This window comes from Hyla sarda, chromosome 7 (genome assembly GCF_029499605.1).
Source record: "Hyla sarda isolate aHylSar1 chromosome 7, aHylSar1.hap1, whole genome shotgun sequence".
NCBI lineage: Eukaryota > Metazoa > Chordata > Amphibia > Anura > Hylidae > Hyla > Hyla sarda.
The window spans coordinates 186,471,792-186,543,880 of record NC_079195.1 but is presented as its reverse complement, the minus strand read 5'-3'; the positions used below and the strand labels follow the sequence as shown (position 1 = coordinate 186,543,880).

At 45.6% G+C, this 72,089-nt stretch overlaps 2 protein-coding genes across 3 annotated transcripts in view; both read right to left on the bottom strand.

Moving 5' to 3' along the window:
- LOC130282899 (protein kinase C delta type-like) overlaps positions 1–2,588 on the bottom strand; it is a 19,576-nt gene extending 16,988 nt beyond the window's left edge. Inside the window, exon 1 of one of the 2 annotated variants that reach the window (XM_056531844.1) lies at positions 1,621–2,588. In XM_056531844.1, the coding sequence (XP_056387819.1) occupies positions 1,621–2,223 (603 nt within the window). In that variant the 5' untranslated portion in view covers positions 2,224–2,588. The remainder of the gene's footprint in view (positions 1–1,620) is intronic. The other variant, XM_056531845.1, reaches the window with a different exon arrangement.
- Positions 2,589–35,176: 32,588 nt separating this feature from the next.
- On the bottom strand, positions 35,177–53,130 carry LOC130282898 (protein kinase C delta type-like). The gene is made up of 3 exons (XM_056531842.1): positions 52,319–53,130; positions 42,408–42,724; positions 35,177–36,594 (listed from the first exon to the last, which is right to left on the bottom strand). Exons 1-3 carry the CDS (start codon positions 52,919–52,921, stop codon positions 36,036–36,038), a joined length of 1,479 nt encoding a protein of 492 aa, XP_056387817.1. The 5' UTR covers positions 52,922–53,130; the 3' UTR covers positions 35,177–36,035.
- Between the last annotated feature and the right edge of the window lie 18,959 nt (positions 53,131–72,089).

Genomic DNA, 72,089 nt, shown 5'->3' with positions numbered 1-72,089 from the left:
AAGGGGGGGAGGCCTATATTTAACTGTGGGGCTGAAAGGGGGGGGGGCAATATTTAACTGAGGGGGCTGAAAGGGGGGCTATATTTAACTGGGGGCTGAAAGGGGGGCCCATATTTAACTGTGGGGCCTGAAAAGGGGCCTATATTTAACTGTGGGGGCTGAAAGGGGGGCCTATATTTAATGGTGGGGGCTGAAAGGGGGGCCTATAATTAACTGGGGGCTGAAAGGGGGGCCTATATTTAACTGGGGGCTGAAAGGGGGGCCTATACTTAGCTGTGGGGCTGAAAGGGGGGGCTATATTTAAATGGGGGCTGGAAGGGGGGGGGCTATATTTAACTGTGGGGCTGAAAGGGGGGCCTATATTTAACTGTGGGGGCTGAAAGGTGGGGCTATATTTAACTGTGGGGGCTAAAAGGGGGGCCTATATTTAACTGTGGGGGCTGAAAGGGGGGTCTATATTTAACTGTGGGGGCTGAAAGGGGGGGCCTATATTTAACTGTGGGGGCTGAAAGGGGGGGTCTATATTTAACTGTGGGGGCTGAAAGGGGGGGTCTATATTTAACTGTGGGGGCTGAAAGGGGGGGCCTATATTTAATTGAGGGTGCTGAAAGGGTGGGCCTATAACTAACTGTGGGAGCTGAAAGGTGGGGCTTATAACTGTGGGAGCTCAAAGGGGGGCCTATTATTACACACAGGGGCACAAAAGGGGTCTACAATCATGTATATTGGAGGCACGTGGGACCTACAATTATATATGGAGCACAGGGGCCTACAACTATATATGGGGGCACAAAATTGGCCTATAACTATATATGGAGCAAAGATGGGTGTACAACTATATATGGAGGCACAGAGGAGGTGTACAACTATATATATATATATATATATATATATATATATATTTATGTGTGTATATATATATATGGGGGCAGAGAGGGGGTCTACAACTATATAGAGGTGGACATTGTGCTGGAGAAAGTACACAGAAAATTTCACAGTATTCAGAATAGGGTATATTAGATTACAGCAGAGTGTGGCGCAGTAAAATTACTTTGCAGCACTGTGTATTACTGCACTACAATCTTCTATAAAGTAATTAGAAATATATCATTAGGAAAAAAAATGGGTTGGGGGTTGGCCCTGGGGCGGACTCGGGGTCAACACACTGGGGGGGGGGGGGGCCTGGAATTAAGCTGCGTAATGGGCCCCAAAATTTCTGATGGCAGCCCTGGTTACATGTCTCAGGTGTGAATGGGGAGCAATGTCCTAAATCGCTCTCACACTCTAATACTGGTCACTGGAAGTTCAACATGGCCCCACATTGTTGCTCTACATTAAGATGGCCTACGCTATAAGAAGATTGCCAAGACTCTGACACTAAGCTGCAGCATGGTGCGTAGGATCAAACAGCTGTGTATAACAACTGCCTAAATCTACTGAAATGGGATATAAATAGGGACATAAATATTTCTGGAGGTCTCTAGTGCTGCAGATATGTTATATATATTAGTGAAGATGGGGCTGGTTATTTTTTAGACTTACAATTAGCTGCAGAATATCAATGGGAAAAACCACATTGACTGTCCATTTAACAAAAAAAAAAAACATAAATAAACTTACCACTCCAAAGCTGCCCCTACCCAATACCTGATGGACAGTGAGGTGATAGATGTTAAATTTGGGGTAGGAGCTTGATGTTCCGGGGTCCTGGCTGGTGCCTGGTCTTGGCTCCTCATCCTCCAATAATCTGGCATCTTCTCCTCTCCTCTTCTCCACATCCTCGCTTTCCTCTTCTCTCTTCCTCTTCTTCACCTCCTCGCTCACCTCTTCCTCCTTCCTCTTCTCTCCTGTCTTCTCCACCTCCTCGCTTTCCTCTTCTCTCTTCCTCTTCTTCACCTCCTCGCTCACATCTTCCTCCTTCCTCTTCTCTCTGCTCTCCTTCACCTCCTCGCTTTCCTCTTCTCTCTTCCTCTTCTTCACCTCCTCGCTCACCTCTTCCTCCTTCCTCTTCTTTCCGCTCTCCTTCACCTCCTCGCTTTCCTCTTCCCTCTTCCTCTTTCCTCCGCTCTCCTCTTCCCTCTTCTCTCCTCTCTCCTTCTCGCCATCTCCTCTTCTTCCAGTAGCCGCCATCTTTGGGATCCTGTAGACGTCCGTCCGCTCGGTCCAACTGACAGTTGTGGGTAAACAACAACAACAGCCGTTGTCCAGGTGACGTGATGTCATCAAAACATCAGGTGGCACCTGCTACCAGTGGTCCAGGGACCTGTGGATCCATATACACTGTGATATAGGCATCATGGGTGATAGCCTAGGGTCCAGAAGAATGGAGATATTCATGGCTGGTTCTTGTAGTGCTTTATTATTAGTAGATGGGGCAGGTGATGTGACTTTTATGTGTTGTATAGGTTGGCAGTGGTGCCCATAAACTCTGCTGGAAGGTTAGAATAAGGAGGCTGGAATAAACCAGACCATGTACTTGCTGCTAATGGCAGAAATAATAAAGCCTTGTAATGGCCTGTAATGTTCTGCTACATTCAATAAGTGTCATCACTCAGATACATTAGATTATGTCCATAGGAGGAGATTTATCAAAACCTGTCCAGAGGAAAAGTTGACCAGTTGCCCATAGCAACCAATCACATTGCTTCTTACATTTTTTTAAATGGCCTATGAAAAGGAAAATAAGCCATCTGATTGGTTGCTATGGTCAACTGGTCAACTTTTCCTCTGCACAGGTTTTGCTAAATCCAAAAAGCAGTATATAGGACATCATACGGCTTCACCACCACTGGGACCTTATTTTTAAGCCGAGCACCATAAATATTTTTTATCATAGAAATTTGTGGGTGTCCAGTCTTAGTTATGGGAGAATGAGATGTTCTATATAAGATGTAGACAGATTTACAATTGACTTTGCTGAACAATCATCTTCACTAGGTCTCATATAATGAATGCAGAATTCAAACCAGAGAGAGATTATAGCGAGGGCAAAAATGGGTCCTTTCTAAGGTCCTCCACCACCCAGGTTCACCAATGTTTCCCCAAGAAAGCGTTAGTGTTTGGAAAGTGTTCCTCCAACATTATCTAAGGTTTACTATGTGGTTTACACAGGAGAATCTTACTGTCAGCGGAGGATCTTACTGACACAGAGAAGGCTTTTCTGACAGGGAGAGGATCTTACTGACACAGAGAAAGTCTTACTGACAGGGAGAGGATCTTACTGACACAGAGAAGGCTTTTCTGACAGGGAGAGGATCTTACTGACACAGAGAAAGTCTTACTGACAGGTGGAGGATCTTACTGACACAGAGAAGGCTTTTCTGACAGTGAGAGGATCTTACTGACACAGAGAAAGTCTTACTGACAGGTGGAGGATCTTACTGACACACAGATGGGCTTACTGACAGGTGGAGGATCTTACTGACACACAGGTGGGCTTCCTGACAGGTGGAGGATCTTACTGACACACAGGTGGGCTTCCTGACAGGTGGAGGATATTACTGACACATAGAGGTACATACTGACAGGTGGAGGATCTAACTGACACAGAGAAGGCTTTTCTGACAGGGAGAGGATCTTACTGACACATAGAGGGACATACTGACAGGCAGAGGATCTTACTGACACAAAAAGGGCCTTACTGCCAGGCAGAGGATCTTACTGAAACAGAGAGGGCCTTACTGACAGGGAGAGGATCTTACTGACATACATAAGGCCTTACTGACAGACAGAGGATCACACTGACACACATGTGGGCTTACTGACAGAGGAAGGATCTTACTGACACACAGGGAACCTTACCAACAGGTTATATAGGGGCTCAGACAAATGGAGGGTGATTTGAAGGTGCAGACAGATGGAGGATTATATGGGGGTGCAGACAGGGAAGTGTGATATTAGGGTGCAGACAAATGGAGGATGATAGGAGGGTGCAGACAGGGGAGGGTGACATGAGAGTGCAGACAATTATAGGGTGATTCGAGGGTGCAGACAGGGGAAGGTGATATGAGGGTGCAGACAGGGGAGGGTGACATGAGGGTGCAGACAGGGGAGGGTGACATGAGGGTGCAGACAGGGGAGGGTGACATGAGGGTGCAGACAGGGGAGGGTGATATGAGGGTGCAGACTGGGGAGGGTTATATGAGGGTGCAGACTGGGGGGTGATATGAGGGTGCAGACTGGGGGGTGACATGAGAGTGCAGACATTGGAGGGTGACATGAGGGTGCAGACAGGGGAGGGTGATATGAGGGTGCAGACAGGGGAGGGTGACATGAGGGTGCAGACAGGGGAGGGTGATATGAGGGTGCAGACTGGGGGGTGATATGAGGGTGCAGACTGGGGGGTGATATGAGGGTGCAGACTGGGGGGTGATATGGGGGTGCAGACAAATGGAGGGTGATATGGATGTTCAAACAGGGGAGGGAGATATGAGGGTACAAATAGATGGCAGAGGATTATATGGGGTGCAGACAGATGCACTGTAATATGGATGGGTAGACAGATGGAGGGTGATATGGGGGTGCAGAGTGAGTGTAGCCCTTATCAGATGGACACTTTAGGCCAGCGCCTACCTCACCTAGAGCCAGAAGGACCAAAATGTCAGATTGCTGCAAAACCTGGCATGCAGTTATGTCTCAGGAAAATATGTAAAATATTACAGGTGTGTTCTGATGAGACATGAGTCCTGCCACAAGACAGCATAAAAGCACTTCCCCTGGGGCGGCTCTCTAATTAGGCGATTTAGGCGGCCACCTAAGGCCTCGCGCTAAAAAGGGCCTCGCGGCCGCCTAGTTCATCTAATTAGCCTGTTCCCGCAGAACGACATATATAAATGTCATGATGTGCAGGTAGTTCGCGCATCATGACATTTATATATGTCATGCAGATAACCCGGTGATGCGCAGCATCGCACGGATTAACTGGCAGAAGTCCTGCTGTCACCAGTGGAAGACAACTTCTGCAAGCCCCCAGGACCATCTGTGGATGGTCCTGGTCAGCGATCACTGTGATCACAGTGATCGCTGACTGGGGGTTTAAAGTTCAGAACCCCCTTCTCTGCCCACCCTTAGAATTCAGGCAGAGCGGAGGAAGAGGATCCCGGAGCAGTGGGGGGCAGCGGCATATACCTGCGGAGGGACCATCGGGACGGCGCGGCAGTAAGGATCGGGGATCGGCAGCAGGCACACGTGGAGGCTGCGGCAACAGGCAAGTCTAGAAGACAGCGGCGGCAGGCTAGTGGAAGCAGTAGCATCACCGTAAAGTGATATTCACTGCTGCTTCTAGGAGTTTGGCTGTCTGGGCATGCTGGGAGTTGTAGTTTTGCAACATCTGGAGGGCCACAGTTTGGAGACCACTGTGCAGTGGTCTCCAATCTATGCTCTTCCAGATGTTGCAAAACTACAACTCTCAGCATGCCCAGACAGTCCAGGCATGCTGGGAGTTGTAGTTCTGTAACAACTGGCCCTTCAGATGTTGCCAAACTACAACTCCCAGCCAGCTGGAGGCACATCGGTTGGGTAACACTGAGTTAGGAAACAATGTTTCCCAACCAGTGTGCCTCCAGTTGTTGCAAAACTACAACTCCAACACGCCCAGACAGCCGAAGGGCATGCTGGCAGTTGTAGTTTTGCAACAACTGGAGGGGAATAGTTGGGAGACCGCTAAGTAGTGGTGTCCAAACTGTAGCCCTCCAGATGTTGCAAAACTTCAACTCCAAGCATGCCCAGACTGCCCAGGCATGCTGGAAGTTGTAGTTCAGCAACATCTTAAGGGCCAGATGTTACAAAACTACAACTCCCAGCATTCCACGACTGTCTGGGCATGCTGGGTGTTGTAGTTTTGCAACATCTGGAATAGCACAGATTGAAGACTACTGCACAGTGGTCCCCAAACTGCGGCCCTCCAGATGTTGCAAAACTACAACTCCCAGCATGCACGGACAGCCAAAGGGTATGCTGGGAGTTGTAGTTTTGCAACAGGTTTGCACAGGGTACATTCACATGGGCGGGTTTACAGCGAGTCTCACGCTGCAAGTTTGAGATGCAGCAAATTTTCCCTAAAATTTTCACTCGCTGTGAACCTGCCCATGTGAATGTGCCCTAAAAACACTACACTACACAAAATAAAAAGTAAAACACTACATATACACATACCCCTACACAGTCCCCCCTCCCCCCCCAGTCCCCCGTCCCCCCCCAATAAAAATGAAAAACATCAGGTACGGCACTGTCTCCAAAACGGAGCCTCCAGCTGTTGCAAAACAACTCCCAGTATTGCCGGACAGCCATTGACTATCCTGGCAGGCTGGGAGTTTTGCAACCGCTGGAGGCACCCTGTTTGGAAATCACTGGCGTAGAATACCCCTATGTCCATCCCTATGCAAATCCCGAATTTAGGCCTCAGATAGGCATGGCGCTCTCTCACTTCGGAGCCCTGTCATATTTCAAGCAACATTTTAGGACCACATATGGGGTATTTCCGTAATCGGGAGAAATTGCCTAACACATTTTGGGGAGCTTTTTCTCCTTTTGCTCTTTATGAAAAGGTAAAGTTGGGGTCTACTCCAGCATGTTATTGTAAATAAAATTAATTTTTTACAGTAACGTGCTGGTGTTGCCCCATACTTTTTATTTTCACAAATAGTAAAAGAGTACGGAAATACCCCATATGTGGATGTAAAATGCTCTGTGGGAGCACAACATGGCTCAGGAGTGAGTGCACTATGTACATTTGAGCTGATTTGCACAGGGGTGGCTGGTAAGGTACCTTTTTTCTAAAATTAACCCCTTAAGGAGGCCGGACGTATCCATAAGCCCCCGTTTTAAAGTCCTTTAGGACTGAGGGCATATGGATACGCCCGTGGGAATTCTGTCCCCGCCGCTCGCCGGGCGGGGACTGGACCGGGGTGACTGCTGATATCTATCAGCAGCAACCCCGTGCAAACCCCTGGGGGGGGGGGGGGGGGTCCGAGACCAAATAGTCGGTAAATTCAGACCAACGATTTGCTGCTTTTCTGGTGACCAAGACAGCCCCATTCACCCTTACCCAGCAGGAGTGAGGTGGCACGGGTGCCGCCTCACGATCACGTGATTGATTGGTCGGAACGATCGACCAATCACAACCCTGCTAGGTGGCGATCGGTATGGCGAAGATGGCAGAGATTGGCGCCAGCGGGGGTCTTCTACCTTGCCCTGGTCTGGCGGGGGTCCCCTCGGGATCGGTGGCGGCGACAGGAGAAGTAGGATCGGCAGCAGCAGCGGCGGTGGTCCCGGTGGCAGGATACAGCAGGAGGTGAGGCCTGTTCACCTCCCACTGTTGCTTAGCAACAACTCGCAGTATGCACAGCCAAAGGGCATGCTGGGAGTTGTAGTTTTGCAACAGCTGGAGTTCCAACTACAACTCCCAACATGCCCTTTGGTAGTCTGTGCATGCTGGGGGTTGTAGTTATGTAACAGCTGGATGCAAAAAAAATTATATCAAAAAGTGTGCAGCCAGCTGTTGCACAACTACAACTCCCAGCATGCACAGACTACCAAAGGGCATGCTGGGAGTTGTAGCAGTGTGCCTCCAGCTGTTGCAAAACTGCAACTCCCAGCATGCCCTTCGACAGTCAATGCATGCTGATTGTTGCAGTTTTGCAACAGCTGGAGACACATTGGTTGTGAAACCGAGTTTGTTACCTAACTCAGTGTTTTGCAACCAGTGTGCCTCCAGCTGTTGCAAAAATACAACTCCCAGCATGCACTGAGAGACTGTACGTGCTGGGAGTTCTAGTTTTGCAACAGCTGGAGGCACACTGGTTGCGAAACACTGAGTTAAGTAACAAACTCTGTGTTTCACAACCAATGTGCCTCCAGCTTTTGCACAAATACAACTCCCAGCATGTATGGTCTGTCAGTGCATGCTGGGAGTTGTAGTTTTGCAACAGCTGGAGGTTCCCCCCCCCATGTGTGGGGGACATTCCCACGGGCGGGTTTACAGCGAGTTCTTCTGCAAGTTTGAGATGCAGCAAATTTTCTGCCGCAGCTCAAACTCCCAGCGAGAAACTCATTGTAAACCTCCGCCCGTGTGAATGTACCCTAAAAACACTACACTACACTAAACTAACAAATAGTAAAGGGTAAAACACTACATATACACATACAGTACCCCTACACAGTCCCCTTCCCCCCCCCCACCAATAAAAAAAAACATATTGTACGGCAGTGTTTCCAAAAACGGAGCCTCCAGCTGTTGAAAAACAACAACTCCCAGTATTGCCGGACAGCCACTGACTGTCAAGGCATGCCAGGAGTTTTCCAACAGCTGGAGACACCTGTGATAGCCTGGGAGGTGTATTGTATGGGAAGTGTAGCTGTGCGGTAATTAAAGGGTGCCTGTTAACCCTTGCTATTCGAGACGCCAGGGTGTGGGTTCCTCAATTACGCTTTTCCTACCGCCATCCTTCTCAAGAGCATTAGAGAGGTAGATAAGAAGAATAGATTGTCCACAACCGGAGAGTTTCTGAAACAGTATTAACTTTTACTGAAGGTTTTCTGCAAGCTTCAATAATACAACAGTCTCTGAGCATAACAACAGCTTTTCTTGGAGATTGACAAAGGTTGGGACTTTAGCATTAAGGGTCTTTTTAGTATGTTGCGTTGCTCCACTGGATTTAGGAGTTAATTGCGGTCCAGTAGTCACGCTAGCATTTGCGGAATTTAGATTTGAACTCACGGTTTTGATTCCGCTGAGGCCTGCAGGTTTTGAGGCCTAGCGTGTCTTTGAAAGTTGCGTAGCACCGTCCTGTTAGTCCGGCATCCACAAGAGCTGCAACCCAAGAGAGCGATAATTGGATGCAGCTCTCTTATATGGGCAGGGGCTGAACTAACGCTAATTGGTCCATACTGATGTCAATCACCATTACAGAGATTTGTTTGGTAACACGTGACCCAAGGACCTCCTTAGGTCCTACAACATACCATAGAGGTTACTAGCATGGTCACATGACCGAAGGTCCTGCGACGCTGAACAAGGTAAGCACTATACATTACTATAGGATATATATAATTATTAAATATATACATATATATTAATGTGGTACGCCTGGGGGTTGTAGGGCACTAGGGGTGTTGCGCTTCTATATATAATGGGCGCTGTTAACCCTTGTCACTCGTGACACCAGGGTGGGGGTTAAAACTCTGTAGTGATGCTGGGCCTATCGCCACCCTTCCAAGAGCGATAGGTGAGTGTGAAATAGATTGTCCACAGCAGTGCTGAACTTAAAACTTGCAGGAATCTTTACTAAAGATTTTCTGAATATTCAGTAACGGTAAAAGTCCAGATAGCAGAGTCTTTACAAACAGCACAGCAGTGATTGACAGATGCTTAGGACCGGAAAGCTCCCTTTAGATTTTGAGGATTGTATTTGCATAGATCCGCCGGATTTAGGGGTTGGATTAGGTCTGGAGATCTTGCAGAGATAGCGGGGAATTGTAAGAGCTATCCGTCACTAGCGCAGGCCTAAGCCGCAAGGCTTTGGGCCTAGTAATTTGTCTTATAAGCTGCGAAGGTCCTACCTCTTCCAGAGTCAGCAACCCAAGAGAGCGACAAGATGGCGCAGCTCCCTTGTATGGGCAGGGGCTGGCCGTTTTGGATTGGTCCAATCAGATGTCCCTCACCGTTACAATTGATTGTGGGTGATCACATGTCCAAAACCACCAAAGGTCCTTTAGCAAAATCCATAGAGTTCTGCAACCCGGTCACATGACCCACAGGTCCTGCGACGCTAAAACAGTGAGTATTACCATATACATTTATTTAGATAGATAATATTTACAAATATTAAGTAACTAAGGGTGACTAAGGGTTAAATGATGAAAGCGAACCCAGACAGTCCTAGGGACTCTAACTTTGGGGACTAATTAACCCCTTAAGGACCGGGGGGTTTTCCATTTTTGCATTTTCGTTTTTTGCTCCTTGCCTTTAAAAAATCATAACTCTTTCAATTTTGCACCTAAAAATCCATATGATGGCTTATTTTTTGCGCCACCAATTCTAATTTGTAATGACATCAGTCATTTTGCCCAAAAATCTACGGTGAAACGTTAAAAAAAATCATTGTGCGACAAAATTGAAAAAAAAACGCAGTTTTGTAACTTTTGGGGGCTTCCGTTTCTACGTAGTACATTTTTCGGTAAAAATGACACCTTATCTTTATTCTGTAGGTCCATACGATTAAAATGATACCCTACTTATATAGATTTGATTTTTTTCGGAATTCTGTACACGCAGCAATAGTAACAGTCCAGATAACAGAGTCTCTATAGATACAGCCGAGTAGCGATTGACAGTTGGTTGGGATCAGATAAGCTCAATTTAGCTTCTCAGAGATTTGGTAGCATAGATCCGCTGGATTTAAGGGAGCGTTTAGGTCCAGTGATCTTGCGGGGAGAAGCGGGGAATTGCTTAGTATATCCGCTATGTTAGAGGCCGAGGCTGCAAGGCTTTGGCCTAGTAAATTGTCTTGTAAGCTGCGGAGGTCCTACCTCATCCAGAATCAGCAACCCAAGAGAGCGATCAAGATGGCGCAGCTCCCTTATATGGGCAGGGGCTGGCCGTTTTGGATTGGTCCATAACAACTGTCACTCACCGTTACATTGCATTGTGGGTGAACACGTCATGAGAACCACCAAAGGTCCTTTAAATCGGAAACAAAATTGTGGTCAACCACGGTTTTGACTCCGGTTTAAAAACCGTACTGCAACCGCATACGTTTTTTTTAACATGGACGTCAATGGGAAACGCACATGTATACGGTTCCATACGGGAAACACGTATACGTTTTTACTTTGCACATGCGCATTTGAATCCTAAAGTGCCCACCCAAGACCCCTCCCATTAAAATGGACAAAATTTTCAAAAACGTATGGGTTTTTTTTCTATAAAAACTGACGGAACTGTATGCACTTTTAAAAACAGTACACTGTTTAAAAACGCATACGGTTTACTTTTTTCCAAACTGTTCCATCCGTTTTTTTGCCATACGGTTTTCTTTAGAAAAACGGATTGAAAACAGTATGGCAAAAACGTAGTGTGAACCCAGCCTAAAACAGATTTGTAAATTACTTCTATTAAAAAATCTTAATCCTTCCTGTACTTATTAGCTGCTGAATACTACAGTGGAAATTCTTTTCCGTTTGAAACACAGAGCTGTCTGCTGACATCTCTGTCCATTTTTAGGAACTGTCCAGGGTAAAAAGAAATCCCCATAGCAAACAGATGCTGTTCTGGACAGTTCATAAAATGGACAGAGATGTCAGCAGAGAGCACTGTGCTCATGATGTCAGCAGACAGATCTGTGTTTCAAAAATAAAATAATTTCCGCTGTAGTATTCAGCAGCTAATAAGTACAGGAAGGATTACGATTTTTAAAAGAAGTAATTTACAAATCTGTTTAACTTTTTGGCACCAGTTGATTTAAAAAAAAAAAAAAAAGTTGTTCACCGGACTACCCCTTTAACCCCTTAAGGACCAAGGGCATACAGGTACGCCTTTGCTGCCTGGTCCTTAAGGACCAAGGGCGTACCTGTACCTGGTGGGGACCGGGCCGGGGTGACTGCTGATGTCTATCAGCAGGCACCCCGCGCAAAGCCCGCGCAAATGCCCAGGGGGGTCATTAGACCCCCCCATGTCGGCGATCGGCGCAAATCGCAAGTGAATTCACACTTGCAATTTGCACCGATTACGGGTCTATGGTGACCTGGAAAAGAAGGGGGATCGTGGGTGTCCTAGACACCCATGATCCCCCTGTAGAGATAGGAGTGAGGTGGCAGAGGTGCTACCCCTCCTATCTCTGCTATTGGTGGTCTAGATGCGACCACCAATAGCAGATCGGGGGCGGAGGGGTTTACTTTCGGTTTCCCCGTTCTGCCCACCCACAATAGGCGGGGCAGAACGGGGAAACCGACAGGGACCGGCGCTGAAGATTCACTTACCCATCGGCGACGGCAGCGGGCGATGATCAGCGGCGGCAGTGGGCGACGATCGGCGGAAGAAGAGGACCGCGACGCAGCTTCCTGGATCCAACGGAAGCCGGTGAGTTACTATAGTGGTCTCTAAACTGTAACCCTCCAGATGTTGCAAAACTACAACTCCCAGCATGCCCAGAGAGCTGTTTAGGCTTGCTGGGAGTTGTAGTTTTGCAACAGCTGGAGGTCTACCGTCTGAGACCACTGCAAAGTGATCTCTATACTGTGCATCTCCAGATCTTGAAAAACTACAACTCCCAGCATGCCCACACAGCAGTTTGCTGTCTGGGCATTCTGGGAGTTGTAGTTTTGCAACATCTGTGCAGTGGTCTCTAAACTATAGCTCTCCAGATGTTGCAAAACTGCAACTCCCAGCATGCCTAAACAGCAAACAGCTGTCTCTGCATGCTGGGAGTTGTAGTTGCGATCCCTCCAGCTGTTGCATAACTACATCTCCCAGCATGCCTTTCGGCGATCAGTACATGCTGGGAGTTGAAATTTTCCAACAGCTGGAGGCACACTGGTTGGAAAATACTGAGTTAGGTAACAGAACCTAACTGAAGGTTTTCCAACCAGTGTGCCTCCAGCTGTTGCAAAAATACAACTCCCAGCATGCACGGTCTGTCAGTACATGCTGGGAGTTGAAGTTTTGAAACAGCTGGAGGTTCCCCCCCCCCCCCCCCCCCCATGTGAACGTACAGGGTACATTCACACTGGCGGGTTTACAGTAAGTTTTTCTGCTTCAAGTATGAGCTGCGGCAAATTTTTCTCCGCAGCGCAAAATCCTAGCGGTAAATTCACTGTAAACCTCCGCCAGTGTGAACATACCCTAAAAACACTACACTACACTACACTTACACATAATAAAGGATAAAACACTACATTTACACCCCCTTACACTGTCCCCCAATAAAAATTAAAAACGTATTGTACAGCAGTGTTTCCAAAACAGAGCCTCCAGCTGTTGCAAAACAACAACTCACAGCATTTCTGGACAGCCACTGACTGTCCAGGCATGCTGGGAGTTTAGCAACAGCTGGAGGCACCCTGTTTGGGAATCACTGGCGTAGAATACCCCTAGGTCCACCCCTATGCAATCCCTAATTTAGTCCTCAAATGCGCATGGCGCTCTCTCACTTCAGAGCCCTGTCGTATTTCAAGGAAACAGTTTAGGGCCACATATGGGGTATCTTCGTACTCGGGAGAAATTGCACTACTAATTTTGGGGGCTTTTTTTTCCTTTTACCCCTTATGAAAAAGAAAAGTTGGGGTCTACACCAGCCTGTTAGTGTAAAAAAAAAATTTTTTTTGCACTAACATGCTGGTGTTGTCCTTTACTTTTTATTTTCACGGGAGGTAAAAGGAAAAAAAGACCCCCAAAATTTGTAACGCAATTTCTCCTGAGTACGGAAATACCCCATATATGGGCGTAAAATGCTCTGCGGATGCACAACAAGGCTCAGGAGGGAGAGCGCACCATGTACATTTGAGGCCTAAATTGGTGATTTGCACAGGGGTGGCTTATTTTACAGAGGTTCTGACAGAAACCTCAAAAAATAAATACCCACATGTGACCCCTTTTTGGAAACGACACCCCTCACGGAACGTAACAAGGGGTATAGTGAGCCTGAACACCCCACAGGTGTTTGACAAATTTTCATTAAAGTTGGATGGGAAAATGAAAAAAAAATTTTTTTCACTAAAATGCTGGTGTCACCCTAAATTTTTCATTTTCACAAGGGAAAATAAAACAAAGCCCCCCAAAATTTGTAACCCAATTTCTTCTGAGTAAGAGCATACCCCATATGTGGATGTAAAGTGCTCTATGGGTGCACTACAATGCTCAGAAGAGAAGGAGCGTCATTGGGATTTTGAAGAGAAAATTTGTCCGGAATTGAAGGCCACTTGTGTTTACAAAGCCCCCATGGTACCAGAACAATGGACCCCCCATATGTGACCCCATTTTGGAAACTACACCCCTCATGTAATGTAATAAGGGGTACAGTGAGCATTTACGCCTCACAGGTTTCTGACAGATTTTTGGAACAGTGATTCATGAAAATGAAAAATTTTATTTTCCATTTGCACAGCCCACTGTTCCAAAGATCTATCAAACGCCAGTGGGGTGTAATTGCTCACTGCACCACTTATTAAATTCTGTGAGGGGTGTAGTTTCCAAAATAGGGTCACATGTGGGGGGGGGGTCCACTGTTCTGGCACCACGGGGGGCTTTGTAAATGCACATGGCCCCTGACTACCATTCCAAACGAATTCTCTTTCCAAAAGCTCAATGGTGCTCCTCCTCTTCTGAGCATTGTAGTTCGCCCGTAGTGCACTTCAGGTCCACTTATGGGGTACCTCCATACTCAGAAGAGATGGGGTTACAAATTTTGGGGGGTATTTTCAGCTATTAACCCTTGCAAAAATTTGAAATTTGGGGGGGAAACACACATTTTTTTTTTTTTTTACATATGCAAAAGTCGTGAAACCCGTGTGGGGTATTAAGGCTCACTTTATTCCTTGTTACATTCCTCAAGGGGTCTAATTTCCAAAATGGTATGCCATGTGTTTTTTTTTTTGCTGTTCTGGCACCATAGGGGCTTCCTAAATGCAACATGCCCCCCAAAAACCATTTCTGAAAAACGTACTCTCCAAAATCCCCTTGTCGCTCCTTCGCTTCTGAGCCCTTTACTGCGCCCGCCGAACAATTTACATAGACATATGAGGTATGTTCTTACTCGAGAGAAATTGGGCTACAAATATAAGTATACATTTTCTCCTTTTACCCCTTGTAAAAATTCAAAAATTGGGTTTACAAGAACATGCGAGTGTAAAAAATGAAGATTGTGAATTTTCTCCTTCACTTTGCTGCTATTCCTGTGAAACACCTAAAGGGTTAAAACACTTACTGATTGTCATTTTGAATACTTTGGGGGGTGTAGTTTTCATAATGGGGTCATTTGTGGGGTTTTTCTAATATGAAGACCCTTCAAATCCACTTCAAACCTGAACTGGTCCCTGAAAAAAAGCGAGGTTCAAAATTTTGTGAAAAATTGGAAAATTGCTGCTGAACTTTGAAGCCCTCTGGTGTCTTCCAAAAGTAAAAACACGTCAATTTTATGATGCAAATATAAAGTAGACATATTGTATATGTGAATTAAAAAAAATATTTGGAATATCCATTTTCCTTACAAGTAGAGAGCTTCAAAGTTAGAAAAATGCTAAATTTTCAAATTTTTCATCAAATTTGGGGATTTTTCACCAAGAAAGGATGCAAGTTATCACAAAATTTTCCACTATGTTAAAGTAGAATATGTCACGAAAAAACAATCTCGGAATCAGAATGATAACTAAAAGCATTCCAAAGTTATTAATGTTTAAAGTGACAGTGGTCAGATGTGCAAAAAACGCTCTGGTCCTAAGGTGTAAAATGGCCTGGTCCTTAAGGGGTTAAACTTGGTTACTGAAAAACAAAAGTGCTTAGCACAGACAAACAATAGACATTACTTTACACTCCTTCAGAAAATATTCCTCCGAACTCTTCTTGTGCCTTTTGTAGTTTCTCTATATCTTCCAACATCTGGAGCAGGCGAGGAGTTAATGTAACTCTCCCACACCACATTGGTGAGAGTAGAATGGGTAACAGTAGGATTCAAAGTGACCTGACCAGAGGTTTATTGGCCGGGATCAAGGTTGGTGTATAAGGTTTTAGCCCCATCTCCATGCCAGGAGAGGGTAAGAGCACTTTCGTTTGGTACCCTGGAAGCAGGCAAACTCTCCACGTCGGAAGAGGGCCTTGGTACATATGTTGGTACCTGTGCAGGAGGCAAACTCTCATTGCTCCGAGAGGGCCTAGGTACGGTCTTTGGTGCCCGCAATTTGGGCCAACTTTCTTGGTCTTGAGCAGGTCTTGGCACTTTGCTGTATGAAGAAGATGACTGTAGAGGCTCCTCCTACTTGAGTACGGTGGTGGAGGCATCAGGAGCAGACAATTTCGGCCTCAGGTTGAAGGGATCCGATTCCCAATCTGTAGATGGAAGGTATTTGAAGGGAAGCTGTGTTGGAGCCGTTGGTCTTGTGACCGCTGCAGCCCATTCTCCATGCAGGCTCTGGACGGGGGTGTACTCCACTATCTCGCCCACCTCCAGAGATTAGAACTTTTTATGAAGATATGGCCTCTGTACTGCTCGCCGGTTTACGAGGATGGTTTGCCCAGTATGGCCCATAACCTCTGACCTTGTCGAACTTGGCCACAGTTGCTCTTCGTCGTTCTAAAGGCTCCTCCCCTTCTCGGGGGTGATCCCACTTGCGACTGTAGAGTGCCTCCATCTCTTTAGTATTCTCCTGATGACGAATTCTTTCCTCAGGAGGCAAATGCACATGCTATGGGGCGTACAGTTCTCTGTGTCGGGCCTTTAATTTGTCCATCAACTCAGCCAGCTCGGCTTCTTGACGGGCCCTTTCTCTTTGTGCGGTTGGAATTGGTGGGAGTGGCTTCCCAGGTATAGGTTGTAGAACCGCGTGCATATACTCCATGAGTCCCGGCTCGTCCCCAAAAATCCACTGGGGCAAATCTGGGGAGCACGGTCGTGCATGTGGCAAGCTGGATAGGGGTATTTCAGCTTCAGGGCTGGAGGAGGAAGAAAAGGCCGCCTCTGGCGGGGTACTCACTGCAGACTCCTCCGATGGGATCTCGGCCCACGAGCCCCAAGTTCTGTGGTGAGGGGACAATCTCACCGGTGATGCACCTCCAGGTGTCCCTGCGCTCTCCACTGGAGGTGTGTCCAGCCAGTCATCGTCGTCATCAGGCAGTGGGGGAAGATTGCAGGCCCCCTCTTCATCCAGTGACAACCGCTGCAGATGGTCGGCAATATCTTGGAGTAGTTGGGCTGCGACTGCCACAACTTTCCGCTGTTCCGGCGCCATTTTGCTGTTCTCACCACGTGGAACGCTGCTCTCCTCCATGCCTGTACTCTCCAGCTCCTTGTGCAGACTGAAGAGGTCGCTGTGCATGGTGTCTTTTATATTGTGCTTCCCCAAAATGGCGGCTGGCAGGAAGGACGTCATCGGTGCAGCCCCGACTTCCTGTCCTCCCAGAAACGACTCCTCTGTTTCCAAGTTCCCTTTCGGCTGCGATGCAGCAACTTGATAGCCACGCCCAGGGGCGGGACCTGGCGCAGCGCAGACCTTTTTCGCGTGCTTCTTTGAACTCTTTCTATGCCGACCAGAACAGAGGATCGTAGCATGTATTCATTTCGCAGTATACACATTCTTGATGTGCATACATTTTCGCCTCCCCCCCTTACTTTTCGCGTGGCCCCCTTGTAACGTTCTCCACACGTACCGCTCTCGTACACAATAATTCGGTTAACAGCACATGAATAAAGTCCGTTATATTGGGGGAGTATAATTTCACTAGTGGCAACAGCAGCAGGCACACACCTGAATCCTGTTCGTCAGACGCCAATAAGGCTTTGTGGTACGCCTGGGGGTTGTAAGGCAGTAGGGGTGTTGCGGTTCTATATAATAAAAGGCGCTGTTAACCCTTGTCACTCGTGACGCCAGGGTGAGGGTTAAAACTCTGTAGTGGTGCTGGGCCTATCGCTACCCTTCCCATGAGCGATAGGTGAGTGTGAAATAGATTGTCCACAGCAGTGCTGATCTTAAAACTTGCAGGAATCTTTACTGAAGATTTTCTGTATATGCAGTAACGGTAACAGTCCAGATAACAGAGTCTTTACAAACAGCACAGCAGTGATTGACAGATGCTTAGGACCGGAAAGTTCCCTTTAGATTTTGAGGATTGTATTTGCATAGATCCAACGGTTTTAGGGGTTGGATTAGGTCCGGAGATCTTGCGGAGATAGCGGGGAATTGTAAGAACTATCCGTTACTAGCGCAGACCTAAGCCGCAAGGCTTTGGGCCTAGTAATTTGTCTTGTAAGCTGCGGAGGTCCTACCTCGTCCAGAGTCGGCAACCCAAGAGAGCGACAAGATGGTGCAGCTCCCTTATATGGGCAGGGGCTGACCGTTTTGGATTGGTTCAATCAGCTGTCACTCACCGTTACAATGGATTGTGGGTGATCACATGTCCAAAACCACCAAAGGTCCTTTAGCAAAAACCATAGAGTTCTGCAACCCAGTCACATGACCCGCAGGTCCTGCGACGCTAAAACAGTGAGTATCACCATATACATTTATTTAGATAGATAATATTTACAAATATCAAGTGACTAAGGGGTGACCAGTGGTTAAATGAGGAAAGCGAACCCCGACAGTCCTAGGGACTCTAACTTTGGGGACTAATTACCAAGGCACAGTATGAAATATGGTGCCGGGACACCACATTAACACTATAGATAGACTTTAGGAGAGGCGACTAGGGGCTGTCCAACCTGAGGAACCCTACCTGAATGTAGTTACTCTACCGGGAGCAATACTGTACCGGGACACCACACACCCTTTTTGTGAAACACTGCCGTAGGGTATTTTTGTGGCGGATTCAAATCCCCAATTTAGTCCTCAAATGCGCATGGTGCTCTCTCAATTCGGAGCCCTGTCGTATTTCAAGTAAACAGTTCAGGGCCACATATGGGGTATCTCCGTACTCGGAAGAAATTGCGTTACAAATTTTGGGGGGCTTTTCTTTCCTTCTACCCCCTATGAAAAGGTAAAGTTGGGGTCTACACCAGCAAGTTTGTAAAAAAAAAATATTTTTACACTAACATGCTGGTGTAAAACATGCTGGTCAGCAGACACATTACAGCTAATCAGCAGCAGTCCCTCCCTTCCAGACCCTCCTACCTCTTGCACGGACACCATTTTACCCTCATTTAGCATGCTGCAGGCTTAAGAAGTGGAGGGTCAGAGAAGCTGCTCCTGCTGTATAGGGAAAGCGATAGCTAGGTTGCTGCTAGATGGTGTATTCAGGGTCCAGTTTACTTCTAAAGCACTATTGTAACATCTGCTTTAAGGACAGCACCCAAAAAAGCCCTTTTTAGGGCTGAAAGATATCAGTCCGTGTGTCTAGCAACAGCTGGAGGCACCCTGGTTGGGAGGGAACCGCTGGTTAAAAGGGGTACTCCAGTATAAAACTTAAGTTCCTTCAAGCATCTAACTACTACAGTATTCAAAGGGCTGAAAGATATCAGTCCGTGTGTTTTGCAACAGCTGGAGGCACCCTGGTTGGGGACCACTGCTTAAAAGAGGAACTCCGCTGGCAAGCTTTTTTTTTTTTTTTTTTAAAGCAACTAACGTCTACAGTATTCAAAGGGCTAAAATATATCAGTCCGTGTGTTTTGCAACAGCTGGAGGCACCCTGGTTGGGGACCACTGCATAAAAGGGGAACTCCGCTGGCAAGCTTTTTTTCTTTAAAGCAACTAACTACTACAGTATTCAAAGGGATGAAATATATCAGTCCGTGTATTTTGCAACAGCTGGAGGCACCCTGGTTGGGGACCACTGCTTAAAAGGGCAACTCTGCTGGCAAACTTTTTTGCTCATTGTCACACCAGTGCAAATCACATTAGGTGTGACAGTTGTTGGCTGTTAAATAAAATCAGTCGTCACTGTCAGTTCACGTCACAGTTGCCAGTTTTTTTGCCTGCAGGGCAAATTGTGTCACCCTAGTGCAAATCACATTAGGTGTGACAGTTGTGCAAATTTAACCAAAAAAATGACAGGCAGAAGAAGGCCACCCCGCAGGGGTCGTCATGGTGCTGGGATTCCCTTTGGCCCTAGAATGGCCAGTGTTCAGAGGCCACGTACCCTGAACCCCCAAAGTTCTGAGGACTTAGTTGGCTGGCTATCACAAGACACCCAATCTACTACAGCTTCCGCTCGGAACCTTGACGCACCATCCTTCTCCTCCTCTAGCTTAGCTTCGGGCACCTCTCATGCTACCACTTGCCCGCCTGCCACCACCACCAACACTAGCACCACAGCAGCTTTACTTGATCCGTCAGAGGAGTTATTTACACATCAGTTTGAAGACATGAGTGATGCGCAACCATTATTGCCAGAGGATGTAGTTAACAGGGATATGTCTCAGTCAGGCAGCATTACACACATGGACATACGGTGTGATGATGATGTTGTATCCGCTGCTGCTTCCTTTCTTGAGGTGTCAGATAGCGGTGAAGGTGTTGATGATGACGATGTATCCCTGGATGCCATGTGGGTGCCCGCTAGAAGAGAAGAAGAGGGGGAAAGTTCAGATGGGGAGACAGAGAGGAGGAGGAGACGAGTTGGAAGCAGGGGGAGGTCGTCGCAAGGAGCTAGTGGCACAGTCAGACAGCATGCATCGGCACCCGGGGTCAGCCAGACGGGACGCCAATCAACGCATGCTGTTGCCACCACCAGAATGCCATCATCGCAGAGCTCAGCAGTGTGGCATTTTTGTGTGTGTCTGCCTCTGACAACAGCGATGCCATTTGCAACCTGTGCCAGAAGAAACTGAGTCGTGGGAAGTCCATCACCTACCTAGGCACAACTGCTTTGCGAAGGCACATGATGTCACATCACAAACGCCTATGGGATCAACATGTCAGTACAAGCAGCACACAAAGTCAAAGCCGCCATCCTCCTCCTGGTCCAGCATCTTCAGCCAGGTCAACCACTGCTGCCCTCCTTGCCCCTCTCAACCATCCGCCTCTCCGTCTCTCGCCTTGAGCAGTTCCTGCTCATCTGCCCGCAGTCAGGTGTCTGTCAAGGAGATGTTTGAGCGCAAGAAGACAATGTCTCAAAGTCACCTCCTAGCCTGGCGTCTGACAGCTGGCTTGTCGGAACTGCTAGCCCGCCAGCTTTTACCATACAAGCTGGTGGAGTCTGAGGCCTTTAAAAAATTTGTAGCCATTGGGACACCACAGTGGAAGGTACCCGGCCGAACTTTTTTTGCACAAAAGGCAATCCCCAACCTTTACTCCATTGTGCAAAAGGAAATTATGGCATGTCTGGCACACAGTGTAGGGGCAAGGGTCCATCTGACCACTGATACCTGGTCTGCAAAGCATGGTCAGGGCAGGTATGTAACCTACACTGCGCATTGGGTAAACCTGGTGATGGCTGCCAAGCATGGAATGCGTGGCTCTGCAGAGGAGTTAGTGACACCGCCACAACTGGCAGGCAGGCCTGCTGCCACCTCCTCTACTCCTCCTACTCCATCCTCTTCCAAACATCCTCGGCCGAGTCCTCTTCCACTGCTGCATCTTGCTCCACATCACCGGCACCCCCCCCCCCCAGCTCCCCAGGTGCTATTCCACATCCTGGATACGGCAGTGTCACGCCATCTTGGGGTTGACTTGCCTCAAAGCGGAGAGTCACAACGCAACAGCCCTCCTGTCGGCCCTGAACGCACAGGTGGACCAGTGGCTGACTCCGCATTAACTGGAGATCGGCAAGGTGGTTTGTGACGATGGAACAAATTTGTTGGCGGCATTGAGGTTGGGCAAGTTGACACATGTGCCGTGCATGGCACATGTGTGTAATCTGAATGTACAACGCTTTGTGCTCAAGTACCCAGGCTTACAGGATGTCGTGAAGCAGTCCAGAAAGGTGTGTGGCCATTTCAGGCGTTCCTACACGGCCATGGCGCACTTGTCAGATATCCAGCGGCGAAACAACATGCCAGTGAGGCGCTTGATTTGCGACAGCCCAACACGTTGGAATTCAACACTCCTAATGTTCAACCACCTGCTCCAACAAGAAAAAGCCGTCAACGAATATTTGTATGACCGGGGTGCTAGGACATCATCTGCGGAGCTGGGAATTTTTTTGCCACGTTACTGGAGGCTCATGCGCAATACCTGTAGGCTCATGCGTCCTTTTGAGGAGGTGACAAACCTGGTCAGTCGCACCGAAGGCACCATCAGCGACATCATACCGTTTGTTTTTTTCCTGGAGCGTGCCCTGCGAAGAGTGCTGGATCTGGCAGTAGATAAGCGTGAAGAGGAAGAGTTGGGGACACCATCACCACCTGAAACAGCCTTATCAGCATCGCTTGCTGGACCTGCGGCAACGCTGGAAGAGGATTGTGAGGAAGAGGAGTCAGAGGAGGAATGTGGCCTTGAAGAGGAGGAGAAAGACCAACCACAGCAGGCATCCCAGGGTGCTCCTTGTCACCTATCTGGTTCCCCTGGTGATGTACATGGCTGGGGGGAAGAAGATTATACCTTCCCTGACATCACTGAGGACAAGGAACGGGATATGAGTAGCTCAGCATCCGTCCTTGTGTAAATGGGGTCTTTCATGCTGTTGTGCCTGTTGAGGGACCCTCGTATAAAAAGGATAAAGGAGAACGACCTGCACTGGGTGTCCACACTACTAGACCCCCCGGTATAAACGTAAAGTGCCTGACATGTTACCGCATTACAGCAAGGCGGAAAGGATTCAGCAGGTCCAAAATAAATAAAGAAGTATTTACACAGCGTATAAGGGTCATGTCACAGCACAACAGGGATATAACAGGGGTAGAGGTGAAAGTAATCCTCCTCCTCCTCCTCCCACGAACACGCCGACACGGACAGGAAGCTGTACAGACATGCTGTTGATGGAGGACATGCACAGCTTTTTAAGTCCTACGCATCACCACAGCCCTTCGGGGTCCACCGTCAGAGAATGACTTGGCCAACAGGTAGCAGACTACCTGGCCTTAACCACAGATATCGACACTCTGAGGAGCGATGAACCCTTTGTCTACTGGATTTGCCGGCTTGACCTGTGGCCTGAGCTATTCCAATTTGCGCTCAAACTTCTGGCCTGTCCTGCTTCAAGTGTCCTGTCAGAAAGGACCTTCAGTGCAGCAGGAGGTATTGTCACTGAGAAGAGGAGTCGCCTTGATCAAAAAAGTCTGGATTACCTCACCTTTCTTAAGATGAAGGGACGGAGGGATGGGGATGGATCCCGAATGGACTGACACTGGGCAATACATTTGACTGAACAAGGCCTGATCAGATGAGCTGCCTTGGGCTAAAAATGGTCCACACGCTGCTGTATTTGAACTCTGAATGCCGGATGACTTGCGTGACTTATCCGCCACCAACTAGGGTTCAAGCCGCAATATTTTAGGGCACTTTCTGCATGGCGAAACAAACAGAAATTTTTCTGGCCGCTGCTACAGCAGCGGCTGCGACAATACCACATTTTCCAGCCAGGTGTACATGCCTAATTTTTCGGGACTCTGCTGCTGCACTTGTTATGGTGCTGCAATTTCTCTGGCCACTGCTACAACTGCGGCTGCAACAATACCCAATTTTTCATCCATCTGTACATGCCTAATTTTTCTGGCCTCTGCTGCTGCACTTGTTATGGTGCTGCAATTTGTATGGCCGCTGCTACAGCTGCGATAATACCAAATTTTCCAGCCAGGTGTACATGCCTAATTTTTCTGGCCTCTGCTGCTGCACTTTTTCTGGTGCAGCAATTTTTCTGGCTGCTGCTACAGCTGCGGCTGCAACAATACCCAATTTTTCATCCATCTGTACATGCCTAATTTTTCTGGCCTCTGCTGCTGCACTTGTTATGGTGCTGCAATTTTTATGGCCGCTGCTACAGATGTGGCAATACCAAATTTTCCAGCCAGGTGTACATGTCTAATTTTTCTGGCCTCTGCTGCTGCTGCACTTTTTCTGGTGCTGCAATTTTTCTGGCTGCTGCTACAGATGCGGCTGCGACAATACCAAATTTTTCATCCATGTGTACATGCCTAAATTTTTCTGGCCTCTGCTCCTGCACTTGTTATGGTGCTGCAATTTTTCTGGCCGCTGCTACAGAAGCGGCTGCAACAATACCAATGCCTAATTTTTCTGGTACTCTCTGTCCATTTTCTGGTAATCTCTGTCCATTTTAGCAACCGTGGATATTAGATGTATGCTAAGGGTAGCATGGTGGCTCAGAGGTTAGCACTGCTGCCTTGCAGCGCTGGGGCCTTGGGTTAAAATCCCACTATGTGTTGCCTCAAGGGGGGCTCTAACTATGTGCTGCCTAATATGGGGGAATCTTATGTGCTGCCTAAAGGGGAGCTCTAACTATGTGCTGCCTAACATGGAAGAATCTATGTGCCCCCTAAAGGGGGATCTAACTATGAGATGCCTAAAGGGGGCTCTATGTGCTGCTTTATATGGGGGAATCTATGTGATGCCTAAAGGGGGGATCAAACTATGTGCTGCCTAAAGGGGGCTCTATGTGCTGCCTAAAGGGAGGCTCTAACTATGTGCTGCTTAATATGGGGGAATCTATGTGCTGTCTAAAGGGGGGAATCTAACTATGTGCTGCCTAACATGGGGCAATCTATGTGCTGCCTAAAGGGGGATCTAACTATGTGATGCCTAAAGGGGGCTCTATGTGCTGCTTAATATGGGGGAATCTATGTGATGCCTAAAGGGAGGATCTAACTATGCGCTGCCTAAAGGGGGCTCTATGTGCTGCCTAAAGGGGGCTCTATGTGCTGCCTAAAGGGAGGCTCTAACTATGTGCTGCTTAATATGGGGGAATCTATGTACTGTCTAAAGGAGGGAATCTAACTATGTGATGCCTAAAGGGGACTAAAGCACGTTATTCCAAACCATTTAGGAATAATAGTGATTTATGCCCTTTATGGATTAATACCAGACTCTGCATCAACTATGTAATTTTTCATGGGAGTTTTGCCCTCTGGCATCCCCCTCCGGCACGCCACAGTCCAGATGTTAGTCCCCTTGAAACAACTTTTAAATCACTATTGTGGCCAGAAAGAGTCCCTGTGGGTTTTAAAATTCGCCTGCCCATTGAAGTTTTGCGGAAGTTCGCGTTCGTGGTTCGCGAACCAAAAATGTTATGTTTGCGACATCACTAGTGGGGGGGTCCACTGTTCTGGCACCACAGGGGTCTTTGTAAACGCACATGGCCTCCCACTTCTATTCCAACCAAATTCTCTCACCAGAAGCTCAATGGCGCTCCTTCTCTTGTGAGCATTGTAGTGCGCCAGCAGAGCACTTTACATCCATATATGGGGTATTTCCATACTCCATTTTTCTCCAATTACCCCTTGTGAAAATAAAAAATTTGGGGTAACACCAGCATTTTAGTGAAAAAAATCAAATTTTTCATTTTCACGTCCAACTTTAGCGGAAATTTGTCAAGCACCTGTGGGGTGTTAAGGCTAACTCTACCCCTTGTTACATTCCTTGAGGGTTGTAGTTTCCAAAATAGTATGCCATTTGTTTTTTTTTTTTTTTTTTTTTTTGCTGTTCTGGCACCATAGGGGCTTCCTAAATGCGACATGCCCCCCAAAAACCATTTCAGCAAAATTTGCTTTCCAAAAGCCAAATGTGATTTCTTCTCTTCTGAGCATTGTAGTGCGCCCGCAGTGCACTTGACATCCACACATGGGGTATTTCCATACCCAGAAGAGATGGGGTTACAAATTTTGGGGGGCATTTTCTCCTATAACCCCTTGTAAAAATGTAAAATTTTGGGGAAAACCAGCATTTTAGTGAAAAAAAAATCCACTTACAAATCCAACTTTAACGAAAAGTCGTCAAACACCTGTGGGGTGTTAAGGCTCAGCGGACCCCTTGTTACGTTCCTTGAGGCGTGTAGTTTCCAAAATGGTCTGCCATGTTGTTGTTTTTTTTTGCTCTTCTGGCACCATAGGGGCTTCCTAAATGGGACATGCCCCCCAAAAAGCCATTTCAGAAAAACTCACTCTCCAAAATCCCATTGTCGCTCCTTCCCTTCTGAGGCCTCTAGTGCCACAGAGCACTTGACATACACATATGTGGTATTTACTTACTCAAGAGAAATTGGGTTGCAAACTTTGGGGGGCTATTTCTCCTTTTACCCCTTGTAAAATTTCAAAAACTGGGTCTACAAGAACATGCGAGTATAATGAATTTTCTCCTTTACCTCACTGCTGTTCCTGTGAAACACCTAAAGGGTTAACACACTTTCTGAATATAATTTTGAATTTTGGGGGGGGGGGGGGGGGACGACAGTTTTTTAATGGGGTAATTTATGGGGTATTTCTAATATGAAGACGCCTCAAATCCACTCCAAAACTGAACTGGTCCCTGAAAAATTCCGATTTTGAAAATTTTGTGAAAAATTGGAAAATTGATGCTGAACTTTGAAGCCCTCTGATGTCTTCCAATAGTAAAAACATGTCAACTTTATGAAGCAAATATAAAGAAGACATATTGTATATGTGAATCAATATATCATTTATTTGGAATATCAATTTTCCTTACAAGCAGAGAGTTTCAAATTCAGAAAAATGCTAAATTTTCAAAATTTTCATGAAATTTGGGCATTTTTCACAAAGAAAGGATGCAAGTAACAATGGAAATTTACCATTAACATAAAGTAGAATATGTCACGAAAAAACTAGCTCGGAATCAGAATAATTGGTAAAAGCATCCCAGAGTCATTAATGCATAAAGTGACAGTGGTCAGAATTGAGAAAAAGGGCTCATTCCTTAAGGTGAAAAAGGGCTCAGTCCTTAAGGGATTAATGGGATAGGGGTGCTAAATAGTTTACCACTATAGGGTCAGGAATACACATTTGTGTTTCTGATTTTATAGTGTTCTTTCAATACTCTGTTGACAACTTTATTTTAGTTTTAGGAGACACCAACAAGAATAACTGAGTAGTCAGACACATTTTATTTATTTTTCTATACCCAATGTTTGTGTATAGATATTTTGCAGAATAATTTAATTGGAAAAATAAGATTTCAAGAGCTGTGAATAGCGAGGCTATGATATATACTAAAGTTTGCCTTAAAATATGCAATTTATACAGTTAATTTTAACATCGCCTGCTTACTTTTTATTTTCTTCTTTTTATTACGCTTGGGGGGCCTCAGATTTTTTTTCGCCTAAGGCCTCAAAAAGTCTAGAGCCGCCTCTGAAGCAGGGTTCTGTACCTGAGGACTAGCAGGGCTCTGTACACTGAGGACAAGCAGGGCTCTGTACACTGAGGACAAACAGGGCTCTGTACTCTGAGGACAAGCAGGGCTCTGTACACTGAGGACAAGCAGGGCTCTGTACACTGAGGACAAGCAGGGCTCTGTACACTGAGGACAAGCAGGGTTCTGTACATGAGGACAAGCAGGGCTCTGTACACTGAGGACAAGCAGGGTTCTGTACACTGAGCACAAGCAGGGCTCTGTACACTGAGGACAAGCAGGGCTCTGCGTATTGAGGACAAACAGTGCTCTGTACTCTGAGGACAAGCAGGGCTCTGTACACTGAGGACCAACAGGGCTCTGTACTCTGAGGACAAGCGGGGTTCTGTACACTAAGAACAAGCAGGGCTCTGTACACTGAGGACAAGCAGGGCTCTGTACACTGAGAACAAGCAGGGCTCTGTACACAGAGGACAAGTAGGGCTCTGTACACTGAGGACAAGCAGGGCTCTGTACACTGAGGACAAGCAGGGCTCTGTACACTGAGGACAGGCAGGGCTCTGTACACTGAGTAAAAGCAGGGCTCTGTACACTGAGGACAAGCAGGGCCCTGTACACTGAGGATAAGCAGTGCTCTGTACACTGAGGACAAGCAGGGCTCTGTGTACTGAGGACAAGCAGGGCTCTGTGTATTGAGGACAAGCAGGGCTCTGTACACTGAGGACAAGCAGGGCTCTGTACACTAAGAACAAGCAGGTCTCTGTACACTGAGGACAAGCAGGGCTCCGTACACTGAGGACAAGCAGGGCTCTGTACACTGAGGAAAAGCAGGGCTCTGTACACTGAGGACAAGCAGGGCTCTGTACACTGAGGACAAGCAGGGCTCTGTACACTGAGGACAAGCAGGGCTCTGTACACTGAGGACAAGCAGGGCTCTGTACACTGAGTACAAGCAGGGCTCTGTGCATTGAGGACAGGCGGGGCTCTGTAAACTGAGGACAAGCAGGGCCCTGTATGAGAGAGAGAGCAGGGCAGCGGGCGCACTGATCGGTGGCACAGTGAAGTAGCGCTGCTGCGCTTAGACGTGAGGTCACGTCACCCACACGCTGACGTAACCTCACGTCTAAGCGCAGCAGCGCCACACCGGAGTTCAAAGCGCCAATCCCAGGCAGCCACTGCGATTCTCTTACAGGTCTGCCATGGCTGCGTGGGAGATGCAAAACAGTAGCCAGCAGCACCTTTCCCTGGGCCCAGCCCAGGTGTGTGATGGGCCCTGGTGTCGCGAGCAATTTCCCCAAAAATTTGGGATTTAATGTGACAGACGGAGGACAGCGGGCCCTTTTCCCGGCTGGGCCTTCGAACAATGGCCGAATGGACTGGCCAGTCAGTCCGCCCCTGCAGGTAAGGCCATCATTTTAGCTGATCGGGACCCAATGGAGGTCCCAATCAGCCCCTAAGGGTCTGGTTATGTATTTATTTAGGGGCCTGGGGTCTGAGATTTTTTCAGGGGATGGGGTCCAAATTTAGTTTTGTTGCTATAAAGTGTATGACATCAGAAGTGAGGGACCATAGATGTCTCAGCAGTGAACTCTACAGTCCTCAAGAGATATTATCATGGTGATCTAGACCAGATGAAGGGAAGGAGAACGACTCCAATCAGATCAGATGGCACTTGTGAGTCCCGAGATTATTGATTCGCTGTCCGCTCTCCTGATATGTCTAATATAGTAAATTATTGTTTTACCCATGAGATAAGAATTCTGGAGTATCTTGGAACTCTGTTTTTTCCATTCACCTCACCCCCCACAAAATGGCAGACAAAAACCGCCATACTTTTCTTAGCTGTTCTTTTGAGCATAGCCTTAGACCAGTGTTTTCCGAACAGTGTGTCTCTAACTGTTGCAAAACTACAAATTCCAGCATGCCTTGCATACTGGGAGTTGTAGTTTTGCAACATCTAGAGACACACTGTTCGGAAAACACTGGTCTAAGACTATGCTCAAAAGAACAGCTAAGAACATTATGGTGGTTTTTGTCTGCCATTTTGTGGGGGTGAAGTGAATGGTACCCAGTCGGAATTTTTTCCCCCATAGATTTCCAGGAGGAATAACAGGGGGCAGCACAATACAGAGTTCTAAGGAAAGATCGAGAATTATTTCCTCAGCATAACTTCAAGGTAAAAAATTTAAAAAAAATTTAAAAAAGCTTGGGGGGGGGCAGCTGTCGCCGGAGATCGTATTTTATTGTTTACAAGGTAAAATAGTTTCACATTTAATATGCTGAATTATTTCATGGTGGATACAGGTATTTAGGAAAACAGACATGACAGGGCAGTAGATAAATCCTCTATTATAGTTCTGTATGCTCCCAGGGTGATTCTTCTCTGTAGGTCCTGTGTGGTGTCCTCTATATGGTCACTGTATAATGCTATTATAAGTTACAATGCTGCTTGTATAGTGGTATTGTAGACCTGTCACTGATAAGTTTTTTTCTATTTTTCACGCTTATTTTCTTATTGTATGGTTAACATATAAGCTGGAAGAGTAGTGACTAAAGCTTGGCCATGTTTACATCTGTTTTGTGGCCATATTTGTGGCCTTATTTCCAGTCATATATAACCTCAAACATGGCTGAAATTTTTGACTGCTTTTTTTCCAGCAGTTTTTGCTTGAAAAATACCTGTTTTAACCCCTTAAAGGGGTACTCCGCCCCTAGACATCTTATCCCCTATCCAAAGGATAGGGGATAAGATGTCAGATCGCCGTGGTCCCGCTGCTGGGGATCCCCGGGATCACCGCTGCGGCACACCGCTGTCATTACTGCACAGAGCGAGTTTGCTCTGTACGTGATGACGGCCCGCCCCTCGTGACGTCACGGCCCGCCCCCTTCAATACGAGTCTATGGGAGGGGGCGTGGTGGTTGTCACGCCCCTGCCATAGACTTGTATTAAGGGGGCGGGCGGGCCGTGATGTCATGAGGGACAGAGCCATGATGTCACACTGCTCCGTCCCCTGTATCGCCCCTCATTACGCACAGAGCGAACTCGCTCTGTGCAGTAATGACAGCGGGGTGACGCAGCGGTGATCCCGGGGGTCCCCAGGAGCGGGCCCGCGACGATCTGACATCTTATCCCCTATCCTTTGGATAGGGGATAAGATGTCTAGGGGCGGAGTACTCCTTTAAGGGTGCAGGTTTTTTCCGTTTTTGCATTCTCATTTTTTCCTCATCACCTTCAAAAATCATAACGCTTTAAATTTTGCACATAAAATTCCATATGATGGCTTATTTTATGCGCCACCAATTCTACTTTGCAGTGACATTCATCATTTACCAAACAATCCACGGCAAAATGGGAAAAAAATTCATTGTGCGACAAAATTGAAGAAAAAATTTAATTTTGTAGATTTTGGGGGCTTCCGTTTCTACGCAGTGCATTTTTTGGTAACAATAACACCTTATCTCTATTCTGTAGGTCCATACGGTTAAAATGATACCCTACTTATATAGGTTCGATTTTGTTGTATTTCGGAAAAAAATCATAACTACATGCACGAAATTTATATGTTAAAAATTCTCATCTTCTAACCCCTATAACTTTTTACATTTTCCGTGTATGGGCCAGTATGAAGTTTTTATCGATACCATTTTTGTATTGATCAGACTTTTTGATCGCTTTATATTCACTTTTTCATGATATAAAAAGTTACCAAAAATATGCTATGTTGGACTTTGGAATTTTTTTGCGCGTACGCCATTGACCGTGTGGTTTAATTAATGATATATTTTTATAGTTCGGACATTTCCGCATGTGGTGATACCACATTTGTTTATTTTTATTTACACTGGTTTTTTTTTTTATGGGAAAAGGGGGTGATTCAAACTTTTATTAGGGAAGGGGTTAAATGACCTTTGTTAACTTTTTTTTCACTTTTCTTTTTTGCAATGTTATAGCTCTCATAGGGAGCTATAACACTGCACACACTGATCTCTTACCCTGATCCCTGCAAAGCCATAGCTTTGCAGGGATCAGCGAGATAGGGTCTCGATTGCTCAAGCCTGTAGCTCAGCCTTGGAGCAATCAAATGCCGATCGGACGTGACGGAGCAAGGTAAGGGGGTCTCCGCTCGCGTCCTAGCTGATCGGGACATCGTGATTTTATCGCTATGTCCCGATCAGCCCGACTGAGCTGCCGGGAAGCGTTTACTTTCGTTTTTGATCGCAGCGTCTGAAGGGTTAATAGCGCGTGGCACACCGATCGGTGCCCAATGCATTATCCCAGGGACCCGGCTATGGTTAGCAGCCGGGACCGATCCGGTGTGATGCACCATTTTAAACACCGGGACCGTGCGTAGGGCGTACAGGTACTCCTGAGTGAGTTAAACTGACTGATACTGACCTGAACAAAGTGCCAAAAAATTACCATACACAAAGCGTTTTACTATTAAAAGATATTTCTGGCGAAAGTTGAAGGGGTACTCCCGTGGAAAACTTTTTTTTTTTTTTTAAATCAACTGGTGCCAGAAAGTTAAACAGATTTGTAGATTACTTCTATTTAAAAATCTTAATCCTTCCAGTACTTTTTAAGGGCTATATACTACAGAGGAAATGCTTTTCTTTTTGCATTTTTCTGATGCGCATTTCTCTGATGTCCATTTTTGGAACTGTCCAGAGCAGGAGAAAATCCACATAGCAAACATATGCTGCTCTGGACAGTTCCTAAAATGGACAGCAGATGTCAGCAGAGAGCACTGTGGTTGTGACATCAGAGAAATCCAAAAAGAAAAGCATTTCCTCTGTAGTATATAGCCAATAAAATGTATTGGAAGGGTTAAGATTTTTTAATAGAAGTAATTTACAAATCTGTTTAACTTTCTGGCACCAGTTGATTTAAAAAAAAAAGTTTTCCACGGTAGTACCCCTTTAACTTATCCTCTATTCACAGGATATGGGATAATTAGCTGATCGCAGGGGGTTCAACTGCTGGGTCCAGCCCCCCACCCACGACCACCGGGACAGGACCCGGCACTCAGTGAGGAGTGCGTGATGCAGCCGGCACTCGCTCTATTCATTTTTATGGAAGCAACAAAAAGACATCATCGGCGCTCCCATAGAAATAAATGGAGCGCATGCCATTTACCCGTAGACGACACATCCTCCTCACTGAGAGTGACGGGGTCCCGTCCTGGTAATCGCGGGGGGCCCCAGTGGTCAGCTATTTATCCCCTATCCTGTGAATAGAGGATAAGTTAATTTTTGCCAGAGTACTCCTTTAAGTTCAGAAGAAGTCATCAATATTTATTAATATGGGCTGGTGCGGTTTGTATGCCAGGGCTGTTTTTCAGTTCCAGTCCGACCCTGTGTGCAACACTACAGTATAAAACATATTTATTTGATATAGCACACACAGATTCTACAGCGCTGTACACTCAAATTGGTCCCTGTCCCCAATGTGGATCACAATCTAAATGTACCTATTAGTATGATTTGTTAAGTGTACCCAGAGGGTCTGGGGCTGGGGCTAGGGCTAGACTTTAATACATAACACTGTATTAAACTATACTCTGAACTATCAGAAGAAAAAAGAAAATATTAAAAGTATAGAAAATTGAACAAGTAGCAGTAATTCAGTGATATTGTGCTCAATAAGCAGCGCTGAGGTGTTGTAGGGGGGCGCCTCTGGTTCACTTGTAATAACTTGGCTAAAAGTAGGGAACAGATGCATAACATGATTCCTATGGGTACCAGGACATATTTTGCACTTGGCAACTCCTCCATCCAGTGGCGTACCAAGGGGGGGGGCCAGGGGGGGGGGGGGGGGCGGGCCGCCCCGGGTGCCAGTCTCAAGGGGGGTGCCAGGGGTGGACTGACCCGCCACTGCTGAGGTCCGGGACGCTCGTCCCAGATCCCCAGCAGACAGCGTAACATTCTCCTGTATGCGCGATACACGCACATACAGGAGAAGGCGTCCCCTCTGTGTGAGCCGCATCTGCAGCTACACAGAGGAGACGTGACCTCCGCCCCCACGCAGCACGCAGTACAGGCGCCAGTGATGTCACTCATCGGCGCCTGTACTGTGGAGGGGAGAAGACGCAGGCCCTGCAGCTGAGGAGATCGCTGCATGGTATATCAGGTGAGCATCTTTTTTTTATTTATTTTTTAACCCTGCCTATACCTATAGGGAAGGGGGGTGCTCTGCATATACTTATAGGGAAGGGGGGTGCTCTGCATATACTTATAGGGAAGGGGGGAGGGGGGGTGCTCTGCATATACTTATAGGGAAGGGGGAGGGGGGGTGCTCTGCATATACTTATAGGGAAGAGGGGAGGGGGGTGCTCTGCATATACTTATAGGGAAGGGGGGAGAGGGGGGTGCTCTGCATATACTTATAGGGAAGGGGGAGAGGGGGGGTTCTCTGCATATATTTATAGGGAAGGGAAGGAGAGGGTGGGTGATGCTCTGCATATGCCTATAGGGAAGGGGGGGAGAGGGGGGTGCTCTGCATATACTTATAGGGAAGGGAGGGAGAGGGGGGCAGCTCTGCATATATCTATGGGAAAGGGAGGGAGAGGGGTGGGTGTATCCTGCATATACCTATTGGGAAGGGTGGGGTGTAGCTCTGCATATACCTATGGAAAAGAGGGTGGGTGTAGCTCTGCATATACCTATGGGAAAGAGGGTGGGGTGTAGCTCTGCATTTACCTATGGGAAAGAGGGGGGTATAGCTCGGCATATACCTATGGAGAAGGGGGGGTGTAGCTCCACATATACATATGGGAAAGAGGGGGGGGTAGCTCTTCATATACCTATGGGAAAGAGGGGGGGGTAACCCTGCATATACCTATGGGAAAGAGGGGGGGTGTAACTCTGCATATACCTATGGGAAAGAGGGGGGTAGCTCTGCATATACCTATGGGAAAGAGGGGGTGTATCTCTGCATATACCTATGGGAAAGAGGGGGTGTAACTCTGCATATACCTATGGGAAAGAGGGGGGTGTAGCGTAGCTCTGCATATACCTATGGGAAAGAGAGGGGGTGTAACTCTGCATATACCTATGGGAAAGATGGGGGGTGTAACTCTGCATATACCTATGGGAAAGAGGGGGTTACCTGGCTACCTACCTACCTGCCCATTTACTGTGCAGGACACCAAGGAGGGCATTATTAAAGTTTGTGGGCCTAGAGATAGGAAGATTGTGTAGAGGAGGGGAGGGCACTGAAAAAATTAGTCTGACATGTTTTTCCTGCAGATGTTAAGAGATTTACATGGCGATCTTATCCGGACGGAGAAGAAAAGGAAAGAGGACGCCGCTGATAAGAAAAGACGTAATTGTGAGTCCCAAAATGTAACTGTAATCACTTATATGGTATACACATCCTGTGTACAGATGATATCTACCACCATATGGTCCTGTATATAATCACTTATATTGTATACAGATCCTGTATAGTATACTGGTCTGTATATAGTGGTTTTATTCAGTACAGTATGGCGGTATTATCCAGTTATTGTGTGGTGGTATATATTTACTCCTTGTATACCAGTATTATTGGTCATGGAAATTTACCTACGTCAAAGTGTTTCTTACATATATAAATTTTAATTTATTGTGTGTGGGATTTGGGTGGAATAGGAGCGTGGCAGAAGATTGACGAGCTGCAGAGCCTAGCAGGGGCCCTTGCCTTTTTTTTGGTCCGGGGGCCCCGAGTGTTGTCAGTCCGCCCCTGGAGGAGGGGAGGGAGGGGGTGTAATTAAGGGGGGTGCGTGTGTTTGTGTGGGGGGGGAGGGGGGCAAACAAAGGGTCCGTCCCGGGTGCCAAATGCTCTAAGTACGCCCCTGCCTCCATCTATACCTGTTTATAGGGGAAGATAATTTTTTTTACATTGTGGGCGCCTTGGGGAGAATTTATCAAGCATCGGGTGTCAGTTCTTAGGCACATTTTGCCCAATTTTTTTCTGTCTTTGACTTTGTAGACATATTTATCAAGCATATTGTGCCATTTTTTTCTTTTTGATAATTTACACTATCAGTTATACATGTTTGGCCTAACAAAAGGAGACATGGTTTAAGTGCCATGGTTTTTTAAACACTTTTATTCTATTCAACAAAAAGTTGTCAAATGTTTGCACTACCCAATTCCATTAAATATGTGCAAATGTATCAAACATTCTGCAACAATATAATACATTAAGTGCAAATGAAGCTTTGTACCACCTCTTTGAAAAGACCACCCCCATAGTGGTCTTGTTTTTAGACACCACTGCAATGTAGTGATGTAAAGGGGGAAAAGGACATTTTATTTCGTTTATATAGTTACAGGAAGGGGATACTGGGATTCTGCAAATTTTAGAAATCTGTGTTATGTTTTATTTTGCTATGTGTAATGTATAAATGTAAAAGCAAAGCTTTTTTATATACTGTGTTGATCCAAAGGAAGGCGAAAACCCCCTTGAGGAAAGAGCCAATTATCCTTATGTAAGGGGGGAAAATTCCTTCCTGACCCCAAATATGGCAATCGGAACAAGTCCCAGGATCAAAAGCCAGTACATGACCTATCTAGTATGGTAAACTATTATGTATTTTTTTTTATATATATTCATATATAATACTTTTTTTATTATTATTCATTTATTTTTTGTACATTATGTTATGTTACCTATTTATGGCTGGAATGATCCCAAGGAAGGCAAAAACCCCCTTAAAGAATGAGCCAATTGTCCTCAAAGGAGAAAAATTCCTTCCTGACCCCAAATATGGCGATCAGAACAAGTCCCAGGATCAAAGCCGATATCTACCGCTATCTGTTGTGTGTGTCTGTGTGTATGTGTCTATACTATCTATGTATGTACCTGTGTGTAAATTTCTATCTACCTGTATGTGTGTGTGATCCTAATGTATGTGTGATGATGTGTGATACTTACCAGGTCTGTGCTGAGATGTTAAAAGCACAGGCCGCTTCTGGGGTACAGAGGGTCTTCAGAGGCTGTGGAGGATGTGGAGCTAAGATCCAGGGTAACAACTTGATGGAAATCTGCAGCGTTCAGATGGTATAGAGAGGATGTTATAGACAAGCCGAGGTATAATACAGCAGCAGAGGCATGGGTCAGGGGGCACAGAGCTCTGGGCCGTGGCCATGGGCTGATGTTAACAGGCCCAGCTTGGAGCAATGAAAGAGAATCCTTCCAAGGGGTGAAGGGCTGTCTCTTCCTCTGGCCACGGCAGGTCTCCCTTCTTCAGAGCTGGCTTGAATGGTGTAAATGGCGGCTGTGCTCTCTTCTGCTCCAGTTCCTCCCAGTTGATGGTGGTGAAGAATGGATGGTCTCTGATGTTCCTGTTCACACCAAGCCGCTTCTCAGGATTCTTACGCAGCAGTTTCTTGATCAGATGTTTCAGGTCAGCAGGGAGCCAAGATGGAATATTAGGCTTCTCTCTGGTGATGGAATCGCGAGCCATTTCTCTGTTGCAGCCAAAGTAAAATGGGGAACGTCCTGCTGACATCCGGGATACAACAATCCCCAGGCTCCACCAGTCAACTGCTGCATAGTACATCTTCCTCTGGAGCACCTCTGGGGCCATGTAAGGTAACGTGCCCGTCACTCCTTTGATCTTGTTGGAAGAGGTGACGCCATCTTGGGCAACTCCGAGGTCTATGATGCGGATGTGTCCATCTCTATCCAGCATGATATTATCTGGCTTGATATCTCTGCAATGAAAGAAAAAAAAAGAGTTATAAATAAAAGACAATGGTAATTTGGTGCCACAGGGGTGCAAGGAATTCTTATCAGCTTCTTCGGGGCCAGACAATGGGAGTAAGAAAAACACCAACGTCGGGTTACGGATAACTGTCTTTTACCGAGCAGGTTTAGATGGTACAACACACAGTATGAAGAGTACAAGGGATGCAGTGTAACCCTTGGGAGCCCTGTTGCCTTGATAGGACTTATGGTGCTTTTCATCCACTTGAGAAATACTGACTAGAGATTAGAGACTGAAAGGTTTCCCACTCTGGCTAGGGTTCTCACAAGGTCCAAGTACTATCACCGCCAGAGCTTGACTCACCACTGTACGGGCGAACACTTGCAGAATGGTGGGGCTGACTCCGCTGTACGGGGAACCATTGCAGAATGGCGGGGCTGACTCTGCTGTATGGGGGAACACTTGCAGAATGGTGGGGTTGACTCCGCTGTACAGGGGAACCCTTGCAGAATGGCGGGGCTGACTCCACTGTACGGGGGAACACTTGCAAAATGGCGGGGCTTCCGCTGTATGGGGGAACACTTGCAGAATGGTGGGGCTGACTCTGCTGTACAGGGGAACCCTTGCAGAATGGTGGGGCTGACTTTAGAAGATATTTTCTTAGGCTTCCCTCAGGATTTCTCCACACACTCCTTCCTCCTCCTTTCCACACAGTTCTCAGCTTGAGCTCTGCAGCTAGACTGGGGCGACTCCTCCCCCCCCAACACCATATACAAGAGAATTTAGGGGTTCCCACTGGGCAGGCAGGGTCACCTGATTATCACTGCTCCTCTCTCTCTTAAGGACCGAGGTCATATTGGCCTTAAGGACCAGAGCATTTTTTGCAAATCTGGCCACTGTCACTTTAAGCATTAATAACTCTGGGATTCTTTTACTTATGAATTTGATTCCGAGTTTATTTTTTCATGACATATTCTACTTTATCTTAGTTGTAAATTTTTGTCAATGCTTGCATCATTTCTTGGTTAAAAACTGCAAAATTTTATGAAAAATTAACCAATTTTGCATTTTTCTAACTTTGAAGCTCTCTGCTTGTGAGGAAAATAGACATACCAAATACATTATATACTGATTCACATTTACAAAATGCCTACTTTATGTTTGCATCATAAAGTTGACAGGTTTTTACTTTTGGAAGACATCAGAGGGCTTCAAAGTTCAGCAGCAATTTTCCTATTTTTCACAAAATTTTCTAAATCAGAATTTTTCAGGGAACAGTTCTGTTTTGAAGTGTATTTGAGGGGTCTTCATATTAGAAATATCCCATAAATGACCCCATTATAAAAACTGCACCCCTCAAAGTATTCAAAATGACATTCAAAAGGTTTGTTAACTCTTTAGGTATTTCACAGGAATAATTAGCAACAAGAAATAGCAGCATTGTAGTATAATGTACATTGAAACTACTGGTGTATAAACCATATCTAAAACTCGCTGCGGGTCTATAAACCAATGCTACAGTATAGCTCTGAAAATAAATTTTATATACTTATAGAGAAACACTAGAGCCATGACTACTGATAAAACTAAAATAATTTTATTAATACTCTTTAAAATCACAAATATGACTACTAAATATTAACATTATACAAGGTCAATGATTGTAAACAGATAACCAATCCGAAAAGAAGGTGGTAAGACAGGTATGATTAGTATAATCAAGCTCATATGAAGTATATAAACAGTGAGATCTACAGCAGCAGTAATGGGTGTCCAATAATAATGTCCAATAGGACAAGAAAAGGGGTATATAACCTTTACTAATATAATGTCCAGCTACCCACTTAGGATAGCTGGAATGGACACTAACAGTGCATGAAAGTAATAGCACTAACAAAGCTGGTACTCACTTACCCATAATGGAGACCTGTCACCACCGCCCCAACGTATGTTTCGTCAGCCTGGACTTTCTCAAGGGAATAGCAACAAAGTGAAGGAGAACATTCTAAATCTCTATTTTTTACACTTTTAACACATTCCTGTAGACCCAGTATTTGCATTTTTATAAAGGCTAGAAGGAGAAAATGCCACCCAAAATGTGTAACCCTATTTCTCTCAAGTAAGGAAATACCTCATATGTGTATGTCAAGTGTTCTGTAGGTGCACTAGAGGGCTCAGAAGGGAAGGAGCGACAATGGGATTTTGGAGAGTGAATTTTGCTGAAATGGTTTTTATGGGGCATGTCGCATTTAAGAAGCCCCTATGCTTCCATAACAGCAAAAAAAAAAAAAAAAAAAAAACACATAGCTTACTATTTTGGAATCTACACCCCTCAAGTGGTACAGTGAGCTTTAACACCCCACAGGTGTTTGACGACTTTCTGTTAAAGTTGTATGTGTAAATGAATTTTTTTTCCCACTAAAATGCTGGTTTTCCCCCCATATTTTACATTTTTACAAGGGGTAATAGGAAAAATGACACCCAAAATTTGTAACCCCATCTCTTCTGAGTATGGTAATACCCCATGTGTGGACGTCAAACGCTCTGTGTGCGAACTACAATGCTCAGAGGAGAAGGAGTCACATTTAGCTTTTGGAAAGCAAATTTTGATGAAATGGTTTTTGGGGGGCATGTCCCATTTAGGAAGCCCCTTTGGTGCAAGGACAGCAAAAAAAAAAAACACATGGCATACCATTTTGGAAACTACATCCCTCAAGGAACGTAACAAGGGGTACAGTGAGCCTTAACACCCCACAGGTGTTTGAATACTTTTCGTTAAACTCGGATGTGTAAATGAAAAACATTTTTTTTTCACTAAAATGCAGTTTTTTTCCCCCAAATTCAATATTTTTACAAGAGGTTATAGGAAAAAATGCCCCCCAAAATTTGTAACCTCGTGTGGAAATACCCCATATATGGACGTAAAGTGCTCTGCAGGCGAACTACAATGCTCAGAAAAAAAAAGCTTTTGTGGAGAGAATTTGTTTGGAATGGAAGTCGGGTGCCATGTGCGTTTACAAAGCTCCCATGGTGCCAGAACAGCAGAAACCCCCCCACACGTGACCTCATTTTGGAAACTAAACCCCTAACCAAATGTAATACGGGGTGCAGTGAGCATTTATACCTCACTGGTGTTTGACAGACTTTTGGAACAGTGGGCTGTGCAAATGAAAAATCTAATTTTTCATTTTCATGGATGACTGTACACAAAATAGGTCAAACGCCTGTGGGGTGTAAATGTTCACAGCACCCATTATTACATTACGTGAGGGGTGTAATCTTCAAAATGGGGTCAAATGTGGGGGGAGGGGTCCACTGTTCTGGCACCATGGGGGCTTTGTAAACGCACATGGCCTTCAATTCCAGCCAAATTCTTTCTACAAAATCCCAATGGTGCTCCTTCTCTTCTGAGCATTGTAGTTAGCCTGCAGAGCACTTTACGTCCACTTATAGGGCATTTATATAAAAATTTTGGGGGGCTTTTTTACTATTACACATTGAGAAAATGAAAAATTTGGGATAACACCAGCATTTTAGTGAAAAAACACAAATTTTTCATTTTCAATGAAAATTCTTCAAACAGGTGTGGGGTGTTAAGGCTCACTATGGGGTCACATGTAGGTTTTTTTTTTTTTTATGTCAGAACCGCTGTAACGATCAGCCACCCCTGTGCAAATCACCTGAAATGTACATGGTGCTCTCATTCCTGAGCCCTGTTGTGCGCACGCAGAGCATTTTACTCCCACATATGGGGTATTTCCGTACTCAGGAAAAATTGCATTAAAAACTTTGGGGTCTTTTTTTCCTTTTACCTTTTGTGAAAATAAAAAAAAGTATGGGGCAACACCAGCATGTTAGTGTAACATTTTTTTTTTTTTTTTTTACAATAACATGCTGGAGTAGACCCCAACTTTACCTTTTCATAGGGGGTAAAAGGAGAAAAAGCCCAGCGAAAAATTGTTAGACAATTTCTCCCGATTACGGAAATACCCCATATGTGGCCCTAAACGGTTTCCTTGAAATACGACAGTGCTCCGAAGTGAGAGAGTGCCATGCCTATCTGAGGCCTAAATTAAGGATTTGTATAGGGGTGGACATAGGGGTATTCTAAGGCAGTGTTTCCCAAACAGGGTGTCTCCAGCTGTTGCAAAACTCCCAGCATGCCTGGACAGTCAATGGCTGTCCCGCAATACTGGGAGTTGTTGTTTTGCAACAGCTGGAGGCTCAGTTTTGAAAACAGTGCCATACCTGATGTTTTTCATTTCTATTGGGGAGGGGCGAGGGGGGGGGGGGAGAGTGTAAGGGGGTGTATATGTAGTGTTTTACTCTTTATTTTGTGTTAGTGTAGTGTAGTGTTTTTAGGGTACATTTGCACGGGCGAGTTTACATAGAGTTTTGAGCTACAGCGTAAAATTAGCTGCATTTCAAACTTGCAGCGAGAAACTCACTGTAAATCCCCCTGTGGGGAAGGCAAAACTACAACTCCCAGCATACCCTTTGGCTGTCCGTGCATGGGGGTTGTAGTTATGCAACAGCTGGAGGTACACTGGTTGCAAAACACTAAGAGTTTGTTACTTAACTCAGAGTTTCCCAACCCGTGTGCCTCCAGCTGTTGCAAAACTACAACTCCCAGCATGTATGGTTTTTCAGTGCATTCTGGGAGTTATAGTTTTGCAACAGCTGGAGGCACAAAGGTTGGGAAACACTGAGTTAGGAAACAGACAATGTTTCCCAACCAGTGTGCCTCCAGTTGTTGCAAAACTACAACTCCCAGCATGCACGGACAGCCAAAGGGCATGCTGGGTGTTGTAGTTTTGCAACATCTGGAGGAGAACAGTTTGGAGACCACTGTGTAGTGGTGTCCAAACTGTAGCCCTCCAGATTTTGCAAAATGACAACTCTCAGCATGCCCAGGCATGCTGGGAGTTGTAGTTCGGCAACATCTGAAGTGCCAGATGTTACAGAACTACAACTCCCAGCATGCCTGGACTGTCTGGGCATGCTGGGAGTTGTAGTTTTGCAACATCTGGAAGAGCACAGATTGATCCAAACTGCGGCCCTCCAGATGTTGCAAAACTACAACACCCAGCATGCCCAGACAGCCAAAAGGCATGCTGGGTGTTGTAGTTTTCTAAGCTACCAGAAGCAGCAGTGAAGAGCTTCACTGCTGCCTCTGATGCAGATGCCGCCCGCCGCCTCCTCCACTTACCCGCCGCCAACCCGTGTGCCTCCAGCTGTTGAGAGCCTGCCGCCGGTCCCCACTGCCGCGCCGGTACTTGATAAGTGCTGCTGTCTCCACAGCAGCTCTCGGCATCTTCTTCCCCTGCTCTGCTCAGACTTCTAGTGGCGGGCAGAGCAGGGGAAATGAACTTTACCCCCAGTCAGCTCATTCACTGTGATTAGTCCACAGGGACCAATCACAGTGATCGCTGACCAGGACCATCAACAGATGGTCCTGGAGGGTGTTGCAGAAGTTGTCCCCTGCTTGAAACAGCGGGACTTCTGCCAGTTAACCCGTGCGATGCTGCGCATCACGGGGTTAACTGAATGATGTCTATAGACGTGATTCTGCGGGAAGGGGTTAAAGATACAGTACATACATTATATAATACACAGTGAAAAATGCATGCCCAAGGAGATCCGCAGCCCACAGGACAGCTTTTGGTGCTGGGACATCACAGGAAATCTTTAAAGATCGACAATGGTGAAGGGGTCATGAACTGTACCACCACAAAGCCTAACAAAATTCAGGATTCTGGGAAAGTTGGATGCATTATTTACAACATGACAAGGAGACAGGTGTGGGGAAGTTAGACTTACCGGTGGACGATGTTATGTCCGTGAAGGAACTGGAGGCCGCATGCAATCTCTGCTGTGTAGAATCTTACGTTGTCGGTGTTCAGACAGCTGCACATTCTGAGTAAAGCCTCCAGGCTGCCGCCGGACAGGTACTCGGTGATGAAGAATGCATGGTCCTGAGACTGCTGTGCAGCATACAGGTGACACAGGAACGGGCAGTCTCGGGCCAGCATGAGGATCCGTCTCTCTCTCTGCAGGGTCGCTGCATTGTCCCCTGTCTTGGTGATTCCCTTGATGGCCACGTAGTTGTTTTGGCCGGGGACTGATGCCAGGCCCACCTGAAAGAAAGCAAAGAGAGCAATAATAAATAGTGGAAGACTATGGGAAATATTTCCTTTTGACAATATCCCATAGGTATAACTAGAGCCAACTTGTTATAACTAGGTATAACTAGAGGTATAGCTAGAGCCAACCAGTTAGGGACTGTGGGGTGATGGTCATTGTTATTTCCATGCCATGGTACATATGAGATGTAATAGGGATGTAGTTGGAAAAAAAAAGGCCCAAAAAAACACCCATTCTACTGCACAGCGTGGGCAAATGTTAGCTGCAAGTCAATAAGGAACTACAAAATGCCATATCCACTTTTTTTGATTTTCTAATTGGTGTTTTTTTTATCCTTTTGGTGTTTTTTTCAGCTTTTTTCGGCTCATTGGGTGATTCCTAGAAGTGACCTTATGAGACTATGGCGTTTTTTTGGGAAAATCGCTGTGTTTTTCTCCATAGTGTGGGAGTGAAAAAACACAAAAAAAAGCCATGTGAGTTTTAACATTGTTTTTGCAGGCGTGTTTTTAATTTTTTTTAATTTTTTACTTTAGCTATTCCATTTTAATATTAAAATAAATAAATATATATATACTAGCTGAGTACCCAGCATTGCCCAGTTTTTCCTTCCTAATCCTTGTTGGGGAGGAAAATAAACAAAGGAGGAAGCTTTTGACTTCATATCCCGTCCTCATATATTGATGCCATATCCCGACCTCCTATCCCATCCTCCTATCCCGACCTCCTATCCCGACCTCCTATCCCGACCTCCTATCCCATCTTCCTATCCCGACCTCCTATCCCGACCTCCTATCCCGTCCTCCTATCCCTTCCTCATAACCCGACCTGTAATGGGCATCTATCACATCCTTGTAATGGGCATCTATCACATCCTTGTAATGGGCATCTATCACATCCTTGTAATGGGCATCTATCACATCCTTGTAATGGGCATCTATCACATCCTTGTAATGGGCATCTATCACATCCTTGTAATGGGCATCTATCATATCCTTTTAATGGGCATCTATCACATCCTTGTAATGGGCATCTATCACATCCTTGTAATGGGCATCTATCACATCCTTGTAATGGGCATCTATCACATCCTTGTAATGGGCATCTATCATATCCTTGTAATGGGCATCTGTCACATCCTTGTAATGGGCATCTATCACATCCTTGTAATGGGCATCTATCACATCCTTTTAATGGGCATCTATCACATCCTTGTAATGGGCATCTATCATATCCTTGTAATGGGCATCTATCATATACTTGTAATGGGCATCTATCATATACTTGTAATGGGCATCTATCATATCCTTGTAATGGGCATCTATCATATACTTGTAATGGGCATCTGTCACATCCTTGTAATGGGCATCTATCATATCCTTTTAATGGGCATCTATCACATCTTTTATACATGTTAAACTGGCAACACATTGCAGTAGGGGTTAAAAAGCTTATTCTACTCCTATGTTTCTGTGTATATTTCATTGTTTTATAGCCAATAGAGAATAAATTCTTTATAATGTGCCCGAGTATCAGAGGGCCGCCAACACCTTTCTCTGCTGACCTCCCATTGACTGACACAGCGGCACACACAGAGGATCGCAGTAACAGCGAGCTCTTTGCCTCTAGCTATTACAGAGCATCAGTGGTGTTGCTAAGGTTAATGTCACCCGTTGTGGTAGAAAATGGTGTCACCCTATAATGCCCCCCTAAGTAATTTTTTTAGCCTGTTGTGATGCCAAGTAAGGGGCAATTGCTCAATAAGTTTGTACCATGTGATACTATAGCTCCCAGTAAAATCTTAGCAGTAATAAGGTTATGCTGGGAGTTGTTGTTTCACCCATGATCACTGCAGAACTTACAAGTGACTACAGCTATGATGGAATACAATTGGCCAGATGACAGCTTCTCTGTAGCAGGGGCGTGTGACAGGTCAGGCACGGAGGGCCCGGCCACCGTAGGTCTTGCTGCTTCTCGGGGAGCATGCAAGCTGAAGGTCTGTATGTATTATATAGAGAGCTCCAGCTTGCATTCTCCCTGATCTTCTAAGAGCCAGTGCAGGAGGATAGCAAGGGGGGACATAAGGCCTAGGGGCATGTAGGACGGAGGCAGGGTGCCACCACATATCTTTCTTCTGTGCAGGAACTCCTCCCCTTCACCGATAGGAGCATGCTTAAAGAGACACTGTCATGTTGAAAAACTTTTTATATTTTGTAGTACTACTGATAAGATTACTTTTTTAAATACACATTTATAAAAAAAAAAAAAAAATACTAAAAAAGGAAAAATGAAAATAACCACCACTAGGGGTCATCAGTCTTTACGCAGACAGACTACTCTGTATTTTGCAGCATACTGGATACAGGCCATAAAGTGTGTTGGTATCCAGTATAGGAGATCACCACTGCAGCCTTCAGCTATTCCTAAACTACAACTACCATGATGGGAGTTGTAGTTTTGCAACAGCTGGAGTTACAATCTTTGTAAAACTCTCTGTTAGAGCTGGGTATTCTCCAGCTGTGTGTCTCCATCTCTTGCAAAACTACAGACAAAGGATGTGTGGGCATGCTGGGAGTTGTAGTTTTGCAACAGCTAAAGGCAACACTGTTCTAACACATTGCTTTACAAACACTGCAGCTCAAGCTATTGCAAAACTACAACTCCCAGCATGCTTGAACAGCCAAAGCTTTCTCTGAGTCCTGAATGACAAAGAAGCTGAACAGACATTCAGGAGTCTGTTAAAGCTGAATGACACACATTTTCTATCTGTTCCTAGTAAAGCTGGATTAGCATCCATCTTTACTAATGACAGATATAAAATGTATGCATAAAAACTACTGTGCTTTTATCACTAAAATCCTTGCACTAATTTAGAAAGATCTGCAGACTGCCAGGCTGCTCCCAGACTCAGTGAGGGAAAGAGATGGACACGCCCCCTCCGCAAGGCAAGAAGACAAAGCAAGTGACCAAGATATAAATGCTATTTGTTAGGGATATATACGTCCTAGACACATAAAAACTTATATGTACAGGATCAGGATTAGGTACTGAGCAACATATCACTTTTCTTTCTTTTGGCTCAATGACAGGTACCTGATTCACGTTCACAGAGGAAGAAGACAGAGACAAGGTGTGTGTACTCACTTTTTTGCTGTTAATAAAATGTGCTTGACTGCTCTGATCCTTTCCTCCGCTCCTGTGCCTGGACTGTCGGGTAGCGTTCCCCTCCACAGACATGGACAGCAATAGAAGTATCCGGCACCACGGTAGCAGGTAAAAAAACTTCAAGCTTTATTCAGATAAATACAGGCATAGCATGGTAGACACTATTTTGCTGTTACACCATATCTCGTCCTCCTGTTACTGCCAAAGCTGTACTTACTTTTCTACTATTACATCATGTTGCATCCTCAAGTTGCCTCCAGAGCTGCAACCACTATTCTGCTGTTATATCATGTCTTATACTCCTTTCACCTCCAAAGCTGCAGCCACTATTCTGCTCTCACATCATGTCTTATATTCCAGTCAACTCCAGAGTTGCAGTCAGTATTCTGCTGTTAGAATATGTCTTATACTGTAGACACCTCCAGAGCTGCATTGGCTGAGTGTGATTTTGACTTATCCTCCAGTCACCTTCAGAGCTGCTGTCACTATTCTGCTGTCACATCATGTCTTATCCTCCTGTCACTTCCAGAGCTGCAGTTACTTTTCTGCTGTTAGAATATGTCTTATACTGTAGACACCTCCAGAGCTGCATTGGCTGAGTGTGATAGGAGTGTGGTAGCTGTAATCACACTCCTATAACTCTCAGGCAGGGGGGCAGCGGGGGAGTGGTCCACCCCAGGTTAGAGGGGGGGGGGGGGGGGAGGGTTGTGCCATCTCTCAATTCATACTTTTTAACTTACTGGGGGGGGGGGGGAGGGTCAGCATAGCCAAACTTCAGGCACTAGAGGAATCCTGTCTCTCTAGTGCCAAATACCTGGCGGTGCTGACTCAACCTGCAGAAACACCAGCCAGTAAGGACCGGCAATGGAGATCACTTTGATGCTGGTCATTTAACCCCTTTAATGGGTTATCCACCATAAGGTATTTTAGTACGTACCTGGCAGAAATTAATGGACATGCTTAGGAAGGATCTGCGCTTGTCTTGGGGCTAAATGGCGTGAGATTACCATAACACTGTGGCTAGCTTTTTGTGAACTAGTATTTCCTTTTTGAGTTTACTTCTTTGCCTACAAAGCCCATAATTCCATTTTCCTCCCTCCCACACATCAGTCACACTCCCATAAATGAGCAGCATTCATTCAAAAGACCTGTGGTTTTCAATCAGGGTGCCTACAGCTGTTGCAATAGTTGCAGATTGATCTCTCTCCCACCAAGCGATCGCTCCACCCATTGAAGCAGACAGGCTCCCTGTCATCAGCTGACTAGTGAGTCAGGTCTCGGCTGCATTGCAACCTGGGAAAAATCTGAGACAACAGTAATTTTGTATGCTGTTAAAGTAAATATTGGGGTGAAAATCACATAAGAATTGTGAGAAAATCGTCACATACGGGTACAGACACTACATTATTAACTACACTAACTTTACAGCCTCTGTAGCATAGTCAAATGTCAAATAAAAAATAATTTCTGGAATACCCCTTTAGAGACACAGCAAATTTTGGCCTTGAGGACACAAAAAATTTTAGTTTACACATTTTTTAGTTTACACCTTTCAAGAGCCATAATTCTCTTATTTTTCCATCCACAGACCCATATGTTTGTTTTTTCACAACAGAATGTACTTTATAAAGACACCTTAAATTTGAATTTAAAATTGAAAAAAGAAAATAAATTAAAGAAAATCACAATTTTGCTAATTTTGGGGGGTTTTGGTTTTAAGCAATGCATTTTACAGTGAAATTTTCATGTTTTCTTAAAGGGGTACTCCCATGGAAAACTTATTTATTTATTTATTTTTTTTTTATCAACTGGTGCCAGAAAGTTAAACAGATTTGTAAATTACTTCTATTAAAAAATCTAAATCCTTTCAGTACTTATTAGCTGCTGAATACTACAGAGGAAATGATTTTCTTTTTGGAACACAGAGCTCTCTGCTGACATCATGACCACACTGCTCTCTGCTGACATATCAGTCCTTTATAAGAACTGTCCAGAGTAGGAGAAAATCCCCATAGCAAACATGTGTTGCTCTGGACAGTTCCTAAAATGGACAGAGATGTCAGCAGAGAGCACTGTAGTCATGATGTCAGCAGAGAGCTCTGTGTTCCAAAAAGAAAACCATTTCCTCTGTAGTTTACAGACCCTAAAAAGTACTGGAAAGATTAAGATTTTTTAATAGAAGTAATTTACAAATCTGTTTAACTTTCTGGCACCAGTTGATTTAAAAAAAAAGTTTTGCACAAGAGTACCCCTTTAATTATGTGGATGAATACAATTAAAATGATACTCATGTTTGCATTCTTTTCTATCACTGCACTTCTTTTAAAAAAGGCAAAGTATGTTTAAAATTTCCCTATTCTGACCTCCTACAACTTTCTTATTTTTCTGCATACAGTGCTGTATGAGAATTTTTTGCACCATTATCTGTAGTTTTTAATAAAGGGGTACTCCCTTGGAAAACTTTTTTTTTTTTATAAATCCATCCACTGGTTCCAGAAAGTTAAACAGATTTGTAAAGTACTTCTATTAAAAAATCTTAATCCTTCCAGTAATTTTTAGGGGCTGTATGCTACAGAGGAAATGCTTTTCTATTTGGATTTCTCTTCTGTCATAACCAAAGTGCTCTCTGTTGACCTCTGCTGTCCCTTTTTGGAACTTTCCAGAGAACAAATCCCCATTGCAAACATATGCTGCTCTGGACAGTTCCTAAAATGGACAGCAGAGGTCAGCAGAGAGCACTGTAGTCATGACATCAGAGAAATCCAAAAAGAAAACCATTTCCTCTGTAGTATACAGCCCCTAAAAAGTACTGGAAGGATTAAGATTTTTTAATAGAAGTAATTTACAAATCTGTTTAACTTTCTGGCACTAGTTGATTTAAAAAAAAAAACTTTTCCACGGAGTACCACTGTAACATAACTTTTGCTTATATTTGACTTTTTCATCACTTTTATTCCATTGTTTCTCAGATATGATGTGACCAAAAATCTGCAATTATTTCACTTTGGTTCACATTCCTGATATTGCATTGTCAATGATGTGAATGCAAAAAAAAAATTGCCAATTGTTGTCACATCAACACATAAAAAGTAATCAAACAATCAATACAATGCACAAGTGGTACCGGCAAAAACTACAGATCACAGTGTCTGTATGTATGGGTATATAGTATATAAAAAATATATTGCAGCTCTCCATATAATAGTTAAATCACTGCCACATTTCTGCTTCTTGTTGAAGCTTTTTTCAAGCATGTTCACACACATCACTAAGGGTCTATATTTACCCAGACACGTAATTACCAAATAAAGTAATATCAAGTATAACAAGTATAACGTGCATATTCATCATAAATGTATAAAGACAATTCATCATGGTGACATTGTATGTTCAACACATGAGAAATACATATATGTTCAGTCAAGTGTCAGTGCAAAAAATAGATAAATGGCTTAAAAAAAAGATTATTGCAGTTATAACATTTACAGTATCTGACATAAGTGAGTACAACCTTCACATGTTTTTTAATATTTTATTTTATCTTTTCATGTGACAACACAGAAGAAATGAAAATCTTCTACAATGTAAAGTGTAACAGTGTTTAATATTGTGTCCCCTCCCCCCCCCCCCAAATAACTCAACATAAAGCCATTAATATCTTAACCTTGGCAAAAAAAAAGTGAGTACAACCCTAAGTAGAAATGTTCAAATTGGGCCCAATAAGTAATTGTGACTCATTAGTGTTACATGCAGGGCCGCCATCAGGGGGGTACAGCCGGTACTCCCGTAAGGGGCCCGGACCCGAGGGGGGCCGGGCCCAACATTTTATTTAGTTTTTACTCCTAGTCAGTCAGTGAGTGACTGTCACTCACTGACCGCTGGGGGCCTGCCATTTTCCACTGACTGACTGACCGTACTCTGTACAATCAGTCAGTCAGTTACCCTCTTTCCCGGGCCCCGTCCCTGCCGCACATACCTCGGAGGCCACTGCCACTTTAAAAAAAAAAAACTGCAGTGGCCGTCGAGAGGTACTAGCGCAACGATCGTGCCGCGCGTAGGCACGTTCGGTGCGCTATGACGCGGCAAGCCGGCCCGGAAGTCAGAGGAAAGCCGCGCCCCGAAGAAGAACTGGAGCGAAGGAGATGCCTGGAAGACGCGTGGCTGACATCGGGCCAGGAAGGTAACCACAGCAGGCTGCCTTCAATGCTCCGACCACTGCTCCTCCAGTCTGGGGGCTCCTCCAGTCTGGTCAGAGCACAGACATACTGCCTCCAGCCATTTACCGTGAATGTCTGGAGGCAGTATGTCTGTGGGGGTACATGGGGCCTATAACTACTTGTTGGGGCACAAAGGGGGGCCTATATCAACTGTGGGGGCTGAAAGGGGGGCCTATATTTAACTGTGAGGGCTGAAAGGGGGGGCCTATATTTAACTGAGGGCGCTGAAAGGGGGGGGGGGCTATATTTCACTGAGGGGGCTGAAAGGGGGGGCCTATATTTAACTGAGGGGGCTGAAAGGGGGGGGGGCTATATTTAACTGTGGGGGCTGAAAGGGGGACCTATATTTAACTGGGGGCTGAAATGGGGGGCCTATATTTAACTGGGGACTGAAAGGGGGCCTGTATTTAACTGAGGGGGCTGAAAGGGGGGCCTAAATTTAACTGGGGGCTGAAAGGGGGGGCCTATATTTAACTGGGGACTGAAAGAAGGGGCCTATATTTAACTGGGGGCTGAAAGGGGGGCCTATATTTAACTGGGGGCTGAAAGGGGGGCCTATATTTGACTGGGGGCTGAAAGGGGGGCCTATATTTAACTGGGGGCTGAAAGGGGGGCCTATATTTAACTGGGGGCTGAAAGGGGGCCTATATTTAACTGGGGGCTGAAAGGGGGGCCTATACTTAGCTGTGGGTCTGAAAGGGGGGGGCTATATTTAACTGAGGGGGCTGAAAGGGGGGCTATATTTAACTGGGGGCTGAAAGGGGGGCCTATATTTAACTGTGGGGCCTGAAAAGGGGCCTATATTTAACTGTGGGGGTTGAAAGGGGGGCCTATAATTAACTGGGGGCTGAAAGGGGGGCCTATATTTAACTGGGGGCTGAAAGGGGGGCCTATACTTAGCTGTGGGGCTGAAAGGGGGGGGGCTATATTTAAATGGGGGCTGGAAGGGGGGGGCCTATATTTAACTGTGGGGCTGAAAGGGGGGCCTATATTTAACTGTGGGGCTGAAAGGGGGGGGCTATATTTAACTGTGGGGGCTGAAAGGGGGGGCCTATATTTAACTGTGGGGTCTGAAAGGGGGGGTCTATATTTAACTGTGGGGGCTGAAAGGGGGGTCTATATTTAACTGTGGGGGCTGAAAGGGGGGGACTATATTTAATTGAGGGTGCTGAAAGGGGGGCTATATTTAACTGTGGGGGCTGAATTGTGGGCCTATAACAAACTGTGGGAGCTGAAAGGTGGGGCCTATAACCGTGGGAGCTCAAAGGGGGGCCTATTATTACACACAGGGGCACAAAAGGGGTCTACAATCATGTATATTGGAGGCACGTGGGACCTACAATTATATATGGAGCGCAGGGGCCTACAACTATATATGGGGGCACAAAATTGGCCTATAACTATATATGGAGCAAAGATGGGTGTACAACTATATATGGAGGCACAGAGGAGGTGTACAACTATATATATATATATATATATATATATATATATATGTGTGTATATATATATGTGGGGGCAGAGAGGGGGTCTACAACTATATAGAGGTGGACATTGTGCTGGAGAAAGTACACAGAAAGTTTCACAGTATTCAGAATAGGGTATATTAGATTACAGCAGAGTGTGGCGCAGTAAAATGACTTTGCAGCACAGTGTATTACTGCACTACAATCTTCTATAAAGTAATTAGAAATATATCATTAGGAAAAAAAAATGGGTTGGGGGTTGGCCCTGGGGCGGACTCGGGGTCAACACACTGGGGGGGGGGGGGCTGGAATTAAGCTGCGTAATGGGCCCCAAAATTTCTGATGGCAGCCCTGGTTACATGTCTCAGGTGTGAATGGGGAGCAATGTCCTAAATCGCTCTCACACTCTAATACTGGTCACTGGAAGTTCAACATGGCCCCACATTGTTGCTCTACATTAAGATGGCCTACGCTATAAGAAGATTGCCAAGACTCTGACACTAAGCTGCAGCATGGTGGGTAGGATCAAACAGCTGTGTATAACAACTGCCTAAATCTACTGAAATGGGATATAAATAGGGACATAAATATTACTGGAGGTCTCTAGTGCTGTAGATATGTGATATATATTAGTGAAGATGGGGCTGGTTATTTTCTAGACTTACAATTAGCTGCAGAATATCAATGGGAAAAACCACATTGACTGTCCATTTAAAAAAAAAAAAAACATAAATAAACTTACCACTCCAAAGCTGCCCCTACCCAATACCTGATGGACAGTGAGGTGATAGATGTTAAATTTGGGGTAGGAGCTTGATGTTCCGGGGTCCTGGCTGGTGCCTGGTCTTGGCTCCTCATCCTCCAATAATCTGGCATCTTCTCCTCTCCTCTTCTCCACATCCTCGCTTTCCTCTTCTCTCTTCCTCTTCTTCACCTCCTCGCTCACCTCTTCCTCCTTCCTCTTCTCTCCTGTCTTCTCCACCTCCTCGCTTTCCTCTTCTCTCTTCCTCTTCTTCACCTCCTCGCTCACATCTTCCTCCTTCCTCTTCTCTCTGCTCTCCTTCACCTCCTCGCTTTCCTCTTCTCTCTTCCTCTTCTTCACCTCCTCGCTCACCTCTTCCTCCTTCCTCTTCTTTCCGCTCTCCTTCACCTCCTCGCTTTCCTCTTCCCTCTTCCTCTTTCCTCCGCTCTCCTCTTCCCTCTTCTCTCCTCTCTCCTTCTCGCCATCTCCTCTTCTTCCAGTAGCCGCCATCTTTGGGATCCTGTAGACGTCCGTCCGCTCGGTCCAACTGACAGTTGTGGGTAAACAACAACAACAGCCGTTGTCCAGGTGACGTGATGTCATCAAAACATCAGGTGGCACCTGCTACCAGTGGTCCAGGGACCTGTGGATCCATATACACTGTGATATAGGCATCATGGGTGATAGCCTAGGGTCCAGAAGAATGGAGATATTCATGGCTGGTTCTTGTAGTGCTTTATTATTAGTAGATGGGGCAGGTGATGTGACTTTTATGTGTTGTATAGGTTGGCAGTGGTGCCCATAAACTCTGCTGGAAGGTTAGAATAAGGAGGCTGGAATAAACCAGACCATCTACTTGCTGCTAATGGCAGAAATAATAAAGCCTTGTAATGGCCTGTAATGTTCTGCTACATTCAATAAGTGTCATCACTCAGATACATTAGATTATGTCCATAGGAGGAGATTTATCAAAACCTGTCAAGAGGAAAAGTTGACCAGTTGCCCATAGCAACCAATCACATTGCTTCTTACATTTTTTTAAATGGCCTATGAAAAGGAAAAGAAGCCATCTGATTGGTTGCTATGGGCAACTGGTCAACTTTTCCTCTGCACAGGTTTTGCTAAATCCAAAAAGCAGTATATAGGACATCATACGGCTTCACCACCACTGGGACCTTATTTTTAAGCCGAGCACCATAAATATTTTTTATCATAGAAATTTGTGGGTGTCCAGTCTTAGTTATGGGAGAATGAGATGTTCTATATAAGATGTAGACAGATTTACAATTGACTTTGCTGAACAATCTTCTTCACTAGGTCTCATATAATGAATGCAGAATTCAAACCAGAGAGAGATTATAGCGAGGACAAAAATGGGTCCTTTCTAAGGTCCTCCACCACCCAGGTTCACCAATGTTTCCCCGAGAAAGCGTTAGTGTTTGGAAAGTGTTCCTCCAACATTATCTAAGGTTTACTATGTGGTTTACACAGGAGAATCTTACTGTCAGCGGAGGATCTTACTGACACAGAGAAAGTCTTACTGACAGGGAGAGGATCTTACTGACACAGAGAAGGCTTTTCTGACAGGGAGAGGATCTTACTGACACAGAGAAATTCTTACTGACAGGTGGAGGATCTTACTGACACAGAGAAGGCTTTTCTGACAGGGAGAGGATCTTACTGACACAGAGAAATTCTTACTGACAGGTGGAGGATCTTACTGACACAGAGAAGGCTTTTCTGACAGGGAGAGGATCTTACTGACACAGAGAAAGTCTTACTGACAGGTGGAGGATCTTACTGACACACAGATGGGCTTACTGACAGGTAGAGGATCTTACTGCCACACAGGTGGGCTTCCTGACAGGTGGAGAATCTTACTGACACACAGGTGGGCTTCCTGACAGGTGGAGGATATTACTGACACATAGAGGTACATACTGACAGGTGGAGGATCTAACTGACACAGAGAAGGCTTTTCTGACAGGGAGAGGATCTTACTGACACATAGAGGGACATACCGACAGGTGAAGGATCTTACTGACACAAAAAGGGCCTTACTGCCAGGCAGAGGATCTTACTGACACAAAAAGGGCCTTACTGCCAGGCAGAGGATCTTACTGAAACAGAGAGGGCCTTACTGACAGGGAGAGGATCTTACTGACATACATAAGGCCTTACTGACAGACAGAGGATCACACTGACACACAGGTGGGCTTACTGACAGGGGAAGGATCTTACTGACACACAGGGAACCTTACTAACAGGTTATATAGGGGCTCAGACAAATGGAGGGTGATTTGAAGGTGCAGACAGATGGAGGATTATATGGGGGTGCAGACAGGGAAGTGTGATATTAGGGTGCAGACAAATGGAGGATGATAGGACGGTGCAGACAGGGGAGGGTGACATGAGGGTGCAGACAATTATAGGGTGATTCGAGGGTGCAGACAGGGGAGGGTGATATGAGGGTGCAGACAGGGGAGGGTGATATGAGGGTGCAGACAATTATAGGGTGATTCGAGGGTGCAGACAGGGGAGGGTGATATGAGGGTGCAGACAGGGGAGGGTGATATGAGGGTGCAGACAGGGGAGGGTGACATGAGGGTGCAGACAGGGGAGGGTGACATGAGGGTGCAGACAGGGAGGGTGACATGAGGGTGCAGACAGGGGAGGGTGATATGAGGGTGCAGACAGGGGAGGGTGACATGAGGGTGCAGACAGGGGAGGATGATATGAGGGTGCAGACTGGGGAGGGTGATATGAGGGTGCAGACTGGGGGGTGATATGAGGGTGCAGACTGGGGGGTGACATGAGGGTGCAGACATTGGAGGGTGACATGAGGGTGCAGACAGGGGAGGGTGATATGAGGGTGCAGACAGGGGAGGGTGACATGAGGGTGCAGACAGGGGAGGGTGATATGAGGGTGCAGACTGGGGGGTGATATGGGGGTGCAGACAAATGGAGGGTGATATGGATGTTCAGACAGGGGAGGGTGATATGAGGGTGCAGACAGGGGAAGGTGATATGAGGCTGCAGACAGGGGAGGGTGATATGAGGGTGCAGACAATTATAGGGTTATTCGAGGGTGCAGACAGGGGAAGGTGATATGAGGGTGCAGACAGGGGAGGGTGACATGAGGGTGCAGACAGGGGAGGGTGATATGAGGGTGCAGACAATTATAGGGTGATTCGAGGGTGCAGACAGGGGAAGGTGATATGAGGGTGCAGACTGGGGGGTGATATGGGGGTGCTCTCTAATTAGGCGATTTAGGCGGCCACCTAAGGCCTCGCGCTAAAAAGGGCCTCGCGGCCGCCTAGTTCATCTAATTAGCCCGTTCCCGCAGAACGACATATATAAATGTCATGATGTGCAGGTAGTTCGCGCATCATGACATTTATATATGTCATGCAGATAATCCGGTGATGCGCAGCATTGCACGGATTAACTGGCAGAAGTCCTGCTGTCACCAGTGGAAGACAACTTCTGCAAGCCCCCCAGGACCATCTGTGGATGGTCCTGGTCAGCGATCACTGTGATCACAGTGATCGCTGACTGGGGGTTTAAAGTTCAGAACCCCCTTCTCTGCCCACCCTTAGAATTCAGGCAGAGCGGAGGAAGAGGATCCCGGAGCAGTGGGGGGCAGCGGCATATACCTGCGGAGGGACCGTCGGGACGGCGCGGCAGTAAGGATCGGGGACCGGCAGCAGGCACACGTGGAGGCTGCGGCAACAGGCAAGTCTAGAAGACAGCGGCGGCAGGCTAGTGGAAGCAGTAGCATCACCGTAAAGTGATATTCACTGCTGCTTCTAGGAGTTTGGCTGTCTGGGCATGCTGGGAGTTGTAGTTTTGCAACATCTGGAGGGCCACAGTTTGGAGACCACTGTGCAGTGGTCTCCAATCTGTGCTCTTCCAGATGTTGCAAAACTACAACTCTCAGCATGCCCAGACAGTCCAGGCGTGCTGGGAGTTGTAGTTCTGTAACAACTGGCCCTTCAGATGTTGCCAAACTACAACTCCCAGCATGCCTGGGCAGTCTGGGCATGCTTGGAGTTGAAGTTTTGCAACAGCTGGAGGCACATCGGTTGGGTAACACGGAGTTAGGAAACAATGTTTCCCAACCAGTGTGCCTCCAGTTGTTGCAAAACTACAACTCCAACACGCCCAGACAGCCGAAGGGCATGCTGGGAGTTGTAGTTTTGCAACAACTGGAGGAGAACAGTTGGGAGACCGCTAAGTAGTGGTGTCCAAACTGTAGCCCTCCAGATGTTGCAAAACTTCAACTCCAAGCATGCCCAGACTGCCCAGGCATGCTGGAAGTTGTAGTTCAGCAACATCTTAAGGGCCAGATGTTACAAAACTACAACTCCCAGCATTCCACGACTGTCTGGGCATGCTGGGTGTTGTAGTTTTGCAACATCTGGAATAGCACAGATTGAAGACTACTGCACAGTGGTCCCCAAACTGCGGCCCTCCAGATGTTGCAAAACTACAACTCCCAGCATGCACGGACAGCCAAAGGGTATGCTGAGAGTTGTAGTTTTGCAACAGGTTTGCACAGGGTACATTCACATGGGCGGGTTTACAGCGAGTCTCACGCTGCAAGTTTGAGATGCAGCAAATTTTCCCTAAAATTTTCACTCGCTGTGAACCTGCCCATGTGAATGTGCCCTAAAAACACTACACTACACAAAATAAAAAGTAAAACACTACATATAAACATACCCCTACACAGTCCCCCCTCCCCCCCCAGTCCCCCGTCCCCAATAAAAATGAAAAACATCAGGTACGGCACTGTCTCCAAAACAGAGCCTCCAGCTGTTGCAAAACAACTCCCAGTATTGCCAGACAGCCATTGACTATCCTGGCAGGCTGGGAGTTTTGCAACAGCTGGAGGCACCCTGTTTGGAAATCACTGGCGTAGAATACCCCTATGTCCATCCCTATGCAAATCCCGAATTTAGGCCTCAGATAGGCATGGCGCTCTCTCACTTCGGAGCCCTGTCATATTTCAAGGCAACATTTTAGGACCACATATGGGGTATTTCCGTAATCGGGAGAAATTGCCTAACACATTTTGGGGAGCTTTTTCTCCTTTTGCTCTTTATGAAAAGGTAAAGTTGGGGTCTACTCCAGCATGTTATTGTAAATAAAATTAATTTTTTACAGTAACGTGCTGGTGTTGCCCCATACTTTTTATTTTCACAAATAGTAAAAGGGAAAAAAAGACCCCCAAAATTTGTAACCTAATTTCTCCTGAGTACGGAAATACCCCATATGTGGATGTAAAATGCTCTGCGGGAGCACAACATGGCTCAGGAGTGAGTGCACTATGTACATTTGAGCTGATTTGCACAGGGGTGGCTGGTAAGGTACCTTTATTCTAAAATTAACCCCTTAAGGAGGCCGGACGTATCCATAAGCCCCCGTTTTAAAGTCCTTTAGGACTGAGGGCATATGGATACGCCCGTGGGAATTCTGTCCCCGCCGCTCGCCAGGCGGGGACTGGACCGGGGTGACTGCTGATATCTATCAGCAGCCACCCCGTGCAAACCCCTGGGGGGGGGGGGGGTCCGAGACCAAATAGTCGGTAAATTCAGACCAACGATTTGCTGCTTTTCTGGTGACCAAGACAGCCCCATTCACCCTTACCCAGCAGGAGTGAGGTGGCACGGGTGCCGCCTCACGATCACGTGATTGATTGGTCGGAACGATCGACCAATCACAACCCTGCTAGGTGGCGATCGGTATGGCGAAGATGGCAGAGATCGGCGCCAGCGGGGGTCTCCTACCTTGCCCTGGTCTGGCGGGGGTCCCCTCGGGATCGGTGGCGGCGACAGGAGCAGTAGGATCGGCAGCAGCAGCGGCGGTGGTCCCGGTGGCAGGATACAGCAGGAGGTGAGGCCTGTTCACCTCCCACTGTTGCTTAGCAACAACTCGCAGCATGCACAGCCAAAGGGCATGCTGGGAGTTGTAGTTTTGCAACAGCTGGAGTTCCAACTACAACTCCAAACATGCCCTTTGTTAGTCTGTGCATGCTGGGGGTTGTAGTTATGTAACAGCTGGACGCAAAAAATTTTCTATCAAAAAGTGTGCAGCCAGCTGTTGCACAACTACAACTCCCAGCATGCACAGACTACCAAAGGGCATGCTGGGAGTTGTAGCAGTGTGCCTCCAGCTGTTGCAAAACTGCAACTCCCAGCATGCCCTTCGACAGTCAATGCATGCTGATTGTTGCAGTTTTGCAACAGTTGGAGACACATTGGTTGTGAAACCGAGTTTGTTACCTAACTCAGTGTTTTGCAACCAGTGTGCCTCCAGCTGTTGCAAAAATACAACTCCCAGCATGCACTGAGAGACTGTACGTGCTGGGAGTTCTAGTTTTGCAACAGCTGGAGGCACACTGGTTGCGAAACACTGAGTTAAGTAACAAACTCTGTGTTTCACAACCAATGTGCCTCCAGCTTTTGCACAAATACAACTCCCAGCATGTATGGTCTGTCAGTGCATGCTGGGAGTTGTAGTTTTGCAACAGCTGGAGGTTCCCCCCCCCATGTGTGGGGGACATTCCCACGGGCGGGTTTACAGCGAGTTCTTCTGCAAGTTTGAGATGCAGAAAATTTTCTGCTGCAGCTCAAACTCCCAGCGAGAAACTCATTGCAAACCTCCGCCCGTGTGAATGTACCCTAAAAACACTACACTACACTAAACTAACAAATAGTAAAGGGTAAAACACTACATATACACATACAGTACCCCTACACAGTCCCCTTCCCCCCCCCCCCCACCAATAAAAAAAACATATTGTACGGCAGTGTTTCCAAAAACGGAGCCTCCAGCTGTTGAAAAACAACAACTCCCAGTATTGCCGGACAGCCACTGACTGTCAAGGCATGCCGGGAGTTTTCCAACAGCTGGAGACACCTGTGATAGCCTGGGAGGTGTATTGTATGGGGAGTGTAGCTGTTTGGTAATTAAAGGGTGCCTGTTAACCCTTGCTATTCGAGACGCCAGGGTGTGGGTTCCTCAATTACGCTTTTCCTACCGCCATCCTTCTCAAGAGCATTAGAGAGGTAGATAAGAAGTATAGATTGTCCACAACCGGAGAGTTTCTGAAACAGTATTAACTTTTACTGAAGGTTTTCTGCAAGCTTCAATAATACAACAGTCTCTGAGCATAACAACAGCTTTTCTTGGAGATTGACAAAGGTTGGGACTTTAGCATTAAGGGTCTTTTTAGTATGTTGCGTTGCTCCACTGGATTTAGGAGTTAATTGCGGTCCAGTAGTCACGCTAGCATTTGCGGGATTTAGATTTGAACTCACGGTTTTGATTCTGCTGAGGCCTGCAGGTTTTGAGGCCTAGCGTGTCTTTGAAAGTTGCGTAGCACCGTCCTGTTAGTCCGGCATCCACAAAAGCAGCAACCCAAGAGAGCGATAATTGGATGCAGCTCCCTTATATGGGCAGGGGCTGAACTAACGCTAATTGGTCCATACTGATGTCAATCACCATTACAGAGATTTGTTTGGTAACACGTGACCCAAGGACCTCCTTAGGTCCTACAACATACCATAGAAGTTACTAGCATGGTCACATGACCGAAGGTCCTGCGACGCTGAACAAGGTAAGCACTATACATTACTATAGGATATATATAATTATTAAATATATACATATATATTAATGTGGTACGCCTGGGGGTTGTAGGGCACTAGGGGTGTTGCGCTTCTATATATAATGGGCGCTGTTAACCCTTGTCACTCGTGACACCAGGGTGGGGGTTAAAACTCTGTAGTGATGCTGGGCCTATCGCCACCCTTCCAAGAGCGATAGGTGAGTGTGAAATAGATTGTCCACAGCAGTGCTGAACTTAAAACTTGCAGGAATCTTTACTGAAGATTTTCTGAATATGCAGTAACGGTAAAAGTGCAGATAGCAGAGTCTTTACAAACAGCACAGCAGTGATTGACAGATGCTTAGGACCGGAAAGCTCCCTTTAGATTTTGAGGATTGTATTTGCATAGATCCGCCGGATTTAGGGGTTGGATTAGGTCTGGAGATCTTGCGGAGATAGAGGGGAATTGTAAGAGCTATCCGTCACTAGCGCAGGCCTAAGCCGCAAGGCTTTGGGCCTAGTAATTTGTCTTATAAGCTGCGAAGGTCCTACCTCTTCCAGAGTCAGCAACCCAAGAGAGCGACAAGATGGCGCAGCTCCCTTGTATGGGCAGGGGCTGGCCGTTTTGGATTGGTCCAATCAGCTGTCACTCACCGTTACAATTGATTGTGGGTTATCACATGTCCAAAACCACCAAAGGTCCTTTAGCAAAATCCATAGAGTTCTGTAACCCGGTCACATGACCCACAGGTCCTGCGACGCTAAAACAGTGAGTATTACCATATACATTTATTTAGATAGATAATATTTACAAATATTAAGGGACTCTTATTGAGAGCTTGCTCTTCTGAGTGTTGCTGTGTAAGAGGGGGCGTGAAAGAGGAGTTACAAAAACAGGAGTTTGAAAGCAGGAGGTTGAGATCGCTGTGAGTGTTAATTTCTGAACCCACAAGGTCTACAAAAAATTTTAAGTGTCATTTTGACTGTCTGTTTTTTCCTATACATTTGTGAAATCCCCATAACTAGATGGCCTCCATGTTGGAAAATGCAGTCCAATGTACATCCTGTTCAATGTATGCAATCCTTGAACAACAGTTTGAGGGTGCATATTGTTGTGCGAGATGTGTGCTAGTTGTCCGTTTGGAAGCCCAGATCCTGGATCTAGAGGGGCGACTGGCAACAATGAGAAGCATTAACAACATGGAGAGGAGTCTCGTGCTCACTGAGCAGGCACTCTCGGGAATAGAGGTGGGGGAGGACAGTGGGACGGAGTTGCAGGACAGTCAGGCAGTTAGCTGGGTTACAGTTAGAAAGAGGGGTAGGGGAAAAAGTGTCAGGGAGGCTAGTCCTGAACTGGCACACCCCAACAAGTTTGCCCGCTTGGCAGATGAGGGGGATGCCATTACAGAGCTAGCAGAACTGCAGCAGGATACCGCCTCTGACCGCCAGGGGGGTGTCTGCTCCAGTAAGGAGGGAGGGAGGAGTACAGGGCAGGCCAGACAGGTACTAGTGGTGGGGGACTCAATTATTAGGGGGACAGACAGGGCAATCTGTCACAAAGACCGGGATCGCCGAACAGTGTGTTGTCTGCCTGGCGCACGAGTTCGGCACATCGCGGATCGGGTTGACAGGTTGCTGGGCGGGGCTGGAGAGGACCCAGCAGTCATGGTACATATTGGCACCAATGACAAAGTAAGAGGTAGGTGGAGTGTCCTTAAAAATGATTTCAGGGACTTAGGCCGCAAGCTTAAGGCAAGGACCTCCAAGGTAGTATTTTCTGAAATACTACCAGTACCACGAGCCACACCAGAGAGGCAGCGGGAGATCAGGGAGGTAAACAAGTGGCTCAGAAGCTGGTGTAGGAAGGAAGGGTTTGGGTTCATGGAGAACTGGGCTGACTTCGCTGTCGGTTACCGGCTCTACCGTAGGGACGGGCTGCACCTCAATGGGGAGGGTGCAGCTTTGCTTGGGGAGAAGATGGCTAGAAGGGTGGAGGAGTGTTTAAACTAGGGACTTGGGGGGAGGGAACCTACAGCAAAGAGGGGGAAGATAGTGTAGATAGAGAGGTGGGAATTATAAATGTACCTGGGGGTGGACCGGAGGGAGGGGTTAGAATAGTTAATAGGAATAGGCTTCATAGGAAAATAAAACTTACACCCTTGAATCCCATTAACCCCAATAACATAAAGGATGGAAATGTAAAGTGTATGTTCACAAATGCCAGAAGCCTAGCAAATAAAATGGGGGAGCTTGAGGCCTTGATACTGGAGGAACATATTGATATAGTTGGGGTCACTGAGACATGGCTGGACTCCTCGCATGACTGGGCTGTCAATCTGCAGGGGTTTACATTGTTTCGCAAGGATAGAATGAACAGAAAAGGTGGTGGAGTGTGTCTGTATGTAAGAAGTGGTATGAAAGTCAGTGTGAACGATGCCATAGTGTGTGATGATTTTGAGGAGGTGGAATCACTGTGGGTAGAATTACAAAAGGAGGGAAATACTGAAAAAATAATATTTGGGGTAATCTACAGACCCCCTAATATCACTGAAGAGATAGATGTTCGGCTTCATAAACAAATAGAGAGGGCCACCCGGGCAGGTACAGTGGTAATAATGGGAGATTTTAACTATCCAGATATAGATTGGGGTCCGGGGTTGGCTAAAACTACAAAGGGGCGACAATTCCTAAATTTATTGCAGGATAATTTTATGGGCCAGTTTGTGGAGGACCCAACAAGAAGTGATGCCTTGTTGGATCTGATCATTTCCAACAACGCAGAGCTGATTGGTAATGTAACTGTGCGGGAAAACCTTGGTAATAGCGACCACAATATAGTTACTTTTGACTTAAAATGTAGAAAACAAAGACAGGCGGGGAAGGCAAAAACATATAACTTTAAAAAGGCAAACTTCCCTGGGCTGAGGGCTGCACTACAGGACATAGACTGGGGGGAAGTGTTCTCAAATACTGATACAGAAGGTAAATGGGACATCTTTAAATCAACTCTAAATAACTATACAGCTAAATATATACCAAAGGGGAACAAATATAAACGATTAAAATTAAATCCTACATGGCTGACACATGATGTTAAAAGAGCAATAAACAACAAAAAAATTGCCTTCAAAAAATACAAATCTGATGGGTCAGCGATAACATTTAAACAGTACAAAGAGCTTAATAAAATCTGTAAAAATGTAATAAAAACAGCAAAAATTCAAAATGAGAGACAGGTGGCCAAAGAAAGCAAAACTAATCCTAAATATTTTTTTAGATATATAAATGCAAAAAAAAAAAGGACAGAGCATGTAGGACCCCTTAATAATGATAATGGGGAGGTTGTCACAGGCGATCAAGAGAAGGCGGAGCTACTGAATGGGTTCTTTAGTTCTGTATATACTAGGGAAAAAGGAGCTGACATTGGCCAGGTCAGTGCTGGTAACACATCATGTAATGTACTGAACTGGCTTAATGTAGAGATGGTACAAGGTAAGTTAAGTGATATAAATGTAAGCAAATCCCCAGGACCGGATGGACTACACCTAAGAGTTCTTAGAGAGGTAAGTTCAGTAATATCTGTACCCCTGTTCATGATATTTAGAGATTCTATGGTGTCTGGTATTGTGCCAAGGGACTGGCGCAAGGCTAATGTGGTACCAATCTTCAAGAAGGGCTCTAGGTCTTCGCCAGGCAATTATAGACCGGTAAGTCTAACGTGCATTGTGGGTAAATTGTTTGAAGGACTTATAAGCGATTACATACAGGAATACATAGGGGATAATTGTATTATAAGTGATAGCCAGCATGGGTTTACTAAGGATAGAAGTTGTCAAACCAATCTAATTTGCTTTTATGAAGAGGTGAGTAGAAGCCTTGACAGAGGAATGGCTGTGGATATAGTGTTTCTGGATTTTGCCAAAGCATTTGATACTGTCCCTCACAGACGTCTGACAGGTAAGTTAAGGTCCTTGGGCTTGGAAACTTTAGTTTGTAACTGGATTGAACACTGGCTCATGGATCGTACCCAGAGAGTGGTGGTCAATGATTCGTACTCTGATTGGTCCCCGGTAATTAGTGGTGTACCCCAAGGTTCAGTACTGGGCCCGCTGTTGTTTAATTTATTTATCAATGATATAGAGGATGGTATTAACAGCTCTGTTTCTATCTTTGCAGATGACACCAAGCTTTGTAGCACGGTACAGTCTATAGAGCATGTGCATAAGTTACAGGATGACTTGGATAGACTAAGTGTCTGGGCATCCACTTGGCAAATGAGGTTCAATGTGGATAAATGTAAAGTTATGCATCTGGGTACTAATAACCTGCATGCATCGTATGTCTTAGGGGGGATTAAACTGGCAGAGTCACTGGTAGAGAAGGATCTGGGTGTACTTGTAGATCACAGACTACAGAATAGCATGCAATGTCAGGCTGCTGCTTCCAAAGCCGGCAGGATATTGTCATGTATAAAAAGAGGCATGGACTCAAGGGACAGGGACATAATACTCCCCCTTTATAAAGCATTGGTACGGCCTCACCTGGAATATGCTGTTCAGTTTTGGGCACCTGTCCATAAAAGGGACACTGCGGAGTTGGAAAGGGTGCAGAGACGCGCGACTAAACTAATATGGGGCATGGAACATCTTAGCTATGAGGAGCGATTAAAGGAGTTACAATTGTTTAGTCTTGAGAAGAGACGTTTAAGGGGGGATATGATAAACGTATATAAGTATATTAATGGCCCATACAAAAAATATGGAGAAAAACTGTTCCAGGTTAAACCCCCCCAAAGGACGAGGGGACACTCCCTCCGTCTGGAGAAGAAAAAGTTTAGTCTCAAGGGGCGACACGCCTTCTTTACCGTGAGGACTGTGAATTTATGGAACGGTCTACCTCAGGAACTGGTCACAGTAGGAACAATTAACAGCTTTAAAACAGGATTAGATACATTTATGGAACAAAATAACATTAATGCTTATGAAGAAATATAAAATCCCATCCCTTCCCCAATATCGCGCCACACCCCTACCCCTTAATTCCCTGGTTGAACTTGATGGACATATGTCTTTTTTCGACCGTACTAACTATGTAACTATGTAACTATGTAAGGGTGACTAAGGGTTAAATGATGAAAGCGAACCCAGACAGTCCTAGGGACTCTAACTTTGGGGAATAATTAACCCCTTAAGGACCGGGGTTTTTTCCGTTTTTGCATTTTCGTTTTTTGCTCCTTGCCTTTAAAAAATCATAACTCTTTCAATTTTGCACCTAAAAATCCATATGATGGCTTATATTTTGCGCCACCAATTCTAATTTGTAATGACATCAGTCATTTTGCCCAAAAATCTACGGTGAAACGGAAAAAAAAATCATTGTGCGACAAAATTGAAAAAAAAAACGCAGTTTTGTAATTTTTGGGGGCTTCCGTTTCTACGTAGTAAATTTTTCTGTAAAAATTACACCTTATCTTTATTCTGTAGGTCCATACGATTAAAATGATACCCTACTTATATAGGTTTGATTTTTTCGGACTTCTGGAAAAAATCATAACTACATGCAGGAAAATTAATACGTTTAAAATTGTCATCTTCTGACCCCTATAACTTTTTTATTTTTCCGTGTATGGGGCGGTATGAGGGCTCATTTTTTTGCGCCGTGATCTGAAGTTTTTAACGGTACAATTTTTGCATTGATAGGACTTATTGATCGCTTTTTATTCATTTTTAAATGATATAAAAAGTTACCAAAAATGCACTATTATGGACTTTTGAATTTTTTTGCGCGCACGCCATTGACCGAGCGGTTTAATTAATGATATATTTTTATAATTCGGACATTTCCGCACGCGGTGATACCATATATGTTCATTTTTCTTTTTATTTACACTGTGTTTTTTTTTTATTGGAAAAGGGGGGTAATTCAAACTTTTAATAGGGGAGGAGTTAAATGATCTTTATTCACTTTTTTTTTTCACTTTTTTTTTGCAGTGTTATAGGTCCCATAGGGACCTATAACACTGCACACACTGATCTTCATTATTGATCACTGGTTTCTCATAAGAAACCAGTGATCAACGATTCTGCCGCATGACTGCTCATGCCTGGATCTCAGGCACTGAGCAGTCATTCGGCAATCGGACAGCGAGGAGGCAGGTAGGGGCCCTCCCGCTGTCCTGTCAGCTGTTCGGGATGCCGCGATTAGCCGCGGCTATCCCGAACAGCCCGACTGAGCTAGCCGGCCACTTTCGGTTTCACTTTTAGCCGCGCGGCTCAGCTCTGAACGCGCAGCTAAAGGGTTAATAGTGCGCGGTGCCGCGATCGGCACTGCGCGCTATTAGAGGCGGGTCCCGGCTTCACTATGACGCCGGGCCCGCCGTGATATGACGCGGGGTTACTGTGTAACCCCGCGTTATATTAGGAGAGCAGGTCCAAGGGCGTACCTGTACGCCCTTGGTCTTTAAGGGGTTAACAAGGCACAGTATGAAATACGGTGCCGGGACACCACAAACCCCCTTACTTATAACAAGTCGACCCTGATGCCTGTCCCCTAAGGTAGAGGGACTAGGACAAAGACAGAATTATATATGCACTCTGAAGACATTTTCTTTTAGTCTGACTAGTATCTTTACTAGGCAATTATGAAGCTTACTAGACATTAGGAAGCTATCTAGACATTATGAAGCTATCTAGATATTACAACGCTATCTAGACATTAGTTTCTAGCTCCTTAGACATTTTTATAGCTCTCTATACATTTATGAGGCTAACTAGACATTAGTACAGCTCTCTATACCTTTAGTCTCAAGCCAACTAAAACATTTTTGAAATCTCACTACATTTACTTTTGTTTTGCCATGATGAGTCACCTGTTAGTACACAAAAAGGGCATATTGGCTTGCCTGAGGCTCTCTACCAATAAGGTTAGCTACTAAGGTCTATCAGCTACACGCTACTTACCCTTAGAACACAAAAGTATAACTTTACCTAGGTTACCTTTAGAAATACGTGCTCGCAAGAGCATCTACTGGCCAAGTAAAGCATCTCACACACGTAATAAAGAGAAGAGAAATATGAGTGTATCTAGCAGTGGCAGGAATATCAATAGGCTACAATTCCTAAGCGTTTCTTGAGTGTGAGACATATTTTTGTTTTTGTGTATGTACTTAAGAAGACTGAGGTAGTACATTTAAGTGAGCTATTTAGGTACTATGTGTGCAAGTACTGCTAAAAAGTTAGTCTTGATATCTTAAGGGTAGTTTACCCTGTTATTTTTGTTGAGACAGGTGCTGGCGATTGGCGACTGGAATGCTACTCTCGGAGGGTCCGGGAGAGTCACCTATTTAGTAACTACTAAAACACCTTTTTAGTATTTTTATACATTTGTATGTACATGTATACAAGAATTATTTAAGTTTTTTGTTTTTTAGTGTACACGTGCATCTAGCGGACATTTTTTTTGGGTACAACCTTTACCTACTTTTTATGTACACAGACACAAAGCTATATTTTCTGTGTACAAGGACCATATACATTTTTATTATACAAGCTTACATATTTATTAACACTCCAACAAGGTTCAGGCGCATACACCTGATAAGTGCAATTTTTAGCTAGAAAGTCTCATGAAGATAGGGATATGTACACAAAACTGGCATGTAAGGATCTGCAGTCCACCTACACTAGGAGTCTATTGTGGTAACCTTGGGGGATAAAGCCTTGTGGGGTGTAGGGTAGTTAGGGTGTTGCTGTTCAGAATAATAAAGGGCGTTGTTAACCATTGTCACGCGTGACGCCAGGGTGACGGTTAAATTCTGTAATCTTGATAGGCCTATTGCCACCCTTCCCAAAAGCAATAGGTGAATGTAGAATAAAGGATTGTCCACAACCACTGTTAACTGAAAACTTGCAGGAACTTTTACTGAAGAATTTCTGTACACGCAGCAATAGTAACAGTCCAGATAACAGAGTCTCTATAGATATATCTGAGTAGCGATTGACAGTTGGTTGGGATCAGATAAGCTCAATTTAGCTTCTCAGAGATTTGGTAGCATAGATCCGCTGGATTTAAGGGAGCGTTTAGGTCCAGTGATCTTGCGGGGAGAAGCGGGGAATTGCTTAGTATATCCGCTATGTTAGAGGCCGAGGCTGCAATGCTTTGGCCTAGTAAATTGTCTTGTAAGCTGCGGAGGTCCTACCTCATCCAGAATCAGCAACCCAAGAGAGCGATCAAGATGGCGCAGCTCCCTTATATGGGCAGGGGCTGGCCGTTTTGGATTGGTCCATAACAACTGTCACTCACCGTTACATTGCATTGTGGGTGAACACGTCATGAGAACCACCAAAGGTCCTTTAAATCGGAAACAAAATTGTGGTCAACCACGGTTTTGACTCCGGTTTAAAAACCGTACTGCAACCGCATACGTTTTTTTTAACATGGACGTCAATAGGAAACGCACATGTATACGGTTCCATACGGGCAAAACGTATACGTTTTTACTTTGCACATGCGCATTTGAATCCTAAAGTGCCCACCCAAGACCCCTCCCATTAAAATGGACAAAATTTTCAAAAACGTATGCGTTTTTTTTCTATAAAAACTGACGGCACTGTATGCACTTTTAAAAACAGTACACTGTTTAAAAACGCATACGGTTTACTTTTTTCCATACTGTTCCATCCGTTTTTTTGCCATACGGTTTTCTTTAGAAAAACGGATTGAAAACAGTATGGCAAAAACGTAGTGTGAACCCAGCCTAAAACAGATTTGTAAATTACTTCTATTAAAAAATCTTAATCCTTCCTATACTTTTTAGCTGCTGAATACTACAGTGGAAATTCTTTTCCGTTTGAAACACAGAGCTGTCTGCTGACATCTCTGTCCATTTTTAGGAACTGTCCAGGGTAAAAAGAAATCCCCATAGCAAACAGATGCTGTTCTGGACAGTTCATAAAATGGACAGAGATGTCAGCAGAGAGCACTGTGCTCATGATGTCAGCAGACAGATCTGTGTTTCAAAAATAAAATAATTTCCGCTGTAGTATTCAGCAGCTAATAAGTACAGGAAGGATTACGATTTTTTGAAAGAAGTAATTTACAAATCTGTTTAACTTTTTGGCACCAGTTGATTAAAAAAAAAAAAAAGTTGTTCACCGGACTACCCCTTTAACCCCTTAAGGACCAAGGACATACAGGTACGCCTTTGCTCCCTGGTACTTAAAGACCAAGGGCGTACCTGTATCTATCAGCAGGCACCCCGCGCAAATGCCCAGGGGGGTCATTAGACCCCCCCATGTCGGCGATCGGCGCAAATCGCAAGTGAATTCACACTTGCAATTTGCACCGATTACGGGTCATTACGGGTCTATGGTGACCCGGAAAAGAAGGGGGATCGTGGGTGTCCTAGACACCCACGATCCCCCTGTAGGGATAGGAGTGAGGTGGCAGAGGTGCCACCCCTCCTATCTCTGCTATTGGTGGTCTAGATGCGACCACCAATAGCAGATCGGGGGCGGAGGGGTTTACTTTCGGTTTCCCCGTTCTGCCCACCCACAATAGGCGGGGCAGGACGGGGAAACCGACAGGGACCGGCGCCGAAGATTCACTTACCCATCGGCGACGGCAGCGTGCGATGATCAGCGGCGGCAGTGGGCGACGATCGGCGGAAGAAGAGGACCGCGACGCAGCTTCCTGGATCCAACGGAAGCCGGTGAGTTACTATAGTGATCTCTAAACTGTAACCCTCCAGATGTTGCAAAACTACAACTCCCAGCATGCCCAGAGAGCTGTTTAGGCTTGCTGGGAGTTGTAGTTTTGCAACAGCTGGAGGTCTACCGTCTGAGACCACTGCAAAGTGATCTCTATACTGTGCATCTCCAGATCTTGCAAAACTACAACTCCCAGCATGCCCACACAGCAGTTTGCTGTCTGGGCATTCTGGGAGTTGTAGTTTTGCAACATCTGTGCAGTGGTCTCTAAACTATAGCTCTCCAGATGTTGCAAAACTGCAACTCCCAGCATGCCTAAACAGCAAACAGCTGTCTCTGCATGCTGGGAGTTGTAGTTGTGATCCCTCCAGCTGTTGCATAACTACATCTCCCAGCATGCCTTTCGGCGATCAGTACATGCTGGGAGTTGAAGTTTTCCAACAGCTGGAGGCACACTGGTTGGAAAATACTGAGTTAGGTAACAGAACCTAACTGAAGGTTTTCCAACCAGTGTGCCTCCAGCTGTTGCAAAAATACAACTCCCAGCATGCACGGTCTGTCAGTACATGCTGGGAGTTGTAGTTTTGAAACAGCTGGAGGTTTGCCCCCCCCCATGTGAACGTACAGGGTACATTCACACTGGCGGGTTTACAGTAAGTTTTTCTGCTTCAAGTATGAGCTGCGGCAAATTTTTCGCTGCAGCGCAAACTCCTAGCGGTAAATTCACTGTAAACCTCCGCCAGTGTGAACATACCCTAAAAACACTACACTACACTACACTTACACATAATAAAGGATAAAACACTACATTTACACCCCCTTACACTGTCCCCCCAATAAAAATTAAAAACGTATTGTACAGCTGTGTTTCCAAAACAGAGCCTCCAGCTGTTGCAAAACAACAACTCACAGCATTTCTGGACAGCCACTGGAGGCACCCTGTTTGGGAATCACTGGCGTAGAATACCCCTATGTCCACCCCTATGCAATCCCTAATTTAGTCCTCAAATGCGCATGGCGCTCTCTCACTTCAGAGCCCTGTCGTATTTCAAGGAAACAGTTTAGGGCCACATATGGGGTATCTTCGTACTCGGGAGAAATTGCACTACTAATTTTGGGGGCTTTTTTTTCCTTTTACCCCTTATGAAAAAGAAAAGTTGGGGTCTACACCAGCCTGTTAGTGTAAAAAAAAAATTTTTTTTGCACTAACATGCTGGTGTTGTCCTTTACTTTTTATTTTACGGGAGGTAAAAGGAAAAAAAGACCCCCAAAATTTGTAACGCAATTTCTCCTGAGTACGGAAATACCCCATATGTGGGCGTAAAATGCTCTGCGGATGCACAACAAGGCTCAGGAGGGAGAGCGCACCATGTACATTTGAGGCCTAAATTGGTGATTTGCACAGGGGTGGCTTATTTTACAGAGGTTCTGACATAAACCCCAAAAAATAAATACCCACATGTGACCCCTTTTTGGAAATGACACCCCTCACGGAACGTAACAAGGGGTATAGTGAGCCTGAACACCCCACAGGTGTTTGACAAATTTTCATTAAAGTTGGATGGGAAAATGAAAAAAAAAATGTTTTCACTAAAATGCTGGTGTCACCCTACATTTTTCATTTTCACAAGGGAAAATAAAACAAAGCCCCCCAAAATTTGTAACCCAATTTCTTCTCAGTAAGAGCATACCCCATATGTGGATGTAAAGTGCTCTATGGGTGCACTACAATGCTCAGAAGAGAAGGAGCATCATTGGGATTTTGAAGAGAAAATTTGTCCGGAATTGAAGGCCACTTGTGTTTACAAAGCCCCCATGGTACCAGAACAATGGACCCCCCATATGTGACCCCATTTTGGAAACTACACCCCTCATGTAATGTAATAAGGTGTACAGTGAGCATTTACGCCTCACAGGTGTCTGACAGATTTTTGGAACAGTGATTCGTGAAAATGAAAAATTTTATTTTCCATTTGCACAGCCCACTGTTCCAAAGATCTATCAAACGCCAGTGGGGTGTAAATGCTCACTGCACCACTTATTAAATTCTGTGAGGGGTGTAGTTTCCAAAATAGGGTCACATGTGGGGGGGGTCCACTGTTCTGGCACCACGGGGGGCTTTGTAAATGCACATGGCCCCTGACTACCATTCCAAACGAATTCTCTTTCCAAAAGCTCAATGGTGCTCCTCCTCTTCTGAGCATTGTAGTTCGCCCGTAGTGCACTTCAGGTCCACTTATGGGGTACCTCCATACTCAGAAGAGATGGGGTTACAAATTTTGGGGGGTATTTTCAGCTATTAACCCTTGCAAAAATTTGAAATTTGGGGGGGAAACACACATTTTTTTTTTTTTTTACATATGCAAAAGTCGTGAAACCCGTGTGGGGTATTAAGGCTCACTTTATTCCTTGTTACATTCCTCAAGGGGTCTAATTTCCAAAATGGTAT

What these genes read in the sequence shown, in the direction of transcription:
- LOC130282898 (XM_056531842.1), bottom strand. Translation starts at nt 52,921, where the DNA reads ATGACATCACGTCACCTGGACAACGGCTGTTGTTGTTGTTTACCCACA. An exon ending in GTAGGGGCAGCTTTGGAGTG is followed by an intron (nt 42,725 to 52,318) that starts GTAAGTTTATTT and finishes GCTTTCTTTCAG; the next exon opens with GTGGGCCTGGCATCAGTCCC. An exon ending in GGACATAACATCGTCCACCG is followed by an intron (nt 36,595 to 42,407) that starts GTAAGTCTAACT and finishes CTTTCATTGCAG; the next exon opens with AGATATCAAGCCAGATAATA.